The sequence below is a fragment of the Lampris incognitus genome, chromosome 2 (genome assembly GCF_029633865.1).
Source record: "Lampris incognitus isolate fLamInc1 chromosome 2, fLamInc1.hap2, whole genome shotgun sequence".
Classification (NCBI taxonomy): Eukaryota; Metazoa; Chordata; class Actinopteri; order Lampriformes; family Lampridae; genus Lampris; species Lampris incognitus.
In genome coordinates, this window is record NC_079212.1 from 35,982,875 (window position 1) to 36,043,822 (window position 60,948).

At 43.9% G+C, this 60,948-nt stretch overlaps 1 protein-coding gene across 1 annotated transcript; it reads right to left on the reverse strand.

Moving 5' to 3' along the window:
• Window positions 1-8,072: 8,072 nt before the first annotated feature.
• Window positions 8,073-58,902, reverse strand: dnmt3bb.3 (DNA (cytosine-5-)-methyltransferase beta, duplicate b.3). Its single transcript, XM_056299567.1, has 20 exons — window positions 57,403-58,902; window positions 56,831-57,001; window positions 54,097-54,195; window positions 53,273-53,470; window positions 34,410-34,562; window positions 32,661-32,768; window positions 31,385-31,523; window positions 30,280-30,690; window positions 29,880-29,924; window positions 28,628-28,707; window positions 27,414-27,526; window positions 26,696-26,879; window positions 25,851-25,935; window positions 19,458-19,603; window positions 19,175-19,265; window positions 18,434-18,582; window positions 18,141-18,226; window positions 13,455-13,524; window positions 12,820-12,941; window positions 8,073-8,283 (listed from the first exon to the last, which is right to left on the reverse strand). The coding sequence occupies exons 1-20, from the start codon at window positions 58,900-58,902 to the stop codon at window positions 8,073-8,075; spliced, it is 4,161 nt and encodes a 1,386-aa protein (XP_056155542.1).
• Between the last annotated feature and the right edge of the window lie 2,046 nt (window positions 58,903-60,948).

The window sequence follows — 60,948 nt, forward strand, 5'->3', positions numbered from 1 at the left end:
ACCTCAGTCAACCATGATGGCCATCCCAGGTCTCAAAATGGAGCGAATTCCAGACTCTTTCGTGATCTGTTTGTCACTAATAGTGCTGGCATATAGTGGAGAGATGAATGTGACCGCCCCATGAGAAGCAATCCCAAGCAGATCTTTGAGAGGACTTATATGCAGAGAAAACTTCACATTGGAGAAGAGGCTATGATGGACACTGGCATCTTAGCTTTGTGCAGTCAAGGGTGACTGTAGTGTCTGCACAGTCCTTGAACTCTACTGGCAAATTTTTCCTTCGGTAAAGCGCGTCCGCGCATATCCAACTTGACACCAATGTAGCGAATTCGGGGGGGGGGGGGGGGGGCTGCCGCAGCCGGGACGCTAACCCGTATTGCTCGCACCGCGAGAGACATCGCTAACCGCTCGACTAAAGGGTCCGACCCATTAGCCAAGGGCCAACGTGTCTACTTATCCATGCACATTACAATATTGTAACGACCACGGATGAATAGACTCGCCAGACCTTGGCTAACGGGTCGCACCCTTTAGTCGACTGGTTAACGTAGTCGCCCGTGGTGCGGGAGACCCGGGCTAGCGTCCCGACTTCGGTGGGTCCAGGCTGCCCCCTGAATTCGCTACATTGGTGTCAGAAGTGGGATGGTGAGACCGTGAGGCCATCAGAAGCGCGTGCGCCCAGAGGCGGGGAAGTAGTGTAACGATCACGAATGACTAGGCACGCTAGCTCTTAGCTAACGGGTCGGACACTTTAGTCGACTGCGCTCACGTAGTTGCCCATGGTGCGGGAGACCCGGGTTCGCGTCCCGGCTGCCCCCCCCCAATTCGCAACCATTACATTAACCTTCATCACAAACACAAACAATACTACTATCTGCTACTGCATTACACAACAATCAGGAGTACATTTAACAATGTAACCGGTTATTTTTTTGCCCGGTGCGGGATTCGATACGGGTGTACTGCATCACAAGGTGACATCACTAACCGCTCGGCTAAAGGGTCAGACCCGTTATGGGTCTGATTAGTAGTTTACAAAAATAACTAACTGTAATGTCCGTAGACGCCTTGTCTTACTGACATAAGAATAATTCAAGAATGAGCCGACTTCGTAGGTTCTTAACTGTGTAGCTTTTACTAGCGTTTCGTTCATCATACAACCTTCATAACATGCGCGTCTAACTTCCTGTATACGTCACACGCACTGCACTACACCCGTGAGTAGGTCAAGTTAAACACGTGACAGGACCTTCAAAATAATAACATCTTTCATTCATTACATCTCCCCCTCTAAGATGATTTTCTAACCTGTATATCACCCCCCTTTTCACAAAAAAAATACAAAATCCCCCACAGTACACAAGTCCATACGCCTCACAAATCCAGCCGGATTGCTGGCTTGCTCACCCTGCCAGAGCGAGTAACATATGGTGTGGAAGTTGGCATTTCTGCTGCTCGGGACTCATCCGTGTTTCCATTCTCCCCTGGAGTGACATGGTCAGGATCCCTGCTGACAAAGGTGAGTGTTTTGGGTGTGGCCAACCGGTGGCGCCTGTTCCTTCTGTAATGTTCACCTTGAGCTGTCTCCACTATGTAGGATCTGGGAGTGGAGCTCTGACTGTGAACAACTGCTGGCAATGTCCATGTTTTCTGTCCATCAAGTTTGGTGAGTACTGCGTCACCCGAGTTCAGTGGGCGCAGTGTCCGCACGCCGTTCCTGCGGTTGTAGTAGAAAGCCTGCCTCGATTTGGCTGCGGCGTCAGCGGTTTTGATCAGTTCATCTTTAGGCCAGGCTGGTTTCAGGTTATGCTGCAATGTGGGTAAGGTGGTTCTGATTCTCCTACCCATGAGAAATTCCGCTGGACTGGCTCCAGTGGAAGAAGAGAGTGTAGCTCTGTATGTCAACAGGGCGATGAGAGGGTCTTCCTGTCTTAATATGCTTTTGGCTATCTGAACAGCCCTCTCTGCCTGTCCATTACTCTGGGGGTAGTGTGGGCTTGAAGTCACATGGATGAAATCATAATCCTCACTGAACCTCCTCATCTCTTCTGAAACTAGCTGTGGCCCATTATCGCTAACTACAATTTCAGGGATACCAAAACGTGCAAATGTAGCCTTCAGCCTAGCTACAACCTGACTGCTAGTAGTTGTTGGTAGATTTAGGATCTCCAAAAACCTGGAATAATAGTCAGACACTATCAAGTAGTTTTGCTTTTTGTACTCACACAGGTCTATGCCAACTTTCTGCCATGGTCTGGATGGGAGCTCACTTGACATTAAAGGCTCTTTTCTCTGTGTGTTCTTGTGTTCTCTGCAGAATTGACATTGCTGTATCTTTGTTGTAATGTGCTCTGTCATTTTGGGCCACCACACTGACTGGCTAGCTCGCTCTCTGCACTTAACTATCCCCTGGTGCCCGTCGTGTATTCTCTCTAAGATCACCTCCCTCATCTCTGTGGGAATGACGATACGACTGCCTCTGATGACTAAACCATCTACCTCAGATAACTCCCCTCTCACCTGATAAAAGTCTCTGACTGTCTCCGGCACTTTGTCGACATACTCAGGCCAGCCGTGTCTGATGAAGCCCAACACTGTCTGGAGCTGCAGATCCCCATCCGTGCTCTGTTTTATCTCCTGCATCCTTTGAGGTGTGGCAGGCACCTGGCCCACGATGGCATCAATGTGTGCCGCAACATCATCATGAGAAGCACCATCTCCGTAGCGCTGCTCTGGGCCTCTGGAGAGTGCGTCAGCCACAGCTAACGTTTTGCCTGGTGCGTATTCAGCCACTGCATTGAAACGCATCAGCCTCATTAACAGTCTCTAGCACCTAATGGGCACATTATCCAAGTCTTTGCTGTTCATGAGAGGCACTAGTGGTTTATGATCGGTGACAAGTCTGAAATTGTCAAGCCCAAACAAGTACTTCTTGAACCTTTCACATGCCCAGACGCTGGCTAAGCACTCTTTCTCGATCTGTGCGTACCTTGTCTCTGCGTCACTGAGCCGTCGGGAGCAGTAGGCCACGGGCTTCCAGTGTTCCCCGTGCTGCTGGAGCAGAACGCCCCCCAGCCCGTAGCTGCTGGCATCTGCTGACACCACCGTAGCCTTAGTGACGTCATAAAAGGTGAGTACCGGGGCGGTGGCGAGTGCTGCTTTAAGGTCTTGGAATGCTGTGTTCTGTGCAGGTCCCCACAGCCACTCTGTCGTTGCTTTAAGCAGTCCATAAAGCGGCTGACCTACAGTGGACAGCTCTGGGACGTATTTTGCCAAATAGTTCACCATCCCGAGGAACCTCTTGAGTTCCGTCACGTTCTGGGGCTGAGGAAAGTTCTCTATTCCGGCCACTTTGTCCGGGTCAGGTCTGATGCCTGCCTCGTCGATGACGTGACCAAGGAAGCGGACTTGTTTCTGTTTGAACTTGCATTTCGCTTGGTTCAGTTTGAGACCTTCTGTTTCAATGACCCCCAGCGCCTCTGCTAGGCGCCAGTCATGGATTTCCTCAGTCTCTCCATGTATAAGGAGGTCATCCATGTACACCTCTGTGCCCTCTAGCCCGGTCAGAGTTTCCGCCATCTTTCTCTGGAAAATCTCTGGAGCACTCGTTATACCAAATGGAAGGCGGCAGAAAGCATACCTCCCAAATGGGGTGATGAAAGTGGTGAGCCCCCTGCTGTCTTCATGCAAGGGGATCTGGTAAAACCTACTTGCTGCATCCAACGTTGTGAAGAACTTTGACCCTGCGAGCCTTGGCATTATTTCCTCCATAGTGGGCAGCACGTATTTCTCACGTTTCACCGCTCGATTCAGCCTCCTGAGGTCAGCGCAGCAGCGAACCTCTTTCTTGTTCGGTTTCAGCACCGGCACCATAGCGGCGCACCATTCTGTGGTCTGAGTCACTTTTTCAATAATGCCCTCATTTTCCATGCGCTGCAGTTCTTTCTTAACCAGTGGTACAAGTGGCAGCGGTATCCGTCTGGCTGTATGCACCGCGTATGGCTGGGCACCCTCCACCAGAGCTATTTTCACTGGGTCTGTTTTCAGCAGTCCACTTGAACCGAAAACTCCACTGACCTCATTCATCCGCTTCACTAGACCCATCTCCACTGCCTCTGGACGACTCAGCAGACAGCTGCCTCTCCCCTTGATCACATACACTGGAAAGGAGTATTGTTTCTCCTTGTAGTTGGTTGTGGCTTGAAACTGTCCTATGCAGCTGATGTTTCCACCTGGGCTTATGAAGCATGTGTCAGGAGGTCCCAGTTTTATGTTTGGCTTCAGCTTTTTAAATGTCCCTTGGTTGATAACAGTAGCGTCAGCCCCCGTGTCAATTTTAAAGGTTATTGGTACATCACTTATTGTTAAACTAACAGTCCAAACCTCTTGACTGCTCTCTTTGCCAACTTCTCCCAGAAAGTACAGCTGTTTAACCTCTTCAGTGACTTCTCTCACCGCTTTAGAGTGACATACACGCTCCCAATGTCCCTTTTTATGACACTTGTTGCACTTACTGTTCATTGCAGGACACTTCCGCTCATCAGTGTGCTGCGTCTTGCCGCACCTCCCGCATTCATATACTTTGTTGGTTGCAGGACTGCTGCCACCATGACGCTGTCTGTCCGCCCTTTTTCTTTTGGCGTCCGTCCCGCCGTCGGACAACATTGACGTTAGCCAGCTGGGCCTCTGGTTGGTTAGCTCGGAGGCTGAGCTGATTTGTTATTGCCTCCTCCTGGCGCACTTGTTCAATGACTTTCACCAGCGTAAGGTCCGCTGTGAGCTGGAACTGACGGGAGAGCACTTTGTCTTTTATGCCCACTACCAGACGATCTCTGATATGTTCATCCCTCTTGTCCCCAAACTCACAGTGTTCAGACAGCTCATACAATGTCCGGATGTACATCTCCGCTGTCTCTCCTGGCTGCTGGCTACGTTGATAGAAGCACGCCCTCTCATGTATGATGTTACGGCGGGGAATAAAGTAGTCGTCGAACTTTTTCAGTATGATATCATAGTCCACTTTATCAACCTCCGCCGCGAAGTCAAGCGAGCTGAATATCTTTTCAGCCTCGCTTCCCATTGCATAAATCAGCGAACTCACTTGAATCTCCCCGTCGTCTTTATCCAGTTTTGTCGCGAGCCTGAAGCGCGAAAACCGTTGTTTCCACTCCGGCCATTCAACGGGGCAGTCAAACTTGAATTCACTCGGCGGATTAAACTTCGGCATGACCGCTCGTGTTCAGATACACAGACTATTCTGACACCATGTAATGTCCGTAGACGCCTTGTCTTACTGACATAAGAATAATTCAAGAATGAGCCGACTTCGTAGGTTCTTAACTGTGTAGCTTTTACTAGCGTTTCGTTCATCATACAACCTTCATAACATGCGCGTCTAACTTCCTGTATACGTCACACGCACTGCACGTACACCCGTGAGTAGGTCAAGTTAAACACGTGACACTAACAAATAAGTTGGCTGAGCTCGTTTCATTAATTAGCCACTAAACTTTAATCGGGACAACTCAATATGTCTGTAAATTTAACACAATTTAGTGCATCTAACGTTACCTCTAATCTGAGCCCGCTGGTCATTTTGTGAAAAACCGAATGTCTCTGCCAGCCAGCAAAACGGTGAATGCCAAGCCACTGTTTCATCGTAAACTTCCCGATGTGTGTCCTCAGCTGGCGGATCCCCTCTCTGAGAGATGTTTTCATCGAGAGCTAAATCGACAACTGCAGGATCCGGAGCCGAAGCGTAGTCGTGGTCCCCGGGGTCGGGGATTGTTTCAGCCTCCTCGCCCGGTGTGTCAACCTACGTCGCCGGTCGCTCTCTCCTCTCCCACACCCCCGGTCTTGGAAGTGGGCCGGAGAAATTGTTCCACTTAAACAACGCCGGAACCGCTCCCTTCTTTAACACTTGCCGACCTGTTTCGGACCCTGCCTCACGAACATCGGTATGGTGGTTAATGGTGAAGTTGCCCCTCCGGATAGCGAGATTCCATTTTCGCCTGGTTTCCGCGTCGGAGGGAAACGTATTGTGGCGAATTCGGGGGACGACGCAACCACAGAAACTGCCGCGGCCGGGAAGCGAACCCGTATCGCCCGCACCGCAGGAGACATCGCTAACCGCTAGACTAAAGGGTCAGACCCTCGAGCCAGCGTGTCTTCTTATCCATGACGTTACACTACCCCCCTCCTTCGGGAAGCGCGTCCCCGTGCTTAAGCATATCAGCTCCTTCACGCCTCAGGGCGCATACGCTTCCGATGGCCTTACGGTCGCTCCATCCCACTTTTGACGCCAATGTAGCGAATTCGGGGGGCAGCCACAGGAACTGCCGCGGCCGGGACGCGAACCCGTATCGCCCGCACCGCGGGAGACATCGCTAACCGCTCGACTAAAGGATGAGACCCGCGAGCCAGCGGCCAGCGTGTCTACTTATCCATGCACGTAACAGTATGAAAACTAAGTACTTTGTTGTACTTACTGGAGGCTTGACACAAAGGCACACAGTAATGCTCAGCTGTTGTGCTATCGGTACGTTGAAACTTAAAACTTCTTTTTCTGAGACGGCGTCGCCATTTGACAAAAATCATATGAGCTGTATGGATAGCGGAGGCGGAGCGGAAGTGAACGAGCTGGCAGAGATTTTACCGTTAACTACGTCAGCGCCACTGTGCATTTAGTCTATTGTATATGTAAGGACGCCCGACAAAGTGGGAGATAACGCGAGGATTCGAACCGGCGATCCCAGTGTCGGTAGATAACGGAATAGACCGCTACGCTACCCGGACACCTCACGAAAAACCCTTTAAATTGAGTAGGTAACTTATGTTCTTGTTTCACAACATATTTAGACTAGACCCTCAACATTTAAAAACGGAAAAAAGAGGAATGGCTTCAGGTAGTCCATTCTTCCCCAAAAGAGGTTTTAATTGTGTTTATGAAATACACGCTTCCTTCATACCAGGGTTTAGTTAAACCTTGAGAAATAACAAAAAATTGCAAATATGCAGATTGTCCAAACTCAGCACCACAAACACCAAGCACTCAATCGCTCTGTCTGTCAGTTTGGTAAGCTAGGCAAAATTGTCGTTGCACAATCATGCACACCCACAGACGCCACATAGCACTAACACAACACAACACAACACAAAGCATTGAATCAAATATTTGAAAAAAGAAAAATCACATTACAATTCAAATGTCATACTTGAATTCTCCCCAAGTACAGCAGCTATGAGTGAGATGATAGCTGTTCCTTGGGACAGACAGACAGATGAATGGGGACTGCAGGGAGACTCTAAAAGAGGAAGAAGGGGGCTGTGGAGCTCTGTGGCCACAAGCTGAATGAGACAGAGAGATGGGCACTGCTTCCATTTTCTACTGAACAACTACAGATGTTACAACTTAGTTTTCATTTCCTCAATACTGGTCACAAATATAAATACTGTTATTCAACATCAACTGTTTTAGTTTTGAAATGAAAAACTGATGAGAAAAGAAATTGCTACACAGAATAAAAGTTATCTGATGAAAAGATGCCTAAAATGTTATTTCTGGTTTTGTAAAATACCACAATTCAGCATCACAGGAAAACAGCATCAGCATGCAGTATTTGTGTGCTTTTGCATTTCCCCTCACCAAGTCATTCAGACTAAAAAAAAAAAAACTTTTCAATAGTTCAAGTACCTTTAACCCTTTCAAACCATATTTAAGTAAAGATCAACGAAAACCACACGAGTAATATGAATAAAATGTAGAGTAGTGGAAGCTTATTACATTCAGCATTGCCTTTTTAAAACATTCAAAAGTTCATATTCAATGTCCTTTTCAGAAAAAGTCAACACAAAATATTTCAAAGTCTGTACAAAACTTATTGAAGCATGCTTTTCTGAAGGGTCAACAGTGTCGCCGAGATAAAAATGAGGGTAAGAGTTCCTAATGTTGATTTTAAATGACCTAAAGCTAAAACCAACAATAATTAACAATGGTTCACCTCTCAACGCCCTCTGAGATATCTTCTGAATTTATGAGGGCTGACTGTAAACAAAACTGCAAACAACGTCCACTATTCGAGTTGCTGAGGTTGGGGGTCCGGTAAATCCGGGGAGGTAGATGAGATAGACAGGGACGGCAGCTCCTCGCAGGCAAAATAGTCCTTCAGGGGAGCGAAGAGATGGCGGATGACCGGCACGCTCCAGGACTTCCCCAGAACCTTCTGTCTCTGCTGCCGGTTCATGTTCCTTATGTCGGTGTAGTGTTTGGGGAAGCCAAAGATCCTGGTGAGATGGTGAGAGAATGCAGAATCGCATTTATTTTATCTTTTGGATTTTCCTCCTTTTTCTCCCCAATTGTACTTGGCCAATTATCCCACTCCTCCGAGCTGTCCCGGACATTGCTCCACCCCCTCTGCTGATCCAGGGAGGGCTGCAGACTACCACATGCCTCCTCCGATACATGTGGAGTCACCAGCCGGTTCTTTTCACCTGACAGTGAGGAGTTTAACCAGGGGGACGTAGCGCATTGGAGGATCACACTATTCCCCCCAGTTCCCCCTCTCCCCAAACAGGTGCCCCGACCAACCAGAGGAGGCGCTAATACAGCAACCAGGACACATACCAACATCCAGCTTCCCAACGGCAGAAATGGCCAATTGTGTCTGTAGGGATGCCCGACCAAGCCGAAGGTAACATGGAGATTCGAACAGGCAGTCCCCATGTTGGTAGGCAACGGAATAGACCGCCATGCCACCTGTACGTCCAGGAATCATATTCTAAAGCTGTGTTAAGTTACGTCAGTATTGTGCAGTCGTTTCTAAACTGTGTTTGAGGGGTCCGCAGTGGTGTAGCGGTCTAAGCATCGGCATTGTGTCGATGCAGTTGCCCACTGGGGACCGGGGTTCACGCCCCAGTCTCGTCAGATCCAACTATGGCTGGACTCGATGAAGCAGCAATAATTGGCAATGCTGTCTTCGAGAGAGGGGCGGAGTCGGTCTGTGTTCGTCACATGAATGAGTCTCTGTGTATGTCGGAAAAAGCAGTAGTTCAGCCTGGATTTGCCTTGAGGCATCTCCTTCGAGACTGCCGGCCGGAGAGATGCAGTTGGCGAACGCGTGCAGTACGAGGGTGGGTGTTTGAACTAAAATAGGGATCGATTGGCCACTAAATTGGGAGAAAAAGGGAAAAATCTGAAATAAATTTATAAACTGTGTTCGAGGATTTGGTCTCATTTCATTCCCTATGAGTTTATTTTTTCCTTTCCCGTTTATTAATACTGTTTTAATTTGCTGCAAAACCTGATTTTTATTCATAAGAGAAAAAACTGTTCAACTGCTGTTTTTTTATTGTCTACATTATTGCTGTCTACATTGTCTGTATCCATTATCTATTTACACTTACTCTAATTCAGGGTTGCGGGGGGGGGGGTGTGTGAAGCCTATCCCACTATGGATGGGGCAGATGGCAGGGTGACCCCCTGAAAAGGTCGCCAGTCCTTCACAGAACACACACATACAATCACTCGCAGCCTTCATACGCCTATGGCACGTGGTCCCTCCAGCATGTAGTCTCTCCATGTAGTCCGGGACTACAGTGACTACATCTCTACAGCCTTCACATGCCTATGGCATGTAGTCCCTCCAGCGAGTCTGCATTGGTTTTCTCCGGGTGCTCCGGTTTCCTCCCATAGTGTCCAAAGATATGTAGGTCAGGTGAATCGGCCGTACTAAATTGTCTCTGGGTGTGAATGTGTGTGTGTGTGGGCCCTGTGATGGCCTGGTGGCCTGTCCAGGGTGTCTCCCCACCTGCCGCCTAATGATTGCTGGGGTAGGCTCCAGCATCCCCGTGACCCTGACAGCAGGATAAGTGGTTTGGATAATGGATGGATGGATGGATAATAATAATAATAATAAGAGTATTGCATGGGAAAGGGACACACAATAATAAAAAGTTAAGATAATGTTAATTAGCATTGTCCTTCCATTTTCATTCATTCATCTTCAGCCGCTTCTCCGGGGTCGGGTTGCGGTGGCAGCAAGCTAAGTAGGACACTCCAGACGTCCCTCACCCCTGCAACATCCTCCAGCCCTCCTGGGGGATGACAAAGGCATTCCCAGGCCAGATTGGACATGTAGTCCCTCCAGCGAGTTCTGGGTCTACCCCGGGGTCTCCTCCCAGTTGGTCGTGCCTGGTAAACCTCAAAAGGAAGGTGCCCAGGAGGCATCCTAATCAGATGTTCGAACCACCTCAACTGGCTCCTTTCAACGCGAAGGAGCAGCGGCTCTACTCTGAGTTCCCTCTGCATGTCCAAGCTCCTCACCCTATCTCTAAGGCTGAGCCCAGACACCCTATGAAGGAAACTCATTTCAGCAGCTTGTATCTGTGATCTCACCCTTTCGGTCACTACCCAAAGCTCATGACCATAGGTGAGAGTTGGAACGAAGATTGACTGGTAAATTGGGAGCTTTGCCTTCCCGGCTCAGCTCCCACTTCACCACAATGGTCCAGTACAATGTCTGCATTACTGCTGATGCTGTACCAATCTGCCTGTCAATCTCCCACTCCATCCTACCCTCTCGTGAACAAGAACCCGAGAATACTTGAACTCCTTCACTTGAGGCAACAACTCATCCCCAACCCGAAGGGAGCAATCCACCATTTTCCGGTAGAGAACCATGGCCTCAGACTTGGAGGTGCTGACTCTCATCCTGGCCATCTCACACTCAGCTGCAAACCACCCCAGTGCGTGCTAGAGGTCGCGTTCTGATGAAACCAAAAAAACCACATCATCTGCAAAGATCAGAGAGGCAATTCTGAGGTTCCCAAAACGGACACACTCCTCACCTTGGCTGTGCCTTGAGATCCTGTCCATGAATATCACAATCAGAATTGGAGACAAGGGACAACCTTGGCGGAGTCCGACACCCACCGAAAATGTGTTTGACCTTGTGCCGAGAATGTGGACACAGCTCTTACTTTGGTTATACAAGGACCGGATGGCTTGTAGCAACTGCCCCGGTACCCCATACTACAGCAGTATCCCTCACAGAGTGCCATGGGGTACACAATCGTAAGCCTTCTCCAAGTCCACAAAACATATGTAGACTGGCTGGTCAAACTCCCATACCCCCCTCAGCACTTCCGTAAGGGTAAAGAGTTGGTCTGTTGTTCCATGGCCAGGGTGGAATCCACATTGTTCCTCCTGGATCCAAGGTTTGACAATCGGTTGGAGCCTCTTTTCCAGCACCCTAGAGTAGACTTTCCCAGGGAGGTTGAGCAATGTAATGCCCCAATAAGTGGAACACACCCTCCAGTCCCCCTTTTTAAATATGGGAACCACCACCCCAGCCTGCCACTCCACAGGTACTGTCCCCGACCTCCACGTGACACTGAAGAGGTGTGTCAGCCAAGACAGCCCAATAATGTCCAGAGCCTTCTGCATCTCAGGGCAAATCTCATCCACACCCGGTGCCTTGCCACCGAGGAGCTTCTTAACTACCTCAGAGACCCCTGCCAGGGATATGGGTGGGGCTTCCCCTGAGTCTTCAGACTCTACCTTCTGCACTGAGGACATGTTAGCCGGGTTTAGGAGCTCCTCAAAGTGTTCTTTCCACCGCTCGACAACATCCCCAGTCCAGATCAAACAGTTCCCCTCCCCAGCTGAACACAGCCTGAGTCAAGCCCTGCTTCCCTTTCCTGAGTCGCCAGATGGTTTGCCAGAACTTCCTTGAGGTCAACCGAAAGCCCTCCTCCCACACCCGAGTTTTTGCTTCTGTGTCCGCCAAAGCCGCAGCCCTTCTGGCCTCCCGGTACCTGTCTGCTGCTTCAGGAGACCCCTGGGCTAACCAAGCTCGAAAGGCCTCTTTCTTCAGCCTGACGGCTTCCTTCACCACCGGTGTCCACCAGCAGGTTCTTAGGTTGCCACCTTGACAGGCACCGATGACCTTATGACCACAGCTCCTGCCTGCCGCATCTGCAATAGAGGATTTGAACATGGCCCACTCAGACTCCATGTCCCCAGCCTCCCTCGGGACACACGAGAACCTCCTATGGCATGTAGTCCCTCCAGCGAGTCTGCATTGGTTTTCTCCGGGTGCTCTGGTTTCCTCCCGGAGCACCCGGAGGCTCCTCACGGACAGGGACCTCCGCCAGATGTTCCCAGTTCACCCTCACTACACGTTTGGGTTTGCCAGGTCTGTCTGGCAGCCTTCCCCACCATCTGATCCAACTCACCACCAGGTGGTGATCAGTTGACAGCTCTGCTCCTCTCTTCACCTGAGTGTCCAAAACATACAGCCACAGAACTGATGATATGACCACAAAGTCTATCATCGATCTTCTGCCTAAGGTGTTCTGGTACCAAGTACACTTATGAACTACCTTATGTTCGAGTATGGTGCTTGTTATGGCCAATCCATAACAAGGTACTGCTCGGGTTCAAATCGGGGAGGCCGTTTCTCCCAATCACTCCCCTCCAGGTTTGTCCATCGTTGCCCACATAAGTGTTGAAGTCCCCCAGCAAAACTATGGAGTCCCGAGGTGGAGCCCTATCCAGGACACCACCCAGATACTCCAAGAAGGCCGGATACTCCAAACTGCTATTCGGTGCATAAGCACACACAACAGTCAGAGCCTTCCCTCCAGTGACTTGCAGTCGTATAGAGACGACCCTCTCATTCCCCGGGGAGAACTCCAACACAGCAGCACTCAACCGGGGACTTGTGAGTATCTCCACACCCGCCTGGCACCTGTCACTCTTTGTTCCATTTTAAAACATAAATTTAAGAGCACACAAACACACACACAAATGTAATATACTTCTCTAGCTCGGTGATCCACAGGTTGTCCTCCTTCCCATTGTGAAGTACGGGCAGCAGAGAGACGTTCTTCCCTTGCTTCAGAGAGTTGGGGTTGGTGGTGATGGTTCTTACCTTGGTGAACTGAGGACGAAACAAACAAATGAGTAATTAAAGACATACAGTATCAAACAGTGCATTTCTGAAACAAAGGCTACATCATTTGATGAATAGTGAAAGGTAATCTTCCAGAAGGAGTAACAGCAGAAAATTAAACTGAATTAAGCAAGGATTGCAGGTAACTTAATCCAAAATGGATACATATAGTTTTGAATGTGAATTCTTCAAACACACAGGCACACCATTAAAAAAGGGAAAAATTACATAATGAATGGTGAAAAAGTGAAACCATAATAAGATCAAATTAGCAGAAAATTAAACTGAATTAAGCAAGGATTGCAGGTAACTTAATCCAAAATGGATACATATAGTTTTGAATGTGAATTCTTCAAACACACAGGCACACCATTAAAAAAGGGAAAAATTACATAATGAATGGTGAAAAAGTGAAACCATAATAAGATCAAATTATTCACATTGGTCGCATTGTGAGGAAAGCTGTGAATTAATAATAAAACTACACATTAAGTGACTAACCTTTGCCTCTCTACCAACTTCTAAGCAGTCCTGTAGCTTCAACTTGTCATTCTGAGACGCTGTAATAGGCCTGGAAGGAAATACAAACAATTTTCACACAACATGTAATATATTTGACATCAACTTACCATACATCAATGATGGGTATGACCAGGGGTCCTTGTGGGATTTGGCAGATGGGGGAACCTTAAGATCCTGTGCAGCAGGGAAAAATGACTCACCTCAAAATATCCCCCAAATTAATCTGTATTGTGAGCTCCGGTGGTCTTTTATTTTTTTTGTTTTTGGATCCCCCTCCCCCCCTTTTTCCCCTCCCAATTGTACTTGGCCAATTACCCCACTCTTCTGAGCTGTCTCGGTTGCTGCTCCACCCCCTCTGCCGATCTGGGGAGGGCTGCAGACTACCACATATGTACCTCCTCCAATACCTGTTGAGTCGCCAGCCGCTTCTTTTCACCTGACAGTGAGGAGTTTGACCAGTGGGGCGTACCACATGGGAGGATCACGATATTCCCCCCAGTCCCCCCCCAAACAGGTACTCCGAATGACCAGAGGTGGCGCTAGTTCAGCAACCAGGACACATCCGGCTTCCCACCCGCAGACACGGCCAATTGTGTCTGTAGGGTAGTGTTGTCACGATACCAAAATTATGACTTCGATACGATACCTGCATAAATACCTCGAGACTCGATACTGAACCGATACCACGGTGAAATTCTAAAATATCTGGAAAAGAGATGAATAATGGTCCAGCTCGGTCTCACTATGGTTTAACTTTCACCAGCTTGTTCCTGTCCTGCTTTTTGAGCAAATTACATTAATAAATTAATTCTCCAGAGCAAGTATGAGCATAATCTCTTGTTTGTTAACATATTTGCTTTTGCTTAACAAGCCACTTTCCTGTAAAATTTAAACTGTTGAACAGTGAACACATTAATGACTGACTGACACATACAATTAAAAGACTATTTTCTCCTCTTTATTTAAAGAAACAAAAAACAAAACAAAACATGCCACTACATGGTACATGCCATTACACTATGGTGGACAAACGTCAGTCAGACAATTAGTCATTTGCAGTACCATTCTCAGTCCGTTTTTGCTGATTGTCAGGGCAGAATTGTGAAGTATTTAAACTTTAACACTCAGAATAAATAAATCAAAATATACTTGGCAAAATATATTGAGCTACTGAACATGTTTTAACAAAAGTAAAATTATTGCTTTCCACCTGCTGAGCTTTATAGCTATACTAAAAGAATATTCATGAACAATGAAATCCCAAATACACTCTCTCACCCTCTGAATTTCTGTAATATTCTCTCATTTATTTTCTTGACAATTCTTTTGCTGCTTGAAGGTTCTTGACAAGGAAAACAAGCATGTCAATGTGTTCCTCAGTCAGCCTAGTGCGCCTAGGGCTGCAGATAATGCCTGATGTGCTAAACACTCACTCTGAAGCACAGCTTGTGGCTCGAATGCACAGGTGCTGTCTGCCAAAATGTGCAAGAATTGGCAAGGTGGCTTTACGGCTCTTCCACCAGGTGAGAGGGTCTTCAGTACCACTTATCTCTTTCATTTGTTTGTACAAGAGATATTCACTTGAAAATTGGTCCGAAGGCGATGTGGAAACAGTAGCTCCTCCCTCAGCCCTACTAGCCTCTCCTGACTCCCTCTTTTCAAACTTAATGGTGGACAGTAGACTTTTCAAGTCAATTTTTATTTTTTTTGCCCGTTGCCTGTTGTTTGAACCTGACTCATTGATTGTACTGGAGCCTCACTAGATTTCTGCAAAAGATCTGCTTTCACCTCTTCCTCCATAGTAACAAAAGTGTCCTTAAACCTTGGATCTAGAAATGTCGCAGTGTTAAGGACAATGTCTAGCAGTCTGCTTTCATACCTTGAGGCAAAGTCTGATCTCATTTTCTCTTTCATGTCACATGCAAGAACATTATCGCCATCCTTCTCTTCCAGACAAGAAAATAATTTCCATTTTAGAGGCAGCACAGAAGACAACGTGGGCACCTTTTCTCCACTTAGTGCATCTGTGAGGCTACTTACTGGCTCAAGGACCTCTCTAATGATTTCTAAGGTTGCCATATCAGAGTCTTTTGGCATCAGATGCCACTTCCTCCTATTTTCTGCCAAAACAGCACAGACAGCCTGTTGCTGTTCACAGAATCTATCCACTATTTCAAAGGTGGAGTTCCAGCGAGTAGGCTCGTCATGGATGAGCTTTTGCTCAGGTAAGCTTAAGGTCTTCGGCTTGTTTTCCAGGCTCCTTAGCATTTTGCTTGATCTGGAAAAAGCAGACACGGTTGTTCGGAGCCTGGACAAGCATTTTGATACACGGTCCAGGCTTAAAGCCTTGCCTACTGCCAGATGAAGGTTATGCCCAAAACATGGTATCCAATTGTAGTTTTGAAATGCCTTTGTATTGTTAGAGGCATTGTCAGTTGTTATCCCAACCATTTTTGAAAGGTCCAGTTCCCATTTCACATCCACCATCTCCTCCAGGGCTTCATTGAGACAGTCTGCAGTATGGTCTAAATACAAAGGTGAACATCCTAAGCACCAGGAGTGCATTTCCCAGGTTTCAGATATGTACTGCACTGTTAACGCCATGTATGCATCAACTGCCCTGCTCATCCATAGGTCAGTGGTACAAGCAAAAAAAGGCGGACATTTAAGTTGAGTCTCAATAACCTGACTGATCTCAGTGTACAGCTTTGGGATTTCATTGTTCATGAAATAATTTCTTGCAGGCATATCATATCTCCTGTCCAACTGCTGCACAAGATTCCGAAATCCAGGTTTGTCAACTGTATATATCGGCACTTGATCAAGACAGATAAACTCAGCTACTGCTCTGTTCAATCTCTTTGCATCTTTTGAGTCTTTATCATACTTCCTGTAGCTTTCAAACACAGTTGGAAGGGAACTCTGTCTCAACTGTGTAGTTGCTGATTCTGCTGGCATCTCTTTGTGTGTCTGTAAAGGGGGTGGACAAATTAGCCTACTTCAATATTTAATGAGTTTGATTGTCATGAGTTTGATTGTCTGACTTTCAGAGACCATATTCTTTATAATTTTTCTTCATTAGGCTATTCATTAAATAATTATGCAATATAATTATTCCTTTGACTAAAAAACCCAGACAATATGCTCAGTAGGATGCAAACCTCCACCAGGTGTATAGAGTAATTTGTGTTTAATTTAATACACTTTTGTAGTGTGCAGGTCAATTCTGGGCTCATCATAAAGTCCCCACATGTTCATTATTTTTATAGTCAGTAAAATAGTAGTTTGTGTGTTAAGTTTCTTATTGTTTGTTATAGCTAAATTAAACATGTTGTGTTATGACAATAAATTACCTTTAAATAGCCAAATTAGGCTAGATCAAGGTCAGTGTTAAAATTACAAGCAAATTACTATGCTATTCAGTGGGCCATCTGATGGAGCCTACCCTAGGTCAAGCCTGCTGAGTTAATGGAATGTCGTTCATGGCTAACAAACTAATTTGGACTCAATACATTCTGGTGGTAGGCTATGGGTTCTACTGAGTGCATTTCAGGTAGCCTATCTTATATCTAAGAAATAATTATTGACAAAAAGGCAGACTACATGCCATGATAAATATTACCTGAACTGATTGAATATTAAATAGATCGTTTGCAAGTTATGCTAAAGTCAACATTACTAGCGTGAACATTGCCCTTCCATAAGCTAACTACAGTATGATCACTGTCGCTATGCCTCGTCAAAATTCAGTGTTGAAAAAAAGGTTGCCTATCATAGAATACACCACACTCGTTTCACTTATATAGCCTATAGTTAGTGGATAAGATTGGGGCTGATCATGTAATGGTGTTTTCAATCACATTCGCTAACCTGTCGGTCTTTGAATTCTTTGTAAAGGCCGGGATGTCTGTCAGTGAGGTGCTTTGCCAAGTTGGACGTGTTGCCTCCCTTTGTCTGAACGCCTTTGTAACATGTCTTACAGACGGGTCTCAGTGTGTCTGTGGGCTTGCCCTCACTATCTGCGAAGTATCCGAAATAACTCAAGACTTCACTTCGCCCCTCTTTTTTGTCCACAAGCTGAGGACTGTCGGCAAGCGCTTCCGAACCTGTCGCCATCTCTCGTTCCCTCTCTCGTTCCCTCTCTCGTTCCCTCTCTCTCACTCACTCACTCACTCACTCACTCACTCACTCACTCACTCACTCACAGTGACCTCAGCCTGCCTACTGCTGCTGCTGCTTCTCTGTGTGTGAGTGAAAAAGTTAGGCATGCCCACTAGCCTCTGTGTGCAAGGAGCATGACTTGAGAGTTGGAGCAGCTCGCTGCACAGACACAGAACGTTATTTTAATAAAAGTATCGATACTAAAAACCAAGCGTATCATATCTTTTTTTTGCGTGAGGGTATCGTGATACTTTTCTAGTATTGGTACACCGTGCAACACTACTGTAGGGACGCCCCCACCAAGCCAGAGGTAACTGGTAAACATCACAAGCAGACCTGACATGGACAGGTCAAAAAGTCATTTAATGGAAGGTCTAAGTGTTCAGGCTGTTGAGGAACCTTACAGCCCGAGGAATGAAACTGTTGCATAGTCTGGTGGAGGCAGCACGGATGTTCCGGTACCTCCAGCCAGAGGGTAGGAGGGTGAAGTGGATGTGGGAATACCTGTTCATCCCTGGGATGTTACCCCAGAAGTAGCGCGCTCTGTGGGCTGGGCTTACTTTGACGGCATCCACCAGCACTGGGTTGCACTATCAACCAATGAAATTGCAGAAAGAGTTAGGCCTCAGCCAATCACTACATGGCTTTCAGCCTAACAATTTTTCTCCACAACTGTTAGTTTACTAGGCATACTGAAAAAATTAATGACTGGTTAAATAAATAGCAGTGTAATGGAGTGAAATATGAGGAAAGCAGAGCAGAGCATAGAGTAGACAACAGAGGAGATGAGCTCTAACCTCCAGGAAGCGGCAGATGTTGACTTTATCATGTGTGTTCATAAAGGTCACATTCTCAAACAACCAAAAGAAGGGCCTGGGATCATTCTCTTTGGGCTTCAGGAGGTGGAGGATACGGTAGAACTCAAAGAACAGCCTGCCGGTGCCCCCTGCAGGACAGATGAGAGAATTACACTGTAGGAAGAGGACCACTTCTCAACGCTATTGTGCTATAACTATTCCCTTGAATTCAACTGCTCAGGAAGGTTAATTTACCAAGTACTTAAAGCTGGTGAAACCTTTGCAATTATCTGCCAAAATTACCAATTACTATGCATTAACCTTATTATTAATCTGCTACTACTTTCGGCTGCTCCCGTTAGGGGTTGCCACAGCGAATCATGTTTCCATCTCTTCCTGTCCTCTGCATCTTCCTCTGTCATGCCAGCCACCTGCATGTCCTCCCTCACCACATCCATAAACCTCCTCTTTGGCCTTCTTCTTTTCCTCTTCCCTGGCAGCTCCATATTCAGCATCCTTCCCCAATATATCCAGCACCTCTCCTCCACACATGTCCAAGCCATCTCAATCTTGCCTCTCTTGCTTTGTCTCCAAACTGTCCAACCTGAGCTGTCCCTCTAATATACTCGTTCGTTATCCTATCCTTCTTCATCACTCCTTAACCTTACTTAACCTTAACCTTACTGTTAATACACAGCAGTATTGCATCAATACTCACACCCTATCCGCACACACACGTACCGTAGATGCCCTTTCGTAACGGGTTTACAATGGAGAGGTCATTACAGGGGCTGCCACCAATCAACAAATCAAATGGACCCCACTGTTTGATCTGCATTGAAAAAAAAAGGCAAAATTAATTTGAATAGTGAGCCGACATTTCAATCATCTGGGAGATTATCAGAGGGAGTAAGAAAAACTCTCGGAAAGCTAAACATTTGCAAAGGCTTGACAAGCTTTGTAAACATACAAAATTAAATTTAGAAAAAAAAGCAATATGAAGGCAAGCTGTGAGTGAGTGTACATGGTCCTTGGTGACGAGCCTGACGTCGTTCACGTGGATGATCTTCCCCTCGTGGTTTACATTTGACACGGAGATGGAATCGTCACAGATCTCTGAGGCGATGTACTTCTCCACTTTGAAGCCCAGATCCTTCAGCACCAGGTAGCCTGGAGACACACACACACACACACACACACACACACACACACACACACACACACACACACACACACACACACACACACACACACACACACACACATTGTGAAAGGCATTAACAGAGAGGAGCACTGACCAACTCAATGCTAAGTAGGGAAAGAAAACACCAGTAGCACTGTTAATCAACTAGACAAAACTACTTCCGGAATGGGTAACAAATTAGAAACTACATGGAAACAGTGGAATTAAATCAGTATAAAACAGTAGAATGTGTTTACATTGGCCCTATGATGGCCTCGCGGCCAGTCCAGGGTGTCTCCCCACTTGCCCCCAGTGACTGCTGGGTTAGGCTCCAGTATCCCACGACCCTGAGAGCAGGATAAGCGGTTTGGATAATGGATGGATGGATAGATATGTTTACATTAGAGAGCATTATACAGTTGTTGATATGAGCGAAAATACAAATCAGATGACATTCATCCCTATTAATAACTTTATTCATATAGCACTTTTCTAAAACAATGTTAAAAAAAAAACAAAAAAAACAGACAAGGCAAAAATAAGAGTAAGACCAAATAAGTAAGAGTAAAAATAAAAACAGTATAAATAAATAAAAACAAATATCAAACATTTGTAAAAGCTTTCATAAGAAAGCTTTTACAAAAGTTTTAATATGAGATTTAAAAGAAACTAAAGACTTGGTTTGTCTTAGTTTAACAGGAAGAGAGTTCCACAGTGTGGGGGCTCTAACTGCAAAAGCCTGATCACCCTTTGTAACAAAGCGAGACCTGTAAATAACCAGCATGGCTCCATCCGCGGATCTTAATGGTCGATGGGGCACACCAGATCAATAAATCACAAATGTATGTAGGAGCAAGACCATTTAAAGCCTTAAAAGTGAGCAATAAAATCCTTATGATGAAATACTTCACATTTCCTTCCTTCACTTCTTCCTGTCACACCTTTGTTGTTTTCTTTTACGCTTCCATCTTTCCTACTTCATATTTAGCCAGCTGATTACACAACATTATCACAATATCCCTTCATGCCATTTTCAGCACCATCAATGGCGGTACATTATTAATCAAACAAAACACCAAGAGTTCTAATTTTTTAGTTTTGACTTTTCCCCCATTTTCTCCCCAATTGTACCTGGCCAACCAACCACTCCTCCCAGCTGTCCCGGTTGTCGCTCCGGGGAGAGCTGCAGACTACCACATGTCTCCTCCAATATATGTGGAGTCGCCAGCTGCTTCTTTTCACCTGACAGTGAGGAGTTTAGCCAGGGGGACGTAGTGCGTGGGAGGATCACGCTATTCCCCCAGTTCCCCATCCCCCCCGAACAGGCGCCCTGACTGACCAGAGGGGGCGCCAGAGCAGCAACCAGGACATATACTCACGTCCGTCTTCCCACCTGCAGACACAGCCAATTGCATCTGTAGGGATAACCGACCAAGCCGGAGGTAACACGGGGATTTGAACTGGCAACACCCATGCTGGCAGGCAACGGAAATGACCGCTACGCTACCTGGACGCCCCCCAAGAGTTCTTTTAATAAATGTTGTCCTTTAAGGCCTGTACACACTGGGGGTGGGTTTTTTTTCTTTCGTGATTAATCCACACGTCAATATATTTTTCCGAATTATTGTTTTTGTCACGAGTACTTTCACACAGAACGCGAATATTATGCGGTGAAAAGGTGGCGTAATTTTTTTCTGCAACGAGGTTGACTTTTCTAAGTTTTGGCACCACAAATAAAGGCATCAACCAATCACGTGCGTAATGGACGTCACGTCACAACTCCTAATGACAATGGTGGACCTGTTGATTGTTTGTGTTTCTTATCACTCTGTATTGTATGACAAAGGACAAAAAAATTCTAAAGACAATGAACTCAAGGACAACATGTGGAGGAACATCGCCAAACAACTAGGCTATCAGGATAGTGAGTAACTTGGACAATCAGCACTGGCACCCCCCAGGGATATATGCTCTCCCCTCTATTGTTCTGCCTCTATACAAATGACTGCATCTCAGGAGACCCATCTGTTAAACCCCTGAAGTTTGCGGATGACACAACCATCATTGGCCTTATTCGGGATGGTGACGAGTCTGCATATAGATGGGAGGTTGATCAGCTGGCTCTCTGATGCAGCTCTAACAACCTGGAGCTGAACACACTCAAAACAGTGGCAATTGGAATTCAAATGGAAGGTAACTATGAGATTCTTTCAGACACCAGAAATAGTGGCTAAAATGGGCCCAACACACTCAAATAAATGCTGGAGAAATTGTGGAACACAAATTGGCAACCATACCCACATATTTTGGACATGCCCTAAATTAAGAACATTTAGGGAAGAGGTGTTTGAGGCACTTAAAGAAGTATTCCACCAAAACTTCACAAAAGATCCAAAGATGGCATTACTGGGATTAATGCCGGAAGGGACTGATGGAAGAGCTAAAAAAATACCTTTTGCAAATATTACTAATAGCCGCAATTAAATGCATAACAATTAAGTGGTTAAAATCTGACCCTCCAACATACAATTTATGGATTGAGAAAGTATAGGAAATATATCAGATGGAACAAATAACATACACTTTGAGACTTCAGAAAGATATATTTATTAAAAGGTGGAGCCTGGCCATGGCTATATTGAGACAGTGAAATGTTCCAGACCCATGTATACATTCTGTATCATACATGCGTCTCTATCTTCTCGATTCACCTTATCTGTCTATGCATATACACGCAGCCATACCACTACACACATGCGTACACAACTCCCCTCCCTGACCCTCCTTTCCCTTTTTTTTCGTATATTTATTCATGTCTTTAATTTATACCACTATTACAACTAACACTTCAAGCTGAAGCGTTTTTTTTTTAAATTTTTTAAATTTATTTATTTTTTCCTTTCTTTTTTTGGTCCCCTTTTGTTGAATTATCTGTAAACCATGTGGGCACAGCTGAAAAATGGAAAAAACAGCAGGGACATTTGTGAATTTGGTTGTATAAGTTGTGAAATTGAAATAAAAACTAAGTTAAAAAAAAAACCAAAAAAAAAAACCAGTGACGATGACAGTGGACTTCAGGAGGAGCCCGCTAACACTGCCCCCACCCCCCCCCACCATACTCAACAGCACGGTGTCTACGGTGAAAACCTACAGATTTCTGGGTTTAACAATCAATCTCCCAGGACCTAAGGTGGGCAATCAACATAGATACAATCATCAAAAAGGCCCAGCAGAGGATGTACTTTCTCTGCTAGCTCAGGAAGTACAACCTGCCTCAAGAACTGCTGATTCAGTTCTACACTGCAATAATCCAGTCTGTCCTCTGCACATCCATCACTGTCTGGTTTGGATCAGCCACCAAACAGGACCGGAACAGACTACAACAGACAGTTGTGTCTGCAGAGAAAATAATTGGGTGCCCTGCCCATCTCCAGAATCAGGAAAGGGCAGGCAACATTACTGCAGACTAGGGCTGGGCGATATGACCTAAAATTCATATCGCGGTATAGATTGAATCCCTTCACGGTAACGGTATATATCGCGATATAAACTTAAGTGTAAAAATTATGATGGAAGTGTTTCTGAATGGGTTATATAGTCCCTTAGCAAAGCTAAATTGATAAAAAAATAAATAAAAAACAACAACAAAAAAACAAAAACAGATATAATGTAATTTTGAGAACATTTATTGTGCAGATCTCAAAACTCAAAATTAAAACTCAGCACTCTATGGTGCAAAATAGTGCAAACGAACACAAATAACATTGCTGATATTTTAAATAAAAACAGTACAACAGGCTGTTTTCTATAATGCAAAATAGTGAAAATGTTGTCAGAAACAATTGCTCACTTCTTCAAGAACACAAAAATAAAGTGGATATTGTAAACAGTACTTCAAGTAAAATAGGTTTTCTATAATGCAAAAGTGTTACTCAACACCAAATTTCTCAAGTTGCAGATATTTTTTAAGAAAGAAATACTTAAAGTACACTTAGCATCTTTTCAGTTAAGAAAAAAACAGCATATTTCAAATTAAAATCAAGCTGCAAACACAAACACTAAACTTTGGTGTTTACTCCAGTTCACTTGCCTCGTGAGGCTGATATAAGGCTCCATGGTGCAACTCGACCACAAGTCCATAGTAGTTGCAAAATACTTTAATTCACGGAGGTATTTTTCAACTTTCTCTTAGAGCTGGCCATACAGTTTGGGCATTTCTGTCTCATTAAAGTACTTGCGGCTCGGCACTACGTATCATGGATCAAGGGTTTTAATCATGTCTTGAAACCCGCTGCGTTCCACTGTTTGGAAAGGGACCATGTCTTTGCATAAGTGTATCGTAATGGCTTTTGTAATGTCAGTCCAACGCTTACTCTTTTTATCATAGGGAGTACTCTTCGAAAAAGCTTGCGCAATAGAGGTCTGCGGTTGGGTAGTAGGGCAAACTTTTTTCTTCCCTCCTGTGTTCGGAGACTGACTGGGCGTTTGAGTCGAGCGCGTCCTCTGGCTCTCCTCATACTCGAGGACATGTTTTGTTTTTAGATGGTAGAACAAATTGCTCATGTTACCTTTGTTTGCAGGCATTGTCATTTGACACATCTTGCAAATGACATTTTTCTGCTCACTATCCGACTTTTTAAATCCGAACCAAGTCCAAATCACTGACGTAGCACCGTTTTTTTTAACCAGCTCCTCCTGCTCCGTGGTCTCTGTGCTTGAAGCCATTGCCACGCTGAGGCAGATACGATGACGTCATCAATAAGCGTTATCGCGATTGGTCGGTAGAGTCCAAATCTCTATCATAGGCCAAATTTATATCGTTTATACCGTCTACCTCATATACCGCGCACCCCTACTGCAGACCCATCACACCCTGGTCACAACCTGTTCCAACTCCTCCCCTCTGGCAGGTACTACAGAACACTGTACACCAAAACAACCAGATGTAAAAAACAGTTTCTTTCTGCAGGCTGTAATTCAAATTAATGCTTAACATCGTCAAATAAATCCAACCACACTGCATATACTCTACATTGTATGTATACTGCTACGCTCTGTCATGTCCATCTACCTCAGGCATGTATGTAAATAACCTGCTTACATTTATTTCAGCATCTCTGAAATATTCTCTACACCACTGCATTTTACTGCCTCTTATTTTGCTTGTATTTTGCCTGCATATAGTCAATCCTTGTGTATATATCTGAAGATTGTTGTGCTGTTATTCTGTTAAGTACAGACAGCCACAAAACCGGAGTCAAATTCCATGTGTATGCAAACTTACATGGACAATAAATCTGATTCTGACACTTCCTTGCCGACCCAGAGCTTGTGTTCTGACGATTTATGATATCTTGTCAAAAAATGCTACCATAGCACAAATGGAGAGCAGTCTAACCCTATCCTTACCTAACCATGCGCAGAACCGCTAAGTAACACATCTCGATAGGTAGCATATATCGACAGCACACCAGTTGTGGCACACCGCAATGGAGGAAGTGTGCCCGGTGGGGGCTGGACCAGCAACAGGCAGGGGTGCCCCTGCGATTGCAGTGGGAAGAGGAGGAGATCCCCATTCACCGCACCGCCATACCTGAACCTGCCAGGTTGAGTCCCTCTCGCGTCTCATAAAATTGTGACACTGTCGCAAATTCGTATCGCTGCCGGTATGAATAGTTTTGATGCAAAATATTCGCAAGTGAGTATTTCGCATTCTCATTTCCTATATTCATCACATCCCTGGTGTGTAAAGGCTTTTATTCTGATATAAGATGCTTATGAATTCATCAGCACAGCTAACAATCCCACTCATCAATATTTACATTTCAGCATTTCTTCTCTCCGTTGGATGTGATATGCTGTGTGCGATGGTGATGTGCTGTGTTATGTTCTTCTCTTGTGTGACTTTTCTGCTGTGTTGGAGCTACATTATGTGCACTGGCATTGGAAAAGATTTTCTTCCAAGTAGGACGATAACCTATCGATCTAGCGTTGCTCTGTCACATCATGCTTACATCGTCTCCTTGGATCAGGCTCTGAAGCTGTGATCAGACTGAGACTGACGCTCTGTGGCCAGACCTATTCTTTTGCCAGCTGTCTGCCATAGACAGCTGCCAGAGGTGCTTGTAAACTCACGGGATTTGCTTCGTGTCAAAAGCACAAAGCATCTTGCCAGTGCAGAGTTCCAACTCAGGCATGAAAGAAGAAGTTGAATGTTGGATTTCGTTTACTGACCTGTTCCAATGCCATCAAACAGTGACAGGACGCGGAGGGGCCTCCTCTGGTTGGCGGGGATTGATGGGTAGACGCGGTGGGGCTCCTACAAAAAGGCAAAGGTCACAACATGCTCTTTTTACTATTAAACAAACTAACATGAAAAGGTTGGAAGTGTACTCTTATAGGTTGAGATTAATGTTAATGGATTTTCGTTATCAAAATTGAGGAAGTCCTGCATATACATCATGCAGACAAATATCCAATCTATACACTGTGACAGCTGATTGGAAGTTTTGTCTTTAATGTATCGTTATGGCTTATAAATATGGGTTTTGTTCTGTTTTATTGTTTAACACTTCAAAACCAGTTTCCAATACATTTTGAAAGAGTGTAAAACTATATATATATATATATATATATAGAGAGAGAGAGAGATAGATAAATTGGTATCCCAGTCTAAACTAGCTAAATGCCATCAATTTAACTTGGGCTATGTCCACACGGAGACATTTTATGAAATGCAACTGTTTTTTCCCATTTCAACATAATAACAGTGTTTTTAGTCATTGAACAAATAAAGCCACACAACGTGTTTTCTAATCGTTTTCAAATTCCAGTGTGTATAAAAAGTTCAGAAATGCTCTTCGTATGGATGGGCAGGTTTTGTTGTTGATTTTTTTTAAATGGAAGAAAAAAAATGTTTTCAGAAATATTTGTATTCGTGTACAGATCTTTAGTGAGTATACACATACACACAAACTCACATGTGGCACGCAAATACATGCACAGCGACAAGGATATTTACACAATCCCACACAACAGAGTATACATGTTTTACACAGTGAAAATCTGTCAACACTCACAAACTCCATGGCACTGTTGTTGGCAAACAGCTCCTGGACCCGTATGCTCCAATCCTTCCTGGGGATTAGAGCACCATGTTGCCCGTGGGGCTGACACAGGTAGCAGATCCATGGATCTATCTCCTTCAAACACTCAAATGTACTTGGACCAACCAGAATGTTGAGACAGTCCAGACAGTAGGATCTAGGAGGGGAGAGGAGAGGAGAGAACAAGAGAGGAGAGGAGAGAAGACATGTCGGGGTATTAGAGAGGATACTGGTAACAAAAAAGGCAGGAAAGAAAGAGAAGGAAGAAGAGGATGAGAGATAAGAACATGAGTGAAGAAACGAGAGGTGATATGAGTGTAGCAGATAGGAGTGAAGGTGGAATGGATAACGAGAAGAGGAGAGAAGATCATGGGTCATGAAAGCTGAGGTTGATGAACCTTTACATCATCCGTTGGATACAAAGACATGGAGGCAGAGGTAAAGAGACAAAAAGAGTAACAGTCAAAGTTGCAGACAGGTAGTCTGGCAGACAGACAGAAGGCCCAACCAGACAGACAGTCTAACAGGCAGACCTCCTAGATACCACATAGACAGGCAATCAGACCGATAGGCAGTCACATACCAACCACACAGACAGAAGGACAGGCAGTCAGACAGTAGGAACAGAAAGACAAGCAGTCATAAAGACACTAAGACAGACAAGTGGGCAGATAAAACAAAAAGAACTAACCTGCAGCAGCTGTCATTTCCACACAGTATGACCTCCATGCCATAGCAACAGATGGTACAGTAGGACTGGTATCCATCGTCATCATAGCGGTACAGCGTCTCTGTGAAATTATCCTACAGAGAAACACAGTGTTATACACCTGCATCGAGGACCCGGGAGCATTTAGTTCTACATTTGTTATGGGCTGCAGAGGTAACAATCCTCCAACCAGATGACCAAAGTTCAGGCCTTATTCTTAACCTTGCCTGCTTAGACATACTTGAGCAAATCATTGAATCACTACCTGGTCCAGTATTGCTGTTCTGTAGCTAAACCTCCCTGACCTTTATAAATAATAATGATGGATTAGTTTTATATAGCACTTTATCTAGACATCCAAAGCACTTTACAGTGAAGGGGGGAAACTCACCTCAACCACCACCAATGTGTAGCACCCACCTGGGTGATGCATGGCAGCCATTTTGTGCCAGAATGCTCACCACACATCAGCTTGAGGTGGAGAGGGAGGAATCATTAAGGGAATTACATGTGTGGATGATTAGGTGGCCAGATGGAGAGACCAGATTGGGAATTTTTGCCAGGACACCAGGGGACCCTCTACTCTTTACGATAAGTGCCATGGGATCTTTAATGACCACAGTGAGTCAGGACCTTGGTTTAATGTCTCATCGGAAGGACGGCATCTCCTACAGCACAGTGTCCCCGTCACTGCGCTGGGGCATTGGGATCTCCTTTTTTTTAGGACCAGAGGGAAGACTGCCCCCTACTGGCCCACCAACACCACTTGCAGCAGCAACTCAAGTTTTCCTGGGAGGTCTCCCATCCTCTCATCCAAGTACTAGCCAACCCCATACCTGCTTAGTGTCCATCGTTCAGCAGAGCCAGCGTACATGTTGGTATGGCTGCCTATGACCTCCCTGGGGGGGGGGGGGGGGGGCTGGCCAAGACAATTTGCCCTACAAGCACTGATATCATGACACAGATCTGTCAAACTTTATTTACAATGCGTATTTTGCACATTGCAAGTCTATATGTGAAATGTGCTATATAAATTGACTAATTGGAAACCTTATCAACTCAGGGCTCATAGTTACCACTTCACTTGCATACCTGTGAAAATCACTTGGTGCAAATACAAGCTGTTTGGACTGTAAAAAATAATAAAAAGGCCAATGCTCTCCTATTCGTTACACTGATTTGTCTTCTTTACTTACTTTACACCTTAAACACAGGCCGCCTTCAAACAGAGGGTGGAATATCTCGATGTCTTTGGTTCCACAGCACAGACAAAAAGCTGCAGGGCGGCACAGTACACAGAGAGAGAGAGCGAGAGAGAGAGAGAGAGGAACAAAGAAGGATGGAGAGAATGAGTGACTACAGAAACCCATTTTGACTGATTTACATGAGTAGGACACATTCGTAGACAATGTGAGGGGCCAAACTGGTTTTGGCCTCTAAACAGGCACATAGGTTTGCTAGCATAACTAGTTGGATTCTTCAAACACCTGTTCCCAGTGCATGATGTCTGGAACTGGTCTACCATGACACGTGACTACCTTGGCTGTAAGTGAATTAGTTGGGGAATGGGTGCCTAAAGCGCCCCACACTGCAATAATAATAACTGTGGTTACAACACCATCCTGGTGAGGGACCAATTGGAGCATGGTAGAAAATGATGAAATCATTCTGACTGTGAGTAACAAAACAAACAGCTGCATATTCTAAACAAAATGTTCAAACTGCTCAGTATGCTCCTGCTTTGGTGTGTGTGTGTGTGTGTGTGTGTGTGTGTGTGTGTGTGTCTGTGTACGTATGTGCATATATTGCTGTCAGGAAACATTGTAAGTCATCTCTTATTCTAATATACCTGTGTGCAGATTGTTTCTATAAAAATGACTGGAGATATTACAGTAGATTAGACCCACTTTGGCGAAATGCCAACCTACATTGTCTTTTCTTTTTGAGTTTATTGAGAAAAAAAATCGCTCTGTGTTGCATCTGCATGTTTTTTCCACAAGACCACATCGACGGTCCCCTGGACCGAGTTGCCTTTTTTTTGCAGCGGCCATAGTCTGCATGCCGTCTGCTGTCATAGATTGTTCGTCACCATTCCGACGATGTGACTGTAGTCTCACTTCAATTTGTACTGCATGACAAGGGGGTTTATCAAGGTTTTACCCCTACCCCCCACCCCCCATATTACAGTGCGACCTACATGGAACATGCAAGACAGCCACAATCGCAGAAGTTTGTGGAGGCCTTAAGTGAGTGACTACCAGGATAATGATATTCACATGAGCAGGGGTAGTGAATGAATAAATAAAACTCATTTCTCATTTCATCATGTAACACCACCCATTCAAAAGATCAGAGCATAGCTAGGCATCAATCTTACATTAAAACTGCTTTACATACACCACAATGCCAACATGACTGAAAACCTGTATACAATCACATCCTGCTCACCTTCAATATCCAGTTTATTTTTCATGATCCTAACAATGGTCTCCTCTGGAAAAAAAACAACAAAAAACTGGCAATTAGAGGCTTATATCTGAACAATCAAAATTGACTTAAGGAGATGACTGGACTGGTTTGATATTAAGAATCCCCTTCTTTTTTTTTTATCCAAGTAGTTTGGTTTTTTTTTTTTGGACAATTTTTGCCTTTATTGGGAGGAAGACATGCAGCAAAGTCTCTGAATTACTGTTAACACAACAGCAAAAAAAAAAAAATCACTATTGCACTACTTTATTGTAGACAAACCAAAAAGTCAAGTTCTTTGTATGTGTGAACTTACTGGACAGATAAAATGATTTTTTTGCTGAAATTCTACAAAGTAATTTCACGTTAGTTGATTCAGTACCTCTGTGGTTTTGGTCTGGCTGGACGTAAACACAATCCTGGTCCTTGGCCTTAGCGTAGACTTTAGTAATGTGCTTCTTCTTGAGGGGGGGCAGGTACTCTGGCGACAGGTTACCGTTGAGCTCACCAAGACTGTTCTTTTTCTTCTTATGGACTTTCTCTACTTTCTCTTTCTCCCCTTCTCCTCTGGCTACCTTTTCTTTTCTCCCTGCCTCCTTGGCAATCTCTCCAACAAATGTCTCTGCAGTCTTGGGGCTGCCGGAGAATTTGTCCAGGACGTTGATGGACAGTTTCTCCAAACTGACGTACGCTTGTTTCAGACTGCTGTTGAAGCTCTCCTTGACACTCAAGGGGCAGGGGCTGCTGGGGGTCTCCATCATGAGGAGTCGTTTCCTCATTTTACATATCTTGCCTGGTTGGAGACATGGGGCAGATGATATACATACATTGGACTGAATCAGATTTTTGTCACATCTTTGATAATATGAATACTCTTCTGAATGACATTTTGGACTTGGATTATTCCTTTAAGGATATTTTTTGATTTACATAACAGTTAGCAGCAGTTTTTCTCCCCAAAAGCATTTCTCTAAAAATAGCGCCCTTTATATGGTGTGAGTAGCACATCAATGCTGTGGAATAGAGCTTCTCCAGTCATGTTAAAAATTAATTTGCTTTAGTCCACTCTCACTTATTAATGTAGCTGCTGCAAATGTCTATTTTCAAATATTTACCTAACTGAGTCTTGCAAGCCTTTCTGGGATTTGAACTGGTGACCACTGGTTCTTAACCACACCCTTCTAAATTCTGAGCACCACCCAAATACACGGTAATAAGCAGAGATGAAGACATATTTACTTGATTTGTTCCTTCGGTGTGCTTTGAGTCTTATTTTGTCAGTTTAGAAGTAATGTAGTGTTAAACTATAGTCATAGTTTTGAATGGGTTTATGAAGCCCCTTAAGTCGTGAAATTCTTCGAATATCCCAGCATTTACTTTATGTCCACTGAGCGAGAGGGGACCAAGCACAACGGGAAAACCACCCCCATGTCTGGAGAAAATTAATTTTCCGCCTGTTCATTCTGTTCCACTGGGTGGGTGCCTACCTGTTGAGACTGCATTTGGTTTGAACCCATCAGGTCCTGTGGGTTCGAACGCGCCGAAGGCCCAGTCCAGCAACACTCTCAGAAGCTCCTCATTATCATGAATCTCTGAGAGCTTCTTGTTACAACGCCTTGCCGCCACCTGGTATCTCACACACACACACACACACACACACACACACACACACACACACACACACACACACACACGTATGCACACACGCACACAAATTAGTAGATGCATGCCCACACATACACAAGTTAGTAGACCCACAAACACATAAATAAACAGAAGCACAGAAACACACACAAATAAGCAGCATCATACACAAATGAGCAGCGCACACAGACACTTAACACTGTCAAATAAATCCAACCATTTTGTATATACTGTACATTGTACATATACTGATATGCTGTCATGTCCATCTACCTCAGGCATGTAAGTAACCTGCTAACATCTATTTCAGCATCTCTGATATATTCTCTGCACCATTGCACTTTATTGCCTCTTATTTTGCCTGTATATAGTCAATCCTTGGCTATATATCTGAAGATTGTTGTGTTGTAATGTTGTTATTCTATGTTAAGTACACTGAGAGAGCCATGAAACCGGAGTCAAATTCCATGTATGTGCAAACCTGCATGGCCAATAAACATGATTCTGATTCTGATATGATTCATTGTTAGGCTTAGGCAATCAAGGGTACATGTATTTCAACACCATTACAACATACTATCTAGCATCTCTGCAGTTGTTACCCCATCATCATTTGGTACAAGTTTGATAAGCCTTTGAATATTAATTAATGACAGGTGTGAAGGCACCATCAAAGACATGTGTTAGGGTTAAACCTCCTGTCTGTGGCCCTGACTGAGGCATGGCAAAAAACCAGCTGGAGTTGGTCCCCGGGCACTGCACAGTGGTTGCCCACTGCTCCTAGCTACACAGCTAGGATGGGTTAAATGCAGAAGATGAATTTCCCTACAGAGATTAATAAAGTATATCTTCTTCTTCTTCTTCCATGTGAAGTGTTGTGGGTAGCACACTAGCCCAAAACATTTGCTGGAAATGAAAGGGCTTCAGTCCACTTCCAATTAGGCAATATTGTGGACCTTTTCAAGTATGCAAGTCCAAACTTAATCATTTGCATCTAGGATCATGGAAAGGTTTTAATTGCTTAGATATCCAAAAACTTAAAAAATTCATGCCTCTGTTGGAGAAACACACACATATAGGTATATATGAAAACACACACACACACACATACACACTCACCTGTAGAGCATGGGAGATGGCATCTTTGTAACTGGCCACGGTGGCGAAGGATTTAGCACAGAAACACTGGGCAAAGGCTGCAAAGGGCCGCAGCTCTTCAACACTGACCTACAATCAGACCCAAAAATACAGCAATGGAGAGCCAGTCAACATTAGCTACCTATAAAGAACCCAAGTACTGATCTGAAATCACTCATGAGAATACTAGAATGACCGGGATTTCACTCCTACGTAAAATGACCATGGGCAGTCAAAATGACCGCCGGTTTTTAGTTGCCCACTGGGGGCCGGGGTTTGCGCCTCGGTCTCGTCAGATCCGACTATGGCCGGACTCGATGAAGCAGCAATAATTGGCAATGCTGTCTTCGGGAGGGGGGCGGAGTCGGCTTGTGTTCGTCACATGAATGTGTCTCTGTGTGTGTCGGAAAAAGCAGTGGTTCGGCCTGGAGTCACTTTATCATCAAAGTGGCGAGGCGTCTCCTTCGAGACTGCCGGCCGGAGAGATGCAGCTGGCGAATGCATGCAGTACGAGGGTGGGTGTTTGAACTAAAATAAGGATCGATTGGCCACTAAATTGGGAGAAAAAGGGAAAAATCAGAAACAAATTAAAAAAAAAAAAAAAATGACCGCCGGTTTTTAAACTCTATATTCTGTCAAGATAAATACCCAATTAACACAATAATGCACTACATATGTTAGTATGTCTGTTAAGAAACGACGGACACCAAAATTAACATTTTAACAGTTTTAATACTATTTTTCAAACAATTTAAAATCGCCGCTGCCCAACGCCTGTAAATACTGCAGTGTCTTGGTGGTAGCCATGGTGCATCTGTAACGACGTCTGTAACCAGACATGTTGGAAATAATCACAAATCAAGTTTAGACTATTACTCTGCACTGGAGAACGCTAGTGTGTTTCTAGGACAGAGCAATGAACTTCACGAAGGAAATGATGCGACCAACACACGTCATAAATGGTGACATGACGCGCACGATCACGTGCAAATTACAAGCGGTCATTTTGACCGCTCATGGTCGTTTTAGGTCGATCTTATCATAATTTTTTTTTTGTGAAATTGATCTAAAACTCAATTTAATGCAAATATATGCAATTTTAGGGGGATTCAGGGAGTGGCAGGTCTGTATCTCCCCCCCACAAAGTTATTAAACTTTGAAAACCCAAAACGGTCAAAATGACCAACTTGGTCATTCTAGTGTTAAGAGTTGGGACACTCTCAGTCCGTAGCTCTACAGAGTGGTTCTGATTAACGATCTGAAGTCTGATGAGAGAATTCAGTGGTACGGAGTGACACACAATTAGTTATGTAGGCTATGTTCAGACTGCACCTTAAAACCACTTCGGTTCTGATCTATGTGACACATGGAATTCCAATATCAAATTCAGAAGCCACAGAAACACAAAGAAACGCTTCTTTTCAGCCACATCTTGATAAACTAAGAGGCAGTCAATTTACACCCTTATGAATTTTTCCAATGAGTTTAAATTCATATCATTCCATAATTGAATATATCACATTATTATGGATTATGGTATAATAATCTCATTATTGAGCATCAAAATAACAAATCACCCGAGACCTCTGCTAAGTGGCGATAAGAGGATAATATTATTGCAGCTACCCTAAGTAGGTGTGTTCTTTGCTGTGGTAACAATGGCTGGGCAAATACAATGGTGATATAACAGGTACTTTCCTCTCTACCATCCCTTCCCATCCCTCAGCTCACCTGAGAGCACGTATCAATCCCGAACCACTCCACCAACCTCCACTCTGGCTGGGGAGGTCTTACCCTCCAGGGTCTGATGTAGCCTGGCCACAGGGAGTAGTTCCCTTCCATCTTACCCCAGATGATCTCCTCTTCTCCATACTCTGTGCAATTCTGTACACCCACATACACACAAAAAAGTTTACATGTATATGCACAAAGACACATACACACAAACTCAAATACACAAGTTTTGTTAAAAGTTAATCCTTACAGCTTTTACCCTGTGTAGCCTCAAGACTCTACAGATTATCTGTCAGAGGATGGATAGAAGAATGCGCAGTAGCAGTGTAAGTGAAGCCTCTTGAGGGTGGTATGTCTAATATTTCTGCTTTCCTGAAGCATAATGTGACTAGTAAATAACAGCAGGGTTTGCTGAGTGTCACTGAATGAAACAAAGTAATCACCATCTATTCTGGTCTGTTGTTGTGATTTGCATTACTGAAATGACCAGACTTTTTTACCGACTTTAACTGAACATTTTAATGGAAGTCTTGCCAAGGTCTTGATCGGCACAGCCCTGTGCGGACTATGATGAAGACCCAAAGGGGGAAGCAAGCCGAAGCGCTTGTTAAACTGCAACAGCGGGGATTTAGAACCCGTCAATCCAGCTGGCGAATGTCCGTTCTCTGGCCAACAAGATGGATGAACTGCTACTCCTAATCGGAAAAACTCAAGACTTTTCCAGGTCTGCCACCCTGTGTCTCACTGAAACCTGGCTTAGTGAGCATATCATGGAGAGTACACTTCATCTGCCGTGGTCCACGACCACGATACGGCGCTATTGGGGGAAAAAACGGGGTGGTGGCATATGCGTCTACATAAACAAAGATTGGTGTACGGATGTCACAGTATTGAAGAAATCATGCAGCCTTCACTTAGAGATCTTTTTCATTACCCCCCCCCCTTTTTTTTCTTCCAATTGTACTTGCCCAATTACCCTACTCTTCCGAGCCATCCTGGTCGCTGCTCCACCCCCTCTGCTGAGCCGAGGAGGGCTGCAGACTAGCACATGCCTCCTCCGATACATGTGGAGACGCCAACTGCTCCTTTTCACCTGAGAGTGAGGAATTTCACCAGGGGGATGTAGCGCGTGGGAGGATCATGCTATTCGCTCCAGTTCACCACCTCCTAAGGGCGTCCCGACTGACCAGAGGAGGTGCTAGTGCAGTGACCAAGACACATACCTACATCCGGCTTCCCACCCGCAGAAATGGCCAATTGTGTCTGTAGGGGCACAATTGGCCATGGCCTATAGGGGCACCCATATTACCTCCGGCTAGTGCCGGAGGTAATACGGGGATTCGAACCAGCGATCCCCATATTGACTGTAAACCATTCTATTCACTGCGGGAATTTTCATTATTTATTCTGGTTGGTGTCCCACCCCAGGCCTGTGTTAAAGAGACGTTAAAACACCTGGCTGATCAAATTACAAACATGGAGTGCAAATATCCAGACTCCCTACTCATTACTCTTGGGAATTTTAACAGGGCAAACCTCAGCCACGAGCTGCCAAAATACAAAGAGCATGTTTAATGTCCCATCAGAGCAAAAAAACACTCTGGATCATTGCTACACAATTTTAAAGGACACCTATCGCTTTGTCCCCCATGCAGCCCTGGGCCTCTCTGATCACTGTCTGATTCATCTTATTCCAACCTACAGGCAGAAACTAACATCTGTAAAGCCTGTGGTTAAAACTGTGAGGAAATGGACCAATGAGTCAGAACTGGAGCTCCAGGCCTGCACTGACTGCAGTGTTTTTGAGGCTGCATCTACAGACCTGGATGAACTTACTGACACTGTGACATCTTACATCAGCTTTTGTGAGGACATGGGTATGCCCACCAAAACCTTCTGTACCTTTGACAACAATAGGCCCTGGTTCTCAGCCAAACTCAGTCAAAATGTCTTGATGCATGCTCAATAAACCAGGTAAGAAGAGCAAAGAAGGCTGAATCAGTTCATTTGGACACAACGTTTACTGACAGATATGTTTTATCACTCAACTAAGTGACATCTTCAGTCTAAACTGACTGCAGGTATCCCCACCCTTATAAACAATACAGTGGCATAACGACCGAAACCAGTGATCAGTTTCATATGCAAATATCGGTGCAACCATTAACTTAAGTTTCAGTGGCCATGTGTACTAGTCACAGAGGATTTGGGAATATTTGCAATCACAGCATTGTAAGATGGCGACACATGCATAACGATCGAAACCAATGACAAGTTTCATATGCAAATATGGGTGTGACCATTAACTACAGTTTCAATGACAGGTTTGCCTTCTTAGACTGTGAAATTGCAATTGGTGATGGGGACATTTGATTGTTGATGTTTACCATAAACCAACACATACTGATCAGTACTTAAGACTCTCATCATCCACTGGAGCACAAACTAGGAGTCATCAGGATTCTGTACCACCAACTGGCAATGTCCTCACCGACACAGTGGCCAAGGAAGGGGAAAAATCCCACATTAAACAGGCCTTGGTTACGTGTGATTATCCTAACTGGGCATTTGTCAAAGCCAGGGGGACACCCAAACAGTGCACTAGCCAATTGAAGAGAGGAGGATAACAGCTGCCCAAGCATAAACCAGTGGTGATTCCGTATGTGGTGGGAGTGTTGGAAAACTTGAGACACATATTTTCCAAACGCCGCGTCTCAGTTGCTTTCAAACCCTAAAACACGCTGCGCCAGAAATTGGTCAACCCCAAGGATCGGGTCCCCTGGCACAAACAGAACAATATAGTGTACATGGTTAAGTGCCAGGAGGATTGCTGTGACTTGTACATTGGGGAAACTAAACAGACACTGGCCAAGAGAATGGCACAACACAGGAGAGCTAACACGTCAGGGCAGGACTCTGCAGTCTACACCCATCTACAGGCCAGTGGCCACTTTTCCTTTTGTTTTGAATTTTTTTATTTGGAATCCCATATTAACACCATTTTTACATAATCATCTTTACATAGATACTTTTACAAAGTGACCCATCTGTTCTGCATTTTACAGAGTAATTACAGAACACAAAAATAGAACATGGGGTGTTTTTCCATTTGAGATAAAACAAAAATAAATAAATAAAATGTACAAAAACCATACTTGCATAAACCAATTTAAACAAAAGAATGGCATTTTGGGGAAATATACAATTTCCACTTCTCCCAAATTTCCTCAAATTTAGTTTCCTCAAGCCTCATGGAGAAGGTGATTCTTTCCATCACAAAAATGTCATGAATTATATCACACCAGTCCTCTATAGATGGGGTGTCTGGCTTAAGCCATTTCTTTGCAATTGCTTTTCTAGCAGTTACACTCAATATTCCAAATAAGTAACTTGTATTAATGTTTGTGGGTGTTGCATGTAATAGACCAAAGAGGAGTTCATCCCAATTAAAAGTAATTTTTGTCCCAAATAAAGTCACTAATTCTATATAAATCTTACGCCAAAACATATTTAATTTTGGGTAGGCCCAAAACAAGTGGTAGTGGCTGGTGTCCTGAGAGCTACAATTTCTCCAGCAGCTGGAAGAGCCTGAGTGGTGAGATGTCTGAACAGGTGTAATAAAATATCTACTAAGACTCTTCCAGCCAAACACTCTCCATGAGGTTGAGCTTGTTATCCTCCATTGAGATTCACAATATATTGTCCAAACTTCCTCTGGAATGGAACTGTTAGTTTCCCTTTCCCATTTTTGTTATATGTAAGTGGTGCTTGCTGTCTTAATCTCCTGAAGTCCCCTGTTTAGCCTAAAGATCATTTTAAGCCCTGAATCCATCCTATAGGCACTAACAAAAACTTTCAATAAGTTATTTCAAACGCCTTTTGACTATCTAAAATAAAACCGTTAATGTGATGGCGTACCTGAAGAAATCTATAAAAGTCACTATTATTTAACCTGTGTAGTCTTTTCAATGTCTCAAAGTTGCTCAGCATCCCCTGATTAACAAAGGTACAGTATGAGGAGAGGCCCTGATTAGCCCATCCTTTACAACGTGCATTTAATTTGTTTGGGGTAAAGTCAAGGTTGAGAGAGCACCATCTCAAAATTCTTACCTCTTCAAATTATCCATTCTTAGTGATAGTATTTAGCCTTGTTTTAAGTTAATCCACTGATTACCTATTTTCATTAAGTTTTTAATTAGTCTTTTATCCCCTATCCATGCCTAAATATGAACTGCCACGGGCATGTTTTCTTCAATTTCTTTCCATCTCACTTGGTAATCAGAATTGCACCAACAAAACAAAATCCTCAATTGGGCTGATCTATAATTGTCCTTTAGGCAGGGGAGTACAAGTCCTCCTTTGTTCTTCACCAGCTGAAGAGTTTTAAATCTTATCCTTGGTTTTTTCCCTTGCCAAATGTACCGCGATATTAATTTTCCCCATTCACTGAATTGTTTGTCAGTTATTTCAGATGGAGGAGTTTAAAACAAATATAATACCCTAGGCAAGATATTCATTTTTACCGACTCTATTCCATCCATCCATCCATTATCCAAACCACTTATCCTGCTGTCAGGGTCGCGGGGATGCTGGAGCCTATCTCAGCAGTCATTGGGTGGCAGGCAGGGCGACACCCTGGGCAGGCCGCCAGGCTATCACAGGGCTGACACAAACACACGGACTTTACAATTTGATTGATTTGATAACATAATAATTTCATATGTGTGTGTGTGTGTATGGGCTGTGATGTAGTATAAAATAAATACATTGATTATCTGTGCCCTACCCATTTTCAAGGTAAATCAAAACATAAACATGACCTATTTAAACAAAATTTTAAATATCATTGAGGCATTAATTTGTGTTTCCTTGTACTTTGAAAGATCATGTAACCAAATAGCTAATGTCAGTTTAATATGAGTAACATGACTCTTCAATGTGTAATATGGATATCTATCATAAAGATCTATGTCAGATTAAAAATGTGAGTTGACTATTCTACAAATGAATATGTGGGTAAACAGCGTTTAGGTGGGATTTGACCTTCAAAACAATCTTGGGCTACAGGTCAATGAATCCTTTGATTTGAAAGGGTTACAAAATAAGGAGTCCTCAGACTACAGCACAAGTTCATTAAGCGCATGAAATAAGCACTGTCAGATTGTGGTTTCTTCATAAAGCTACAATATCCTGAGAAGTCGGCCATAGCCTGCATGTCTCACCAAAAGATGCATGGGAGCTCTTCATCACTGATAATATCATACAAGAGGTGATGAAGTGCACAAACTTGGATGGATGGAGAGCCAGTATGAGAGTATATGAGAGTATATCAGTATATGAGAGTCACTGTGTGTGTGTGTGTCCACCACCCATCCAAGCGACCTCCCCAGTCCCAACCGACCGCAGGCATCCCCACTCCCACAAACAATAGAGTGGCACAACGACCAAAACCAACAACCAGTTCACATGCAAATTGTCGTGCGCATTAACTTGTGTTTCAGTGGCCATGTGTACTATTCACTGAGGATTGGGGAATAGTTGCAATTACAGCATTGTAAGACGGTGACAGATGTACTCTTAGGCCCCCCCCCCCCCAATTCAGGGATGGTCGTTCCGTCTTCACATAGATGAATATTACACACTGCCATTGAAATGCTACTTAACGCAATCTGCACATGAAACCAATCGCGGTTTCACCCGCTACGTCATTGTATCATTCACAAGGGTGGGGTTACCTGCAGTCAGCGGAGACCGAAGAGGTCACCCAGATGAGTGATGAACACACACACCCACACAAAATGGATGTTGACATGGATGTTCTATTGCCGATCTGTGTAATTTATTTTAATTCTCTGTAATTAATCTGTAATTTTCGTTTTCAATTATCAAAATGTTCAAACTCAAAACATAATATTGGAATTAAATTCCATCTTTTTATGTCCTCCTTTATTTTATGACTTAACAAATAAAAGTTTAAGGCATACAACTTTGTTAATTCTTTTGGGATGCTTAGTCCTAGATATCTCACGTGACCCAACTCCCAATTTAGTTGGATTTTAGAGTTTATGATCTGGCTAAGCCTGTAATAGAAACTTAATATTTGAGTCTTGGGAATATTCAATTTATAACCTGAGACAGAACCAAAGTTATCCAAGAGTGACAATAATTTCAAAACTGAGCTCTCTTGGTTTGACAAGTAAATTAAAATGACGTCTGCAAATCGGGAAATTGTATGCTCTTGACCTAGCATTTTTATACCTGTAATATTTTTTTCCCTGAATGATCCCCTGGCTTAATGCTTCAATAAATATTGCAAACAGCAATGGACTTGCTGGGCAGCCCTGTTTTGTCCCTCTTTTCAGGCCGAAAGAATTTGATATGGTTCCAATTATTTTTATTCTCGCCCTTGGGCTATTATACAATGCGTGAATTGTTTTAATAAAAGTCTGGTGAAATCCAAATTTCTGTGGTACTGTATATAAAAATTCTCGATTGACCCGATCAAAAGCTTTTTCTGCATCAAGACTCAATAGTACTGCCTGTAGTTTATTTTTAGCTATATGTTCAACTACATGTAACATTCGGTAAATGTTGTCTTGTTGTCTTGATCAGACAGGTTTTATTTAGCCTTTGCTAAATAAAACCTGCCTCATATGATTCAGAATCCCTGTGTTTAACCTCCAGACAATGCTCTTCTTTTCAGAACCTAATGTTACATCCATAGATATTGGGGTGTGATCTGACAAGTCCATGGTCCCAATATTGCAGTTTATCATCCTATATAAATCTCTTTGAAACATACAGAAATAGTCAAGTCTAGAGTAGACAGAATGCCGGTGAGAAAAAAAGGTAAAGTCTCTCTTTGTCGGTTTAGATCCCTCTATACGTTTGAGAGTCCCAGCTGCCCCATCATTAATTTTATGTTTTTTTTTGTAGTTTTTTTTTCCTCCCCTGTATAGTGACGTTTCGATGTAGCTAGGATCTGGTGAAGTCTAACATTAAAGTCCCCCCCACAAATTAGGATACCCTGAGCCGCCGAGATTTGTAATTCAAACATTTGTTTGTAAAATTTCCATTCAGATCCTGGAGGGACATAAACATTCAGAAAAGTAACTGAAACACCCTGCAGGTATCCCCGGACAAGTACAAATCTCTCCTCAGTATCTTTCTTTCATATGTGCACTCCAAGTTTAATTAGAACCTTGACTACAGGAAGATGAATATTGATTAAATCTCGATCTCTTAAGTTTTCGTGTTCTGGTATTGTTATATGAGTCTCTTGTAGGAGGGCTACTTCTACTCCCTCCCTCTTTAATTTTGACAGAACTTTGTTCCTCTTAATTGGATTTCCCAAACCATTTACATTATAAGTAGTAGTAAGTAGTACTTTAATTGCCTTAATACTTTACATTGTGTCTCCAAGTATATTTCCTGCTCCCAATAGTCTTATATTTAAATCATATCTTACACCCTGGTGCTACAAAGAATGGTAGGACAAACATAATCATTAACCATTAACACAGTAACAAAATAATGAAACAAATCACAAGTAACAACATTGATTTCCAATATTAAGGCTCTCTTAAGGACTTTTGACTCTGATGGAATGCGAGTATGGAGGGAAAGTCTCTTCCTCCTAGCAGTGAAAGAGGGCCCTCTTCAGCCTTTAAGCTGATGGATAGGTCCATAAATCTATCCTTTATATGCCCTTAACATTATCCTCCTCATAGGTTCAGAAACGTATTGGCATATTGGGAAATAAGTTTGATAATATAAGCTGTCTTGTATCATTAGTCTCGGCACTGTTTCAAATTCTTAGGAGATTTTATATACACATATATACACATATATATATATATATATAGAGAGAGAGAGTGAGAGAGAGAGAGAGAGAGAGAGAGAGAGAGAGAGACAGAAAGAGAGATAGATAGATAGATGTAGGAAAAAAAATATATACATATATGCACACACACACATACACATACATATATACACACATATGCACATGCACACACATACACATTCATTTATATACATACACACACATACATATACACACATACATGTACACATACACATACACACATACATACACATATTTCTGTTGTAGCATAAGTACTTAAGTGTCCCAACGCTGGAATGCCTGGAGCTGCTCCCTGAAGCCTCACCTGGAGCTTGTATTATCCTGGTTTCCTTGCTTTCCGATGAATCGCCAAGTCAGCTGGTTGATATGTTCCAAAAGGGAAGTTGGATTTTTCAGAACAGTCACAGGTATCCCCCTCTCTGCCATGTCCGCTGTTGCCTCCTCTGCCATGTGTACACCACTGTGCCATCCTCATAAAGCTCTCTCTGTCTGGCCGGGAATGGGGTCTGGAATCTTATTTTTCTTTCCTTGAGCACAGCTTTTGCTTCTGCGCTTTCCTTCCACCTCCTCAGCATCTCCAGAGCATAGTCATGGTCCAAATATACCTTTTTTCCTTGAAAATCAAATCCTTTTTTCTGCCAAGCTCTTTTAAGCACATCCTCCGCCATTCTGTAGCTTGAAAACTTGACCACAACAGGGCTCCACTGCGATTCTAAAAATAGAACAGGATTGAGCGTGCATTGAATCATGGGATTGATTTACGGACAAACTGCTCTTAGTTTCGTAGTGACTGAAAGTGGTCTTGTAGAAGATTTGTGTTTACGATGGCTGGTAACCTTGTCATAGAGAGAGCCAAACAATCTAGAAAAAGTGCCACAATGCATTGCTGCTGGGGAACTTGTAGATCAGATTCACGATATAAAGAAAGGCTGCCTGAAGGAACAGAATTTTTGAGATTTCCAAAGCCAGGAACTGTGAAAGATGGCCTAACAGAGTGGGAAAAGAAACGCGAACAGGAGAAGAAAGAAAAAGCAAAAAGGTGGCTTTATGCACATGGAAGGAAAGATTTCTGTCGTCTTTCGGACAGTTTACATTTCTTCGGGGGGAAGGGTCTTACAGAGGACAATCCTGACCCTATTCTTGCCACTCTTACCGAGAAAGAAATGGAGGGCCGTGCTCGTCATGCAACAAAATGACTAAGAATGAAGCAAGCCCGAGAAAGCCGTATTGTGGGCCCTTCTAAAGTAAAAAGAAGGACTTGAGCCTGAAGTAATTACTACTGGCTGTGTTTCAACAGAAGGATTGCAAATTGAAGAATCTAATTTCGTGTTAGTCGGGGCTGACGATGGTGAGGACGATGCCCGCTATCCCTTTCAGGATAAATCTACACAGACCATCTATTGCAAGTATACTCTTGGAGCCAAAGTTGAAAGTATGGTATACAGAAATCAGTTCATAACAGAAGGAACAAATGCAAAATCCTCTAGTTCCAGCAAAGTTAATTTGATGTCGTGCAATTGCATAATTGCAGATGACAAGAAATTTAAATATTTTACTGGACTTGATTCCTTACAATTTAATGTACTGTTCAGTTTCCTTGGACAGGCTAAGTATGAACTGAATTACTGGAATGGAAAAGAAAATGGCGACAAAGACAGGAAGGATTTGGTGCCCCACAAAATATATCAGTTAAGGAGCAGGTATTCATCACCCCGATAAGGCTGCGGAGGGGCTTCAACGTTAAAACCACTGCCCACATGTATGGCTTAAGTGAAACACTTGCATTCATATTGTAATGTGCACAGATAAATAGTCACGCTAGCCCTTGGCTAACGGGTCGGACCCTTTAGTTGACCGGTTAACGTTGTCGCCCGTGGTGTGGGAATATGGGTTCGCGTCCTGGCAGCGGCGGTTCTCGGACTGCCCCCCGAATTCGCTACATTGGTGTCAGAAGTGGGATGGTGAGAGCGTGAGGCCATCAGAGGCGTGTGCACCCAGAGGCATGAGGGAGCGTTTCCCGATGGAGGGGGGGTGTAGTGTAACGGACACGAATAAGTAGACATGTTAGCTCTTGGCTAATGGGTCAGACCCTTTAGTCGACTGGTTAACGTAGTCGCCCGCAGTGCGGAATACACGAGGTCGCATCCCGGCTGTGGCGGTTCTCGGCTGCCCCCCTGAGTTCGCTGCATTGGTGTCAGAAGTGGGATGGTGAGACCGTGAAGCCATAGGAAGCGCGTGCGCCCAGAGGTGTGAGGGAGCTGATATGCTTCCCAAAGGAGGGGGTAGTGTTACAGATAAATAGACGCGCTAGCCCTTGGCTAATGGGTCAGACCCTTTAGTCAACCGGTTAACGTTGTCGCCTGTGGTGTGGGAGACACGGGTTCATGTCCCAGCAGTGGCGGTTCCCGGACTGCCCCCCAAATTCGCTACAATATGTTCTGGTGCCTATTTGCCAGAAAACTTCCAAATTGCTGAAAAACAATCACGGGATTAAAACGATGAAATTCTTCTAGTTCGCTCATTCTTGTGTTGAAACTATGAAAGCAAGGTGTGTTGCCAGTGGTTGTTTGGCTTGTCTGTCCATTTTTCGATCCCAAGCTGCATTGTGTAAAAATTTCGTGACGTAGGCAGCGAGGATCCCTATTGATTTTGGTGGGGCTTCAGTCGGTAGGTTCGCAGCGAGTGACTGGTGCGCTCTCTCAATATTTAGTGATTTAGAAGAGGGGAGCTCCAAACCTTTCATTAAATAATCTTCCACGAAGGTAGTCATTGTTGTCATGCTTTCCCCAACTCAATTCTTTTACTCCATATATTCTGACATTGTTGTGTCACTAACGCCCCTCTAAATCAGTCATTTTAGCCTACATTTGCATATGGAGCTCCATCAGCTCCAACAAAACATCCTTCGATGATTGGATTCGAATCTCAGCTGTGTTGATTCACTCCTCTGCTTCTTCCACCCTTTTGTAAATTTTATTAATATCCTCTCTTATCTCATTTAATTGCTGAATGCAGTCCTTTCTGAAATCAAGTAGCTCTTTCAGGATCAAGCCTGGGTTAGCCTCGTGGTTCGGCTCCAAGTCCATGACCGGCTGTATATCGTCCTCTATATTGCTACTAGCTTGTGAAAGTTTGTCCTCCTCTTCTTCCTCGTGTTCTTTACTTTGTGTGAGACATTTATTCCCCTTTTTAGGCATTTTCATTCGCCCGCTGTATCTACTACACTTGCTTTAACACGTTTCTGAGAAAAATCGAGTTATATCGGGCAACCTTTAAATCTTGCTGTCAGGAACCTATCGCTTTATGCTGCGATCACCTGGCCAGCTAGACCGGAAGTCCCAGTGGCCACTCTTTCAAGGATGAGGATGTGCACATCCTTGATAGGGAGGAACGCTGGTTTGAACGGGGAGTCAGAGGCCATCTATGGTAAGAGGTAATGGCCATCCTTGAACCGAGGTGGGGGCCTAAGAGTACATCTGCCGCCATCTTACAATGCTGTGAATAGTACACATGGCCATTGAAACTCTAGTTAATGGTCACACACATATTTGCATATGAAATTGGTCGTTGGTTTCGGTCGTTATGCAACTGTATTGTTTATAAGGGTGGGGATACCTGCAGTCAGTTTAGACTGAAGATGTCACTTAGTTGAGTGACAAAACGTATCTGTCAATAAACATAGTATCCAGATGAACTGATTCAAACTTCTTTGATAAACTCAGGCAGCTTTGTCATGCCAAAGAGGACGCCAACAGGAGTGGAGATGGATGATGAGAGTCAAACCTTAAGTACTGATCAGTATGTGTTGGTGTACCGTTGTGGGGAAGCCGTGCCTGAGTGGCTAAAATGTAGGAGGCAGACTCAAAACCGTTTCCATAAAAATTATTTTCTTACAACGTGTAGAACAACTGAACTGAAATTAACATCATGCGCACACATCTACACTCTAACGTCCTACAGCCCCTAATAACTCCAAGGCTACTGCTTAAATCATCCCTTGGAGTTGATCAGCAGCACCTGAGTTCAGGCTGCACCACTGTGGCAGAGAAAGCCAACACCTGGTTACAATTGAGATAGATGATGGGACACATGGTGTGTTCTCACACACTTTGTCACAACGGTAAACATCAACAATCAAATGTCCCCCATCACCAACTGCAATTTCACAGACTAAGAAGGCTAACCTGTCATTTTTCACATCCTCCCTGGTGAACTTGGTGTGGTTGTCCACAGACTTAATGTGGCCAATGAAATGTGGTATGTCCTGAGATTTCATTTCTACCCAGTCGTCGTCCACAAATATGAACCAATGGCTAGGCAGTGTCCCTGGATAGGACATCAGAGCCCTCTTTTCCACGTCCTCCATGTAAAAGTTGGCTACTATAGGTGGTGAGACTGGGGAACCCATAGCGCACCCATGCCTCTGCCTATACTACTACCCTCTGTATGTGAAGTACGTGGACTCAAGACACAGCTTCAGGAGCAGACACACTTGGTCAGCGTAACCTTTACAATAGCACGTATTTTTAGATGCACTCATAGAAACACTTTGTGTGTGTGTGTGTGGGGGGGTCGCATCCCTCGTCACCCCACCACATTTTTGTAGGTCTGTTTTGGTCTATCACCATTACCTTCTTTTTTTCTGTACACTTTCACCTAATGTAAAGCATGTTGTATTGCATTTTAAAGTACAAAATGTGTAGTTTTATTGAAAAGAGTTGAGTTTTTGCTGAATGTGTTCAGGGTGTTAACCTTATTTGACAGTGCTGGCCTAGGCGTTGTGTTAGGGGTGGAAGTTGCACATGAAAACTTGACTCTGGACACCTGCGGGGGACACGTGCAGACAGAAGGAGCAGTTAGAAGACCACACATTGCTTGCCACCATAAACATTTTTGTTATTTCATTAATTGATGTGAATTAATGTAAACAGAGATAATTATGTTTCAGAATATCTGGTTTTACCGATGGAAACGCTGTGTATGTTGTCAAGGTCCAAACAACATCATCATCTTCATCATCACTGTCATCTATGACTATACTCGTTGACTTATGAGTGGAAGGAGCTGGAAGAGAAACCTCATTTTAAAACAACACTGAAGATAATCCATTGGCATTTATTCTTTCTGTATTTTTTCCATTGGTATTTATTCTTTCTGTATTTTTTCCATTAAACTGGTGTACACTGAAATGTACTTTATTCATAAAGGGTCTGAAAACCTTACTTTTCCAGGTCTATCTTAATCCATACCTTTGGGCCTCATTTATAAAACTCAGCATAGATGCCATCCTAAAACATTGTGTACACACAAACATTAGAATATACATACGCATGAAAATATTCACATCTATAAAACCGTGCGGCGCACACTTGTACGCAGGCTTCTCATAAATACCAACGTGCGTTGAGTTGTGCATGCGTGTACTCCTTCCATGTGTCATCCAACAATCATCTATAAATGGCCAATGCTAAATAGCTCATGAATATGCTACCATTTCTAAGGAGACTTTGTTGGACTATCATTGAGGGAAAGATGGAGACATCGGCTTTAAGAAAGATGGCGGGCATCCGGGTAGCGTAGTGGTCTATTCTGTTGCCTACTAACATGGAGATTGCCGGTTCAAATCCCTGTGTTGCCTCCAGCTTGGCCAGCCGTCCCTACAGACAGAATTGGCTGTGTCTGCAGGTGGGAAGCTGGATGTGGGTGTGTGTCCTGGTTGCTGCACTAGCACCTCCACTGGTCAGCCGGGCGCCTGTTCAGTGGGGAGGGGGAACTGGGGGGAATAGCGTGATCCTCCCATGTGCTATGTCCCCCTGGCGAAATGCCTCACTATCAGGTAAAAAGAAGCGGCTGGTGACTCCACATGTATCGGAGGAGGCATGTGGTAGTCTGCAGCCCTCCCCGGATCGGCAGAGGGAGTGGAGCAGCAACCGCGACAGCTCGGAGAGCGGAGTGATTGGCTGGATACAATTGGGGAGAAAAAGGGGGGAAAAAAAGATTGCGAAATTTGCGGAGTGCGAGATCAAGGTGCTCATCACCGAGGTTGAGCACCTTAAAGGTGTACTGTTTGGAGGCCTCAGTAGAGGCATTTCAAACAAAAGGAAACAGCTCGAATGGTAACGTGACGGCAGTAGTGAACAGTGTTCCACATTGCGAACTGCTGCTGAAGCAAAAAATGTACTTCGTGAAATGTGTTCTGTATTAAAAGAACTGTAAAAAAAACAAAACTGTACCATCTGGCCGGTCTGTTCATAGACAGTGCATCACTTGTTCAATTTGATTTAAAATTCTCTTAATGCAATCGCTGGAGGAGCTTGTTCTTCATTTATAGGATGATCCTGGTCCATGTCATCTGGTACAATGTCAGCGGTACAAATGATTTGAACTTTTATTGAATAGTAATGCTTGAGATTGACAAACGCAATGTCGTTCTCATTTGATGCTTTTATCACAACCCGGGTGTAGTCAATACTCCGATTACATTTGGAAAGCAGGACATTGCTGCAAATTACACTTTGATGTGGGCCTGCTCACCCACAGTCGGTAACCTGCCGTGAGATCTCGGGCCAGGTAGGCAGTCAAAGATGGGGATGCACACACCAATGAGTATTTCATATGTATCAGCAGGTGAGAGTGCACAACAGACTTTAAGAGGATCCTTCAAAATCAAGATTGTAAAACAGGATTACCAAACTTAAACAATTACTCCATACCAGTCAGAGGTGGAAAAACCCGGTCCAGAAAGTAAAAACCCTAACCATGTCTTTACTCCATCCATGTATTAAACCAGCTAATTTGGGAAACTAGTCAGTGCAATCTGATGGTTTAGTACATGGGTGGAGTAAAGACACAGTTAGGGTTTTTACTTTCTGGACCGGGTTTTTCCACCTCTGATACCAGTCCCCGTTACTACACTCTCCCAATAGGCTATATCCTATAACATTTCAGTGCATTGTTAGTGTAAGAGAAACAAAGGGACAGACAGGGCGACAGCGCTAGTGAGAGAGGGCAGAGAGAGCGAGAGAGAGAGCAAAAACTTCACAACAGATAGGCTTATGCACAATAGTCTGCACAGATCCACATGTTCAAAATGTGCAACATCTCTTCCCCATAATTCATTCCATCCATATCCTTATCCTAACATCAGCTATTACGAACAGGCAATCCAAATCAACAAAAGGATCATGCAACGTAAGATAAAGATCTTTGACCATGTACAATATTTCACAACGACTGTCGCTGTCATCACTACTACTACTATTACTACTATTACTACTAATACTACAACCACTTTTGGCTGCTCCCGTTAGCGGTCGCCACAGCGGATCATCCATTTCCATCTCTTTCTGTCCTCCGCATCTTCCTCTGTCATGCTAGCCACCAGTATGTCCTCCCTAACCACATACATAAACCTCCTCTTTGGCCTTCCTCTTTTCCTCTTCCCTGGCAGCTCCATATTCAGCATCCTTCTCCCAATATACCCAGCATCTCTCCTCCACATATGTCCAAACCATTTCAATTTTGCCTCTCTTGCTTTGTCTCCAAACCCTCCAACCTGAGCTGTCCCCCTTATATAATAATTCCTAATCCTATCCTTCTTTGTCACTCCCAACGAAAATCCATCTTCAACTCTGCCACCTCCAGCTCTGCCTCCTGTTTTTTCGTCAGTGCCACCACCTCCAAACCATATAACATAGCTGGTCTCAATACCACCTTGTAAACCTTCCCTTTAACTCTTGCTGGTATCCTTCTGTCGAAGGGTTCTATGTCTAAATCTTCTTTTGGCCAAGTCTTCAAACAATACCAAAGCAGCAATAATTTCACATTACACAAGTCACCATGAGCACTATTTATAGCCCTTGTGCCAATCAGTGAGACTAATTTCAATATCACCTTATCATCATCATTATCATCATCATCAGGTCGAGTATCCTTGGATGGATCACCCTATAAAACCAGTAATACTAAGTGACAGGTGATGGGGGTTTCATCTGTGTTTTTTTTTTTCATCTTAGGGCTGAGCTTTATTTCGTGATCTCACCATCAGGCTTCGCTGATTCCCATGTCTGAAAAACATTGCGTAAGCTCTACACGAGTGAAAGGATGCATACAAATGGGCACCTTTCTCTGCATAGAATTTGTCTATAAATCCCGAAATTTGGGGTGAAAGATGGGTACACACATTTCACCCCCGTTTACGCAACTTTTTTGAGCATAGCAACCTTTATAAATGAGGCCTCTGGTGTCTAACCACGACTGTTATACTGACTATGTCTAGTCAATTTGTCATTTGAATCTGATATTATTTGTGTAACTTTCTACTTTTGCAGACACACCCTCTTGGGTATGATTACTATTCAGTGCTCCAAGATGTCTGCTAAATGAGAACATGTCAAAATGTAAAATGTATGCACAAAAACACTTTTACACATCTCAGTGTAGCTTTATGTGTACAAGTATATTTTCACTTTTCAGATAAGCTAAAAAGTCAGAACACCCAATTTGCTCACAATGACGCAAGCACATTCTCCAACAAGGCTTGTCAAAAAAATAAAATACAAATGTTCACTCTCAGAGGGTCAGGCGGTTAATTCCTCTGGTCTCTGAGCTTTCTCTGCTCTCCTCTCCTACTCTGTCTCCATTCAGTTTAAAACACTACACGCGGAATGACGAACCACTCTCCCTTGAGATATTGTTTTTTAAATCATGTGCAATTAACATACCCTGTATCTTAAGTTCAGTTCCCACATTCTGTATCACCAGGTACTCGTGCTAGCTAACATTTAAAAAGATAATGGTTCTCCATGGTGAGCAGAGAATATATGGGTTGCAGATAGTGCTGTTCACAACATTGTGAGTCTATGTCTGTGAATGTTCTCATTCATCCAGGTCATAGTTATAACCAACTCCAGTTGCACTTGATTCAATTCCTTTGGATTGTGAGTCTACATTGCTACTACTACTATTTATGTGCATCTGATCACCTCAAAAATGAAAATTTTCATCTCTAGGGGTTTATCCTACGAATCAATTTCAACTTACCGCCACAACTAAATTTCTATATGACATGATATCTTTGTGTATTTGATCTGTAACAGTACTAAATGCAAAAGTACTAAATAACAGTACTAATTTTTTTTTATTAACTGTTGAATAATTGAAAACACCCATCTCTGTTGACAAGACCCCACTTTTAGTCTGTTTTTTCTTACTTTGGGCTGTTTTTGTACTGATGGTCTTGGAAACATCAGCTTCATTCCTAACGACAACCGTGTCTGACAGGAAAAAAAAAAAAAAAAAAAAACAGAGATCATCATCATCATTATCAATAACATTTACCTAACTGAGGCTTTTGCAAAGTGAGTAACAGTGATCCACCAGTCATCGTTAGCAATCGTGCCCACTTCCTAGAACATTAGATGCTGCTGCTCAGACACCCCACTAAGAGGCACCGAGATCAGCTTAGATGCAACATACAGTAGGTAACACTGGATTAGTTACAAGACATCATTAAATAAATGGGAAAAAGTGAATATGTGTTGTTGTTTCCCAAACCAAAATCTTTGACTTTCAGAATTACTTTCTATGAATTTTACTTTGCGGAAGACCATACTTTCAAATGAATAAATGAGACCATCAACAGGTATCTGCTTAAAGGTAAATGAGCTACAGTTGGCCTAGGCTATTTAATGGATAAATGTGACAGGGTGACTAATGGGAGGTGGGACTTGGGGAAATTTTGTAAACTGTCAGTTGTTAACATCTGTGGTAGAATCTTTGTCCTTTTATCTGATGAAATGTGCTTGGCATTGGGGGAAAAAAAAACTAGATATCATTTCTGAACTACAGACAGGTGACAAATCAAAGGAAGAACCTGAATGCTTTACCCCTACAGTGAGGGGGTCCGGGGGCTCTGTTATTATGTGGGGGGCATTTTCCTGACACGGTCCACTTGTCCCCTTAGAGGGAAGGGTCACTGCAAATCAAAGTTATTATGACTGATCACTTTTACCCTATGATCAAACATTTCTATCCTGATGGGAGTGGTCTCTTCCAGGATGACAACAGGAAACAAGGGGTCACTGAATGGTTTGATTATGAAAATGATGTAACTCATATGCTATGGCCTTTGCAATCACCAGATCTCAACCCACCAGATCTGAACACCTATGGGAGATTTTGGACTGACGTGCTAGACAGCGCTCTCCATCACCATCATCAAAACACCAAATGAGGGAATATCTTTTGGAAGAATGGTGTTCTATCCCTCCAGTAGAGTTCAGATACTTGTAGACTCTATGACAATGAGCACTGAAGCTGTTCTGGAGACTCGTGGTGGCCCAACACTTACTCCCCCCCCTTTTCTCCCCAATTTTACATGGCCAACTACCCCACTCTTCTGAGCCATCCCGGTCGCTGCTCCACCCCGTTTGCCGAGCCGGGGAGGGCTGCAGGCTACCACATGCCTCTTCGATACATGTAGAGTCGCCAGCCGCTTCTTTTCACCTGACAGTGAGGAGTTTCACCAGGGGGACGTAGTGCGAGGGAAGATCATGCTATTCCCCTCAATTCCCCCTCCCCCCCGAACAAGCGTCCCGACCAACCAGAGGAAGCACTAGTCCAGCAACCAGGACACATATCCACATCCAGCTTCCCACCTACAGACACGGCCAATTATGTCTGTAGGGACACCTGACCAAGCTGGAGGTGACACGGGGATTTGAACCGGCGATCCCCATGTTGGTAGGCAACGGAATAGACCACCCGCCACCTGGACGCCCCTGGCCCAACACTTTACTAAGACACTTTATGTTGGTTTATCCTTGAATGTGTCACCCGTCTGTAGCTAAGAGTTCAGTTTGATCTTGCATATTTCAAAATCAAAGTCAGGCATGCGGGAATCCAACTCAACTGTGGCCGAGCGTAGGGTCTTACCAGAGGAATTGGTGCAGTCTGACAAGTTGTCCATGTTTGTATGCTGTCTGCCACTGTTCACCTCCCAGATTTTGCCGTCATCTGTCAAACAGTCTTTATCAGCCTCTTCCTCGCCACTGTTGTTATTACCTGCTTCGCTGGACTTTCTCTTTTTCCTGAGGTTGGGTTTGGCCATTGTCCTGCTGACTTCCTGTCTGGGTGGGGTTTTGAGGTCGTCTTTCATGTCTAGGGAGTCAGTGCTAGTACTGCTAGAGAACACCTGGAGATAGGAGCAAATATGAATATATATGCAAATACATATGCAACATAAACATGGCAAAAAATAACATGTACAACAGAGAAGAAAAAAAGAGCCAAAACAAGCAGATTAAACAAAACATTTATCCAAAAAAAATCAAGAGTACTTTTTTCCATTCAAGGCATGTTTTATCTTGCAAGTCTATAGACCAATACGATGAACCTATAAATGCCGAAAGCTTTACTTCTAATTCAAGTAGGTAGCAGTCAGTCTGCTCTTGAATACTGCACTTGACTTTTGAGTCCCCAGCTATATATGGATCAGCACGGACACAAATGGATACATCATATTTAGACTTAGTTTACATTAATGACCAGTGTATACTGAGGTTAAGACTTGCCATTTCTATGAAATTCTGAACCCACTTGCCATTGTGGTTTGTTAAATATTCAGGAAATCTGTAGATGCATTTCAGTTTTCCCACTTTTACCTTTAAGATATTCAACTTTAATTCTTACATTTTTTCCCTAAATTTAAATTTATATTAAAATGTTAAGATTTACTTAAGTAAAAAACATATCCAACTGCTTTTGTCTACCACACACATTTTCTCTTGGAAATGTACTTCTCTAGTCAGAAGTACTGACCTTGGCAAATACCAGCTCCCTGCATATGGAACTAGGAAGGGCCAGGAGTATCAGGAACAGTCTACGCAGAATTGAGTCCTGTCCCATGCTCTGCAATGCCTGCACACAGAGTAAAGATAAAGCTGATACAAGACATGGTATGGAACAGGTACATTAAAACGTACATTATCAACATGTAGCAAATGGATATTTAGTGCCATGCAGTACCTTGGCAACAACTGTTCACTTTTTGCTCCCAGGAGTTTTCCCCACCTGTTTGGGCTGATGTTTCAAACCAATAACCAGCCTTTTCACAAACAAATGGTTCAAACCACCAATCCAATGTGACGTGTCCATAGGTTTAGCTTGAATAGATGCATCTCCTCAAATAAATATTAAGTCAACGACTATTGCCGTCTTTCCACTGACCTCCATCATTGCTGTCATTCATCTTTTTCTGGTCAGGCCACTGAACGATGGCATATTAAGGCTGTCATATGTGCCGAAGAGGCAGACATAAAATCCACATGAAATGAGATTTTATCACTCATACTAGAATCGCATGGCCACATATAAGATACATATCTGATCTACAATTAACTCAACACTGCAGACCTTATGCTAAATTAAAAATTTTATATTTTGGTCAGACGCAGGTTTTTTTTTTGTCTCACTGTTCACATATTACGAGGGCTCACATGTTTGAAAGAAAAAAACAAATGAATCTAAAATCAGTGACTTTTGTGTCTTTCCATGGACTTGCATCAGCATTTTCAACTAATGTCTGCCATAACCACATCCCAACTGTACCCCAACTGCATGTGTCACAAGCATTTAATTTTATTGGACTAGGATTTTTGCTGAGGCGAGAACTATGAGTGGTCAATGAAAAATGAACAGTAGTGCCAATAGGAGCTAGCCAATGCCATCAATCTGTCCTGTCAAATACACATGAATTCCAACTTTGCCATACAGACTTGAGTTGCATATACACTCACTGGCCACTTTATTAGGTACACCTTGCTAGTACCGGGTTGGGCCCCCTTTTGCCTTCAGAACTGCCTTAATCCTTTGTGGCATAGATTCAACAAGGTACTGGAAACATTCCTCAGAGAGTTTGGTCCATATTGACATGATAGCATTACGCAGTTGCCACAGATTTCTCGGCTGCACATCCAGGATGCGAATCTCCCGGTCCACCACATCCCAAAGGTCCTCTATTGGATTGAGATCTGGTGACTGTGGAGGCCATTTGAGTACAGTGAACTCATTGTCATGTTCAAGAAACCAGTCTGAGATGATTCGAGCTTTATGACATGGCGCATTATCCTGCTGGAAGTAGCCATCAGAAGATGGGAACACTGTGGTCATAAAGGGATGGACATGGTCAGCAACAATACTCAGGTAGGCTGTGGCGTTGACACGATGCTCAATTGGTACTTAGGGGCCCAAAGTGTGCCAAGAAAATATCCCCCACACCATTACACCACCACCACCAGCCTGAACCGTTGATACAAGGCAGGATGGATCCATGCTTTCATGTTGTTGACGCCAAATTCTGACCCTACCATCCGAATGTCGCAGCAGAAATCGAGACTCATCAGACCAGGCAACGGTTTTCCAATCTTCTATTGTCCAATTTTGGTGAGCCTGTGCGAATTATAGCCTCAGTTTCCTGTTCTTAGCTGACAGGAGTGGCACCGGCGTGGTCTTCTGCTGCTGTAGCCCATCTGCCTCAAGGTTCGACGTGTTGTGCGTTCAGAGATGCTCTTCTGCATACCTCGGTTGTAATGAGTGGTTATTTGAGTTACAGTTGCCTTTCTATCAGCTCGAACCAGTCTGGCCATTCTCCTCTGACCTCTGGCATCAACAAGGCATTTTCGCCCACAGAACTGCCCCTCACTGGATATTTTCTCTTTTTCGGACCATTCTCTGTAAACCCTAGAGATGGTTGTGCGTGAAAATCCCAGTAGATCAGCAGTTTCTGAAATACTCAGACCAGCCCGTCTGGCACCAACAACCATGCCACTTTCAAAGTCACTTAAATCACCTTTCTTCCCCATTCTGATGCTTGGTTTGAACTGCAGCAGATCGTCTTTACCATGTCTACATGCCTAAATGCATTGAGTTGCTGCCTTGTGATTAGCTGATTAGAAATTTGCGTTAACGAGCAGTTGGACAGGTGTGCCTAATAAAGTGGCCGGTGAGTGTATATCTGTATATGATTTATATCATGTTTACAATTGTATATCTTAAGACTAGGACATGCTTCTCTGCAGATACAGTACACATAAAGCATCGCTTAAGTGTCAGAGAGGCAGTTTCTGGGTGACTGCGGCTCGCCAAGGCACGCAGAGATGGAGCCACACTGTGTCTGCAGGGCTAAGTGAGATACCAATGTTTATTTGTCAAGTAGGAAAGGATATCTGGTAGCGCAACATCAACAGAAGAGCAAAACAGAAGTGGGGACAAAGGAGCCGCTGGTGTAAATGCATTGTAAACACACAGGAGTGAAAGCATAAATCGAGTTGAAATGTATCTAATCTAAAACCACATATGAAAGTGGCTCAAATCAGAATTGTAATGATGTGTTTCCATATGGATTTTCTGTGTTCACACACAAAAATAGTTTGTGTCACATTTGAGGTTAAAAAAAAAAATAGAAAAAAGAAAAAAAGAATTAGGCTAGGACTAAGTTGCAGGCTCAACATAGCCCAAGTTTTCAAGAAGCACCTAAATTGGTGCACCAGTATACCTTGGTCCAATATTGATAGGCTCCTGCTCCTCTCCCATCCTCCTTCTGCTCCACTGTGCTAAAGTATTGAACATATTCCTGAGTCAGTTGATGAGCTTCCTTTGACCTGGGGCTGCATAGACCCAGCTGTATGCCAAGCTCCAACACTATCCTGCTGGAGCTCTTGGAAACCTGCAGCGAAAACACACATGGTACGGGAACAACAACACACAAGAGATGCACTACAAATTAGAGAGAAATGGAGAATTTCATTAAAAAACAAAACTATCTGAGCAACACTTGGCAGTATCTAAAAAAATTGTTTAAATCTTCCAAGATGTTGTTGTGCAATATATAAACAAAACAGAAAAAAAGGAAATATACTCACTGATAATCGAGTATGTTTCAGGTAAAACACACACTGCTGACATGTGCACCAAACCAGTTTAGCTCAGTCTTGAAAGCAAACACCTGGGTTCAAATCCTGCCTTTGTGGCATGCCTTTCCATCTCCCTCTCTAGTCTGGTTTCTGGTCACCCTCGACTCTCTTGTCAAATAAAAGCCAAAATCAGCCTTTAAAAAGACTCCCTCACCTTGTTGTTGCACGCTGGTTTCAGCAGTATGGCAATATTCCTCAGTGTCAGTTCGCTGAGCTGTTCCGGAAAACTCTCCGCCAAGCTCTCCGTGACCGCCTTGTAGAATGCTGCTACATTCGCCAGAAACTCCTTCCTCAGTTCTCCCGTCTCAGACTGCAGTGACAGGAAGTCGTGGGCAGGAGCTCCCACATTGATCCCCAGAGCAGAGGGAAGCTTTGTGGTATCGTGGAGGAGCGCCAGATCTCTCTTCTGGAGGAAATGCTCGCCGGTGGAGGGTGTGAGGAGGCGCATGGTGTAGGTGTGGGACAACGTGAACAGCAACTGCAGCATCTCGGCCAGGTCCCCAATTTTCCACTGCCAAACCTCCTTGAAGGCGCAGAGGGGCTCCAGCGCCTCGGACAGAAACAAGACACCCAGCTTGACCTTTGGGTCCAACAATTGGGCTGCAATCTGTCTGGCATCCCCTGTCTTCACCAGGGATTGGAAATACTCCGCTAAGTCCCTCCAAGTGTTGGCTATCTTCTGCACCACACGGCCGAAGAACAGACACTGAGCAGAGAGGGGTAAGGAAGGGTCGTATGGCTCTGTGTTAGCAAACAGCTCTTTCAGACTGTCATTGGTGGAGGTGCAGGTGGTGTAATGATGGTGGAGGCTCCTTACCAACTCTAACACGTGGCCAAATGAGGCCGTTACCCCAGTGTGGCAGGCTCTTCCAGTCAGCCCAGTGAGGCCGCAGAGAGAGATGAGCCCGGGGTTGAAAGCACGGAGATGGGATACAAACTCCCGATTCTCCTCTTGGTCTTGAGAGTCACAGCAGAACACAGCCAGGTTGGACAGAAGAAGACCAAAGTTCTTTAGCGTCTTGATCAAGAGGTATGATTCCACGGCCACTGTGTTTGTGTTGCTGCTCAACTGGCTGTCCACCTTGGAATGTGCGTTCATATCTGTCTGGCCAACATGTGGATTCGAGTTCACATGGACCTTCACAGCATCCAGAAGCCTCAGTGCTTTGACCCCTGACTGCTGATCAAAGTAGCCAATCAGAACAATGTTGGCACTCTGCCTCTCTCCTAGGTTTACCCCTCTGTACAGATAGAGGCAGTAAGGTGTGTTAGAACAGGCCACAGCTATGTCAGCAGGGTGGTTGGGACCCAAGAAGTGAGAAATCATACGCAATGACACCTTTTCTGGCTTGGGGGAGCCCTGCGGGTCTGGGTTTCCGGCTATGCGTTTGTCAGTCTGTCCATCCCCAGACCAGTGTTTCCTAATGAACTGCATCAAAGTCTCACTACAACAGAAACAACCACCTTCCTCCTCTTCCCCATCCACCACTGTTCTACCTCCACCGATCACTTCCTTCTTCCCCCATGCCTCCTCTTGGTGCAAACTATTCACTCTTTTTTCCTCCCTCTCCACTGCCACATCTTCCTCTTCACTGGATGCCACAATGATTATCTCAGCATTCGCACTCTCCCTTTTTTCCCCCGATGTTCCCATGGTCCTTCTGCACCTCTCCCTCACTTTCAGCAACACCTGTAATTTTTGACCAGTCTTCTCTCAGCAACAGTCATCTTTAGTGGGACAGCAAACGAGACAGAAAGTAAGTTTCCTTGTATTGTGAACTTTGTTAGAAAATATTTTCAGCATCTTAGAGTACTCACTAGAGAATTAGCAGTCTGCTAATCAGGTCTGGAACCCCCCCCCCCCCATCTGTACTGAACTCTGAAATCAGTCATCCCAAAGTCAAAGCCCAAAGCCGTAACTCAGGTTTGTGCATGCATTCAACAACTACAACCTAAATTGTGAATGAATCACATGAAGAGGATTGTCCCGAATGTATTCTAAAAGTGTCTGAACCAAAAATGCAAAGCTAATGCTATGCTGTCAGTCTCTGTTAAGATGGACAAATGTTTTCCAGGTTACTCCTCATTAAGTTCAGGGTACAACAACTATACCAAGAAACAACTGGGGCAAACGGAGCATGTTTATTTCTGTTTCGATTGTATTTAAAGAACCATGGCAATCAGATGACCACTCAAAATGTGAATGGTGATGTTCAAGCAACTAACATTAACAGACACATAATTCTGCACATTGTAAACACAATGAAGCTGTAGGGTACACAGCAAACGATGGAGGAGTTATTTTGTATCGTTGTTTTTTACTTTAACGCAACGTGAGGATTCACAAACTGTGCATCGAGATCTGATGCACCTCTTGAAAATTTTTAAATTTGTTCTATTTTCATTGATACTTTTGTTTCAAACTTATGAAATTTGTATCAAGTGTTTGCTTATTTAATTTTACTTAAAACTGTTGAACATCTAAACCTTGGACATAAAACAGCAGGTAATTAAAACAATTATAAAATGGAAAAGCCTGAGGCGTCAATGCTAAGGGAGAAAATGAATTTAGATACAAAATAAACATGCATATGTTGAAATACAGTAGCCTACACAATAACTAAACAAATAACTAGTCTATGTGGCAGAAGATTGGTAAAGATTGGTAAATCTGAATCAACCTTTGTCGATGTTACACAAAAATCTGTGACCCGTCAGACTATGTGACCCTACTTTTAAAACACTCTATTAAATTTAGCATCTGGGTGGCGGCCAAAATAGTGTGTTTTAAGGGCAGTGTCAGGTAATCTGACAGGTCACAGATTTTGGTGTAACAAAGTTAGTTGTATTTTGCAGAAGCCACTAACAATCTGTCAATCTGATCGTATGAAATAAAATTTAATACAAACATCAGGAACAACAAACACTAACAAACCATAACTGATAACTTATCCAATTATGTCTCCAAGAAGGAGATGTATTTTCATCGTTCTCAACCATCGGCTGCCATAGTACTGTGGCTGTATTAAGACGGCTCTGCCAGTTTGCTGGCTGGTGGTCCAAAACAATGTCCAATGAAATTTATCAATACAAAAGCTACAGATAGACACACAGAGATATAGCCCCAGGGGACCCTGGGGGGGGGGGGGATGAGGACCCCAATAGGACGGACCTAACGATGATAAGCTTGGCAAACAGATTATCAATGACGATAACTTAAAGATACATTTGTGCTAAGGTCTGCAGGAATGAGCATGGCCTTAAAATCCATCAGGCCTGGGGCGTCCGGGTAGCGTAGTGGTCTATTCCATTGCCTACCAACACGGGGATCGCCAGTTCGAATCCCCATGTTACCTCTAGCTTGGTCAGGCGTCCCTACACACACAACTGGCCGTGTCTGCGGGTAGGAAGTCGGATGTGGGTATGTGACCTGGCCACTGCACTAGCACCTCCTCTGGTCAGTTGGGGTGCCTGTTCAGGGGGGAGGGGGAACTGGGGGGAATAGCATGATCCTCCCAATGCGCTATGTCCCCCTGGCAAAACTCCTCACTGTCAGGTGAAAAGAAGCGGCTGGCGACTCCACATGTATTGGAGGAGGCATGTGGTAGTCTGCGGCCCTCCCTGGATCAGCAGAAGGGGTAGAGCAGTGAATGGGATGGCTCGTAAGAGTGGGGTAATTGGACAGGTACAATTGGGGAAG

Bases quoted from the DNA above. Each gene is read 5' to 3' on its own strand.
- dnmt3bb.3 (XM_056299567.1), bottom strand. From the start codon at position 58,902: ATGGGAACATCGGGGGAAAAAAGGGAGAGTGCGAATGCTGAGATAATC. The intron at 53,471-54,096 runs GTCAGTACTTCT...TCCTATCTCCAG, and splicing joins GGGAGCTGGTATTTGCCAAG to GTGTTCTCTAGCAGTACTAG. The intron at 18,227-18,433 runs GTTAGAGCTCAT...ATTGGTTGATAG, and splicing joins ACATCTGCCGCTTCCTGGAG to TGCAACCCAGTGCTGGTGGA.